Here is a 72089-nt window from a genome sequence, read left to right as displayed (position 1 = left end):
CTCATTTTTCTTCATAGCTATTATCCGTTATGCAAGCACAATCCTATGTTTTGATTATCTTGTCTAACCTCATTTGATTCAATATCAAACTTCACATTTCTGTACTTCGTTTGATCTTTGAAATATGATTAAATAACAATATTAAACTTCACATTTCGGTATTTCGTTTGATATTTGATATAATATTTAATAACAATGAGATTAGATTAATTAGAATAAAAATTCATATAAAATAGAGTCTATACTTTGGTTTGATTAGGACTCCATCATTATATATATAATTCCAACAATCCCAAAACTAGAAAAGTCTATTCACGCATGATCTTAGTAGACAAGGGATTAAAAGATGAAGGCATAAAAATAGATAGCATAAAGTAAATGGCGGAATAGAAACAAAATGATAAAGAACTGAAATATAAATTGCTGGAAACATAAAGAACAGAAAATAAAAGACAATAAAGTAAAACATTTTAATGTGGTAAATCATTCCAAGAAGCAGTTGAGTTCAAAGATAGACTTAAGATTGCCAATTTGTTAGCACCATTGTTACCTTCTCTATAGATACAAGATACCATAAAATACATACCTGTGCTCAATATCAAGCAGTTGCGCCAACGATTTCTTAATGCTAACAAGAATGGATATAAAAGCTAGTGCATGCATTCTAGCTTAGGGGTTGCACCTGCACACCCTGAAATTTCAAAAATTGCATCAATAATCATATATTTTTGCATTATGAACCCCCTGAATTATTTCCTTTGCACCTTCGGCCCAGGTAGAAACAAAACATTTTGCACTTTAGTCCCAACTAACAGCAACCCACGTTTGCAGAAAATGGGTCCCAGCGCCTTAATAAAAAATAGGAAAAAGATTGGGAGACATCCTTTTTTACACACCTCTTATGTACACCCCATGTTCCCGGGGTGTTTTAATAATTTCACATCAGATCATCACCCCCTCTCATCTCTTCTTTTAATGTTTCTGCCACGTATCACAATTGTGTATGAGTGTTAAAGGTTGTATGCCACCTAAGGTGTTTTATGTACAAGTGCTTTAAAAAATAATAGAACACTCAAGCAATGTTTGAATAACTTTGTGCTACACGCTGCCAATTTATAATGTTAGCTCTCCTCTCTATTGTTTCCATATTTCCAATGTGGGACTATACTATCTATTTTTTTTTTTGGTCTTAGATGAAGTATTAATCTACTGAAATTAGTCATCGTGAGCTTAGCTTAGTTGGTATGGACAATGCATAAAATATGCAAAGCTGGGGGTTCGAATCCCAGCCACCACAAAAAAAAAATCTACTGAAATTAAACTCACGTACAACTGTGAGGTCCCAGGTTCAAACCCGGGTCACGACGTCCGGCTTTACAATTTCGGAATTTGACAGTTGAGCTAGGACTTCTAAACCTAATCTATTATTATTATAGTGTAAAACTAAGGCAATGTTATATGCTTGTAACTTTCAACGTGGGACTATTTTAGCCATTTTTATTCCTATCACCACTTCCATTTCTTTCCTACCTTCTTAATCTTATAACATTAACCAAGATTATAGTTAGACCTAAATTAAAATTGTCTATACTTTTAACGATTTGATTTTTTTTGTCTTTTCTCCACGTCATTTTAATTTTTTTGGTCCGTCTACAAATGGATTTTTAAACTTTAAATTTATGGTTTTATTTATATTATAATAATTATTTTTATTTATATATTATAATAAATACTACAAAAGTAAAAAAAAAAAAAATCTGCACCCACCAGGGTCTTGGATCCGCCACTGCAATCTCAATTCTCTTCATCGCTTTTTAAGTTATGCATAAAGAGTTGAGTACAATCCTATATGTTTTTTGCAAAATAGCCAAAGCAATCAACATTACTATATTTTAAAATTCCCCCACATGCTAACTAACTAGGGATCCCTAAAGTTGCATTAACCTCAAAAGCTTTCAAGATATAAAAATATCTCATTGAAGTGGTTGATGTCTTAGGCTCTGTTTGGTAAAATTAGCTGATAGCTGATAAGCTAGCTGATAGCTTTTAGCTGATAAGCTAGTTGAAGTGTTTGGTAAAATTAGCTGATAGCTTTTGCTTTGAATAATAAGGGTAAATATGGAAGAAAAAATGAGAAGCTAAAAGCTATAAGCTCAAAAGCTACTTGAAGTAGCTTCTGAAAAATAGCTTATAAGCTCCTGAAATAAGCTATAAGCTCGTTGTACCAAACAGAGCTAAAGTGTTACCAAACAGAGCTTTTTTGTCAAATGAACTTATAAGCTAAAAGCTAAGAGCTAAAAGCTCTTTTTTTTGGGTTTACCAAACAGAGCCTTAGTAATATCACCAACAACTGAAGTTCTTGACACAGCTAGGGAGATTGCAGTTTTGTAAGGAACCTTCCTATTGCTGAACCTAGCCTTGTTTCAAGAGTACCAAATAACGTCTAAATATTGATTAATTGATTATTGCTGCCAAAATCACAATTTGGCATTGAGGTGTCCATGCTCAATCACAAACATTCTAAATCTTAGGAGATGAAATATGGGTGAGATTAATGCTAATTGTTAAATAAGCTTGGATCTCATCCCAAAAGCTAGCTCTCAGGAGGAGGGAACTCAAGTATATTTATACACTCGACAGCCCAGGAACCTGAGCGATGTGGGACATACAACAAACTTCAACACCCACCCTCACGCGTAGCGTGGGACCTAGCGTGGCTAGCGTGGAACCTAGCGTGGACCTGGGTCAAATTCCCACATCGCAATCCTTAACCCGGCTCTGATACCATGTTAAATAAGCTTGGAACTCATCCCAAAAGCTAGCTCTCAGGAGGAGGGAACTCAAGTATATTTATACACTCGACAGCCCAGGAACCTGAGCGATGTGGGACATACAACAAACTTCAACACTAATAATTGATGCAAACCATGACCAAAAATTTCTAGCATATGATTGATCAAAGAATATGTGAAGTGTTATTTCAACATGATTATGACATAAGTTGCAGATTTGTCAAAAAAAATGACATAAGTTGCAGATAAAAGGAAAGTTGCAACCTCTCTCCATTAACTTTTCACTTATGAATTTCTATCATGCGATAGTCTCCGAAGAATGAGTGATTTAGATTGAGGTATGTCCCCTCACCATATCCTTTTTTTGCCCAAGCAATGCTTTGACCAATGGGTGCATGGAACAAGTAATCCTCTTTAAAAGCTAGATCACCATAATTTGAGGCATTCCAAATTAGTTGGTTGTTCTTATGCTGAGATTGAATGGTTACTTGTGTAACAAAATGCCTCGAGTTAGGGTATAACTGCACCAAATGGTGGTCAATGGTAACGCTCTCTGCTTAAGCTTTCAAATGTTGTTGCACACTAGATGAAATATACAAAACATGTGTCAAAGGTGCACTGCACCAATAATCATTCAAAAAGTTGATGTTACCCTCCCTTCCGGGCAACGAATAGGGTTTTCCAAAATCTCATTGTACACAATTTTGATTTCACTCCATACTTAATGAGAATATACATTGAGATATGGTTTTGTTTTCTCTCATGACTCTTCTCTTTAAGAGCATTGTCCATTGTTCATTAGCTTAAAGCATTTCCTAGCAAGTAGGTTTAGACACTGTGCCAAGCCACTCTAACAAGTTTTCTTTTGTTGATATATCCACTCCTTATGAAGATTCTAGTACATTTCTCAAGCTCATTAATAAAATTTGTTGGCCAAATCTAGATTAGAATAGCATATTATGGATGACAAATTTATCCAGTTGCACTCTCCTTGCTATGGACAAAAGTGAGGCCTTCCAAGCATCTAATTTAGTTTTTACTCTATCTACAATGTTTTGCAGATGACAAGTTTCAGGCTTGACAATGAAAATTGTTACCCCCCAAGTCAAGAAAGGTAGGGTAAAAATCCTGAAACCAAGAAGGTGGAGAATCTGAGATGGTTTAGGTTGAGATTGAGAGATTAATCCATAATAGATGATTTAGTTCTCTGCACTAATTACTTGGCTAGAAGGTTGAGCATAAGAGCTTATATGCTTTTAAATTTTCCTTTGCAAAAGAACATAATGTCCTTGTGAGCGTAGCTCAGTTGGTATGGACAATGCATAATATATGCAAGGTCCGGGGTTCAAACCCCGGCCACCACACAAAAAAAAAAAAAAAAGAATGTGGGATGGTGTACCTTTGTTCTTTGGTTCCTTTGATCAATTCCAGCTTCCCGTATTCTACAAGATTAGATGTTCCTTTGATCAATTCCAGCTTCCCGTATTCTACAAGATTAGATATGCCTTTACATAGCATGTCATCATCAATACTGAAGAGTAGTCGTGATAGAGGTCCCTTTGTCTCACTCCTTTATTGCAAGGAAATTAACCTTGTTGTATTCCATTGAATGAGACTGGCATGTTTGTTAAGTATAAACTAGTTTCAATCAGCTCCAAAAATATGTATTGAAACCGAAAGCTTTGAGGACGTTTAGCAGAAAACACAAATCTAAGGTGTCAAAGGCCTTTGATATATATCAATCTTCAAAGATAGATTATATCCAAAATATTTATTGTGGAAATATGTGGAAAATTAAGGTTGATGGCTTCAGAAGCTAGACAAATACAATCTCTAATCGGTCTTTCCATGAATAAAACCTCTATGCTCTTTGGAAGTTATAGTAGGCATAATATGTGCCAATATATGTGCTAGCATCTTTAAGATGATTTTAAACTTGAAATCAGCCATGGAAATAGGCTGAAACTGTTATTCGCTTGAAGAAGGAGGATCACAGTTGAGGAGATAAGATAGGCCTCGGCTAAATTCATTCTCCATCAACGGGGTTAAATATATTGGTGGTCCCTTTAAATATACTAAACTTCACATTATTCCCTATAAAAAATTTCATCGAATAATGATCCCCTAAAAAAATCCTCCCCAATTTCGATCCCTTTTGTTATTAAAGGATATACCGGCCAAAATTCTCAATATTGACATAAAATAGTGACTTAGAAGTTCCCTTTTGGGTCGGACCAACATAAGATTCACTTCAATGATTGGCGTGGTTGTAAAATATAACTTGTATCTCTTTGCCATAAACAGATGTTTTATGGTTGACAAAAGAGATGAAATCAACGACGATGGTTGAAGATAGTTTTTTCAACTTAGAACAGATCATTCCAATTATTATTTTTAAAAGTTTTGAAATTCTAATTCTTATAACATTTTTCTTAATAATTTCTTCAATTTAATAAATATAATAAATTGATTTTAAGTTTTATAATTGTTCTTTTGGTGGCATAGATAACATTTATATCTACTTTCCACATAGAAACATCTCATTTGCTACATAAGTATGAATTCATATAATAAATTGATTTTAAGTTTTATAATTGTTCTTTTGGTGGCATAGATAACATGTATATCTAGTTTCCACATAGAAACATCTCATTTGCTACATAAGTATGAATTCAGCTCTTTACCCAACAAAAAATGCTCATTCCCAACTGAAAAGACTATAATACCCCTGCGTGAATTAACTCACGCTAGTTATAAATCATGTGTGAGTTAACTCGCGCTAATTATAAATCCTACGCGAGTTAACTCAAGTAGGCTGCGTGACTTAAGTCACGCAGAGGTATTTTCGAAAGTTTGGTTGGAAGCGAGCAATTTTTTATGGAAGAAGAGCAAAATTCCATAAATATTTGACTTGTTGAAAGACCAAAGCCAAGAATGAAAAATATGAGGCCCAAAATAATACTCCCTCCATTTCAAAATGAGTGTCGCTTTAGTCAAAAAAATTTGTTTCAAAATGAATGTCATTTTCAGTTTCCAATGCAATAATAACTTTTTCTTTTCAATTGTACCCTCCAATTAATACTCTGCATACTACTTCCAAAGTATTACTTTTAAAATTAACCAATAGTTAATAAGGATAATTTGGTAAAATAACCATTCTCTTTCTTTTAATCATTGTATTTCTTAATATGTGTGTAAACACCTAAAACGACACTCATTTTGAAACGGATGGAGTATTAGAAATATTAACCTGTGGGGTGTATTTTAGAAAATGAGAAAGCTAATAGCAACGACCGCTTATTATATTCCAAAAGGGTACCTAATAGGACAACTTAGAGAAATAAACATGAAAAATGCTCTTTAGACACCTACCAATTCCTTGCAAGCACATCAAACTACCTAAAAATACCCCTAGAAATAACAATTAATTATCATTTTTAAGAACGGAAGTTAATTGCGAGTTTCAGAAGAAGAAAAAAAACACAGTGTAGTGTCAGAAACTCGGATTTATGTTTTTTGGGCCCTATTTGATACATTCCTTCATTCACTCATTCATTCAATCATTCATACATTCAAATCATTCATTCATTTATTCATTCATACATTCATTCATAAAATTAGACACAAATAATCAGAAATTCACTCATCCATTCAAAAGTACAAATAATTATTTAGGTAACTACATACCAACATTCATCAATTCATCGTTTTTTTTTTAAAGGTCAATTCATCATTTATATCAAACTAAAAAAATGCAACAAAACTCATCTAAAGCCCTTCCTCTTGCTTGGAACTTGATATTGAGCGGCATGCAGTGTCTCATCCGCAATTCACATAAGACAAAAAATTAAATATAATAAAATTGATTAGTTAGAAAGAGTACTAAAGTAATTTCTATAATCCCTCTCAATAATAATCACACCAACTTCTTGACAAAAAAAAAACACCAAAAAAATAAATAATCACACCAACTACGATTCTACCTATTAAAATACTGCTTCTAGTTTTGAGAGTAAAATAAGGGAATTGAAGATACATTAATCATAAAAATCATTGAAAACCCTTGCTCATGCATAGGACAAGCCCACCAATACCATCCATCTCACTAACCTCTCATAATTAAAATTTTGAAAACAATTAAATATCATTTTCCCATCAAGGCTTCGATCTCATAATAATATATAAGAGTATTATATAGTCAACGAAATGAACAAATATTCCAAGAGATTCCTTCTTTTTTGACACTACGCAAGAATAATTATTTTAGCAAGTAGGTAAGCCTTGCTAGTTAAAAATAAAATAGCTAGCAGCCATATTTGTAGTTGGAGGCACGTATTTATATTTCCTCTTTCTCATGAGCTACTAAAAAAAGTTGAATTATTGAAGAAAAATAGAGAATGAAAGATAAAAGGGTTAATTATGTTTCTAGTCCCTATAAAATAGCGACCTTGTAAGTTTAGTCCTTACTTAATTTTAATAGCATTTTTAGTCCCTAATTTTGTTTTTTTGCCCTGAGTATTAGTCCCTACTCAATTCAAATTTGTTTAATTTATGCTTAAACTCTTAAATTTTTGAACAATTTTTTGCAGACATGTTTAGAACATTACTAAAAGTTCCTCCGCAAAAAATTATCGCAAAATTTGATTTCTACATCCAGATTTTATTACTTTTTATCTTTAACTTTTGTCGTTTTAAAAAATTCATATTTAATTCATTTCATGTCAGAAAATTCTAAATTTTAGTAAACGAACCTTTCATAGTGTTCTAATCTTGTCTCAAAAAAATCGTTCAAAAATTTAAGAGTTTAAGGATAATTAATCAAACTTTGTTTTAGCAGGGACTAAAATTATAAGTAAATTTTTTTTATACGGACTAAAAATGCTATTAAAATTAAGTAAGGACTAAACTTACAAGGTCGCTATTTTATAGGGACTAGAAACATAATTAACCCAAGATAAAATAAATATAGAGATCGGTCCCTAATTTCACAAGGTTTTACTTAGCTCTTGACTAAATTAAACTTCAAATTACCATAACTTTTTCGCTCAAAGGGCAAGGTTAAAAAAATAAAATGTCAAATCTTGTGGCTTTCTTTTTCTTCCTAGTTTTCCAGTCTTTTTTTTTTTCGTTATAGTTTTTTTTTTGGTCAGGTAGTTTAATGGCTAGAATTCACCTTATAAAGTGAATAAATGGGATGTTTCGGGTTCGAACCTCGGCCCTTGCATATAAAAATACATTGTCCTACCAACTGAGTTATGCTCACGGGGCTACGTTATAGTTTTCTAGTCATATTGTAGAATAGAACTCAAATATCGAACATGCATGGGTCGCTCTCAAATGTGTATCTTCTCTATTTAAAATTGATTAAAATATTAATTCTTAAACCCAATGATTGGATTGCTTGCAAACAAATTAACCACTTTCACTATGGTGCCAGATTATAACCATAATTTACATATATATGCAGATTTGGGCATGAATTGTGCCGCTATCAAATGATTTTTACAAGTAAACAGCCAATGATTGGCCCACTTTTAGGCATCTACTACTATACAATGGCTTGAATTTACCTACTTAATATTTATTTACAGAGGTGATGTATATGTGATCCATTTTATGGAGAACAAAATTGTACTGTATTCAGTAATGTTTTGTGTTTTGTCTATTCAATTTAGGTTACCAAGTGGGCTAACTTAAGATCAATTCCATGCCCATGAAATTCAGACCTAAAATCTAAGTAACATATTACATATAAGATGTCAACATTTGACCAACGCTATGATTTGTACAAGTATCATTGGTCCACCACAGTGTAGTTGTTTTTATAAGGGTAAAAAAACTTGATTAAATTGGAAATGCAAAGAGAAATACTCCAAAATGAACATATTGTGTTGGGTCATTTTCCTTCCATCCACAATACTCTAGAGTATATTCTAATAACAAAGCATACATACACATAATCCACATGTGTGTACAAATAATATTGATCATCATTTTATTTTATTTTTTTTGAGAGGTAGTAATTATCATCATATATAGGAGTACGTGTGCATCAATACAAACATATCTGCATCAAATTTATTAGGTGACATTCACTTGCTTCACTTTGGAGAAAAATTACTATTTTCTTTGACACTTGAGTTTGGCCAACCTTCATATGTCGAAAACTTCAGTTTCATAGATTATTTTTTGAAGGATTTTTATCGTGTGGTCGTTATTGGTTAGGCAAGCTAGTGGTAATAGGCTAATACCTAGCAACTCTTAGTGCATTGTCCTTGATAATGCCTAACCGATATAACTTGTTTCCCATAAATAGTTTCATGCTTAAATTCTTTGAAAAGTATAGCACAAGTTACCTCATAATGATTATCTAATTGAAAATAAAATGAACTACATATACCAGAAAATATTATGCATGATATGGTGTGAAAGAAAATAAAATCCAAAAGTAGAAAATTTTGATTTTTCTTGAGGCCACTAAATTAGATGTTACACAACACAAACATGATAAAATGAAATAAAAATATTAGTCCCTATTTGCGCATAAATATTTTTTAAATACAAAGAATACACTAACTCATTTTTAAAAAAATACTATATATTGATAACAAAACAAAGTCTTTTTGTCTATAAAAGTTAAAGTAGATGTAAGAGCTTGAAAATGAAACTTGAACTTTCAACATCTTCAGTGGAAAAAGAAAGTAACAGATAACAAATTTTGAAGATAATAGCAAAAAAAATATTTTGACAAGAAGATAATAGCAAAATTATTAATTATTCTGCAATATGCATGCAATATCCATGATTACTGAACCGGACTGTGGATTCTAACTTTCAACAATTTTAAATATTTAATATAATTTTTCTGATGTCTCAAGTACTGATTTGTTTAACTAACTAATTAAAGTCCCTTCTAATATGCACACATGACACATATATAAAACAAGTTAAAATATGATCATGTAAAATATAAATACATTATCAATATTTTCTTTTTGTAGAAATGCAATCATTCACTGAAGTGTTCTCTAAATTTTGAGCTATAAATTATAAAATCTCTCTTTTTTATCTGCATATAAAATGGGACAGGGACACCACCAAATGATTGAACATTAAGTACTGTAATATTGAGATTCTAAATTCAAACTTTATTGGACTGCTGTAAGGCCTGACATTATATGCAAGAATCAAATAAGCTCAATTCCCAACATATCACCAAATTTGTAGCAGGTCAGCTGATAGATACTGATAAATTCGATCATTATACTTCCTCCGTCCCGGAATATCTGACCCATTTTTTAAAAAAAAGTGTCTCAAAATAACTGAGTCATTTCAATTTTCAATACAACTTTCATCATTCCCAATACAATATAACACTAAATAATACTACTTTTATCATTCCCAATACAATATATTCCACTTTCCCCTTTATTTATACATTTTTCTTAATCTGTGTGAAATGAGCCAAGGGGTCAGATAAATTGGGACAGAACTAAATGAATTTCTTTAACTAACTAATTTCGCACTCACATGCACAAGTGGAAAAATGAAATAACATTTATATTTCAATAACATTTATTTTTGTACAACCTTCAAATTTTCATTAATCAATAAAAGTATTCAATTATGTCCGATAATTAGTTATAGATTTGATTATTTCATGTCTATGAGTATGAAAATACTACTATTAAATTTATATTTAAAAAAAGCACATAATTCCTAATTGTTTTTACAAATTCCCAAATAGTGCTACTAGAGAATCTCCCGTACTCCTATAACCCTCTCCCACAAGGGTCTGGTCTGGTCTGTCTCATTGTGTGTACATAAAATGGAGAAAAATAAAGCTGCTAACAATTGAAATATTTAAAGACAAACAATCTTCTTGGGATCACCAAAATTTTGTTCCCTTGCTCTTTTTTCCATTTGTCGTATAGACATAAACAGTGATTCACACATCCTAATCCCACCACGATCGATCCCATATACCTTGTAGTATTGTTCTATCTAATCTAATTCCCTTTACTTTCTTTTCTTTTACTAAAGCTGCTACCTTCACCTCTTTTAAAACTCTTCCATATGCACTTTCACTTTATACCAAAATGCTAACACCATATATTCCAAATGCTTAAGAATTAATCAAACTTAAGCCCCACATATGTCTCTTGAGAGCTCTAATCAGATGATATATGGATGATTGAAGGATCAGGTTTATGTACTGCGATTGCATGCGGTCAATGGTTTGTGACTTTTCATTTGAGATCAGACGGTTCATATATTTTAATCTCATAATTTTATACATACAAAATCTCTCCAAAATGGGAGAACTAAAAAATTGTATTGAAGAAGTCTTCGTGACCTGTAGTGGAATTGTATAATATATGTAACGGTCAGAGTTCATGCCCCCGACATCCACCTTAAAGGTGAATTTTTAGTCACTTAACTACTTGATAGAAAAAATATTGTATTGAAGGAGAGATTAGGATTCAGTAACTTGAAGGCGGCAAACTCACTCAGATTTTGTTTGTATCTCTCTTAATTACATTCTTATTCTTCTTTCATAAAACACACAAAACTACACTAAATTCACGGTAACCTTCCCTTCTTAAAGTCATTGAATTACAATCCATTAAATGAGAGTTTTAATAGGCTTAAATAAATTCTTCAAATCTAGTTTATTTTTATTTTTATTTTTTTAAGGAAAATTTAGTCTATGTTGTTATTATACTGACAAAATTAAAAAGATATAAATTGTAAATATTCATTTATTACACCCTACGAAAATATACTTAAAATATGGAATGATTTTCATTCTTTTCCTCTACTCCCCTCTCCAAAGTCATATCCTCCCCTCCTCCTCCAAACTCCAAAAAAAGACTTCAAATTTCGGTTGAATTTGTTGTGATGATCCAGGCTACTGAATATTTGTAGCAGATGATCTTGTTAATTAATAAGAAATAACATTTTCTTACCATAATAAACAATATTGAAATGTGTGTGTGGGAGAATTAATGGGGAAACAGACACAAGTAAGGTCATTCTCATACACCACAATACCTGCCCACATTCATATATTGATGTAAGCAATTACATTCATTTCAAAGGCGAAAGAAAGGGATATATTTGTATGGAGGGGACCTTGTCTTTGATGACTGTTGCTCCCTTACTGCCTAGCAAGAGATATTCACCAATGAAGTTGTTACACATGTGTGGGACTCCAGGTGTAGCTCGATTACCCATGACTTTGTGACACATGTGTGAAAATCGCACACAATAATTAAGTTGAGAAGATGAATATTTCGAATTTGAACGAGTATTCAATATATTAAATGTGAAGACGTCTCGTGATTCTTCTATTATATGAACTCTTTATGTATTTGATTTTGATAGGTGTAGTTTTAAAGAATCTAATTTTATTACAACATCCGTCCTTAAATATACTCCCAGCTCCGTTCCTGAATGTAAGCCCGCTTTGCTTTTTTCATACTCCCTCCAGTCCTATTTATAAGAGAAATTTTGGTCAATAAAAGTTGATGTATCTAGTTAAAAATTCAGTCCAAATACATTAACTTTTGTTGACCTAACTTTCTCTTATAAATAGGACCGAAGGGAATAATTTTTAAGACTTTTTTGGTCAAATAACAGAAATTACGAAAGTTAGTAAGAGTATTAAATTTGTTTATAATTACTACTCCCTCCGGTCCTATTTATAAGAGAAATTTAGGTTAACAAAAGTGAATGTATTTAGATTAAATTTTTAACTAGATACATCAACTTTAGTTGACCCAAATTTCTCTTATAAATAGGACCGGAGGGAGTATTGTTTTAACAATTTTATCCTTTAAGAAAGAAAGATAGTTAGTTTATGTTTTCAACATAAAATTTATTGTTGATTAAAGAAAAATATGTAAAATAAATAAGGGTACATTGGTATAGAATTCGTTAATAAACTTTTTTTTTTGACAGAGAATTCGTTAATAAACTTGAAAAATACTAAATGAGTCTCATAAAATAGGACAATTTTTTTTTCCTTTTTAAGATGGTTTTATAATTAAGGATGGAGGTATCGTCAAAAAAAGGACAGAGGCAGTACAAATGAAAAATGTGGCATCTTTCCACTAGAGGCAATACACATTGATCTTGGTTTGTATTGTTGTTTTGCTTTGCTTTGATATATTGATAGGTAGTACTCCCTCCGTTTTAAAATGAGTGTCGTTTTAACCAATTGCACACAGAATAAGGAATGGAATAAAGTAGTCAAATATCATAGCAATTTTACTAAAATAACCTTACTTTATAAGAATAAGACAAACTTAAAGTTATATTGAAAATTGTGTGAGAGAGAAAAGTTGGAGCATTTATTGAGGGCAAAGTTGGAAGAAAAAAATTAAAGTTGTATTGTAAATGTAAAGTGACATTCATTTTGAAACAAATTTTTTTGTCTAAAATGACACTTATTTTGAAACGGATGGAGTATTTAATAAAGGATCCCTAGGGCTAGGGCATCAGTGAAGGTGATAGCACACGTGTGCATGCGCGACAGTTATGAAACACGTGGGGCCAGTTCATCACGTGTGGACGTGTGGGTGCAAAAAGTAAGAATTTAAAGCAAAAGAGAAATTCAGAAGGGTACCATATATTTCCATGTGATGGATTCCAATTTGCAGATCGAAAATTAAAATCTATTTCCTCCTCCGTCTTGGAATATCTGACCCATTTTCTATAAAAAAATGTCCCAAAATAACTGAGTCATTTCAATTTTCAATACAACTTTCATCATTTCCAATACAATATAACTCTAATTAATACTACTTTCATCATTCCCAATACAATATATTCCACTTTCCCCTTTATTTATACATTTTTCTTAATCTGTGTGAAAAACCAAACTGGCTCAGATAAAACAGGACGGAGGGAGTATTTGATAAAAATCATAGTAAGTTGTGTGTTTATTTTTTACATTACAAATAAGTTGTGTTAAGTTCGTTGGTTCATGTCAAAAAAGGTTTGTTAGTTGATGATTCCAAGTTATTTGCTTTCATCATGAGCATAAATGTAACAACAACAAAAATGTTAACTATTTTACCTAAGATAGGAATTGATTCCAAGTTATTCCAAGTTCGTTGGTTCATAACTTAAAAGGAATTGTGTCCCTTCGAGCAACAAGATAGGAAGGAGGATGGTGCTTGCATATTGAGCTTCCTCTTGAAAAAGTTGATGCAATAATCAGAGACTAATTCAAAACTTAGTTTTAAAACTGGTGAAAAAATTAAACCATCGTAAAATCTAGAAAAATTTAATATAACAATTAATATATTTGGATGAAAGTTGAAACATAGCTAGATAGATACATGTTTTTTTTTGTCAAGACATACATTATTATTTATATTAAACAATAAGCAAGAATATATTTTTAATCTATTTTATTGTAAAGAATGTAATCAATATTTATTTTGATTCCGTTTGTTAGCTCAACAAATTACTTTTTTCAAACTAAGTGAAAGTGCTTGATTAGCTATACAATACATGAATGTATGTGTTGATTAGCAAGAATATGTAGGAGAAACGGAATTATGCAAAAAAAAAAAAAAAAAAAAAAACAAAGTTGACAGCACAAGCTATATGAGTAGGTGAAGTAACCACAACCACTTATTTGATTTCATCTTGTTTATTAAATTATGAGCATAATTGCTAAAAAAAAAAAATCAATTATTTATTAAATTATGAGCATAATTGCTAAAAAAAATCAATTATTTTTTTGATTATTTTAGTTATTAAAGTGTGAATTGAGATGTGTGAATTAAGTTCTAGAGCTTATTAGAGTTAGGGGAAAATATTATAGAACAAATATTATTAACCAACGAAATCTTCATATTCACCATGCATGATTCCTACGTAATCTTATGAAAAGCCAAAATACCAATCAGACCAATTTTTTTAGATAGATGAAATTGCAAAGTTATTATAAACTCACACATAAAAGTAGCCGTGTCGAAATTCGAACCCCAATCATAATGTCTGACATAACAATTTTGACATTTATCAGTTAAGCTAAGACTTGTGGACAATTAGACCAGTCTTTGTTGGCATAACTACTCCTTCTTCTCAAGGGTCATGGTTATAAAATATTTTTTCCCCTCAAATATTGGACATTTTCAAATGAAAACTAATAATTATAATAATAAAAAATCAGTGGTACTTGTATCATCCAATAATTTTCAACACAATAAAAACCAAATCCAATAATCTATCAATGAAATAATACTACACAACTATATCATTCCTAATACTTTTAACCACTTTTATCAATATGATTATTTTTCTAATTACGTCATAATATTATATCTTAATATCATTCCTAATACTTTTAACCACTTTTATCAATATGATTATTTTTCTAATTACGTCATAATATTATATCTTAATCTTAATCTTAATCCTTTATTATAAAAGCTAGAGTTGTTTGGCTACAATGTTTGCCCTAATTCACCATATTTTGCCCTAATGCCTAGCATTTTTCCCTCCTAAACAAGTATTAATTGCTACTTTAATCTCACCGTTCAAACTCTATTTTCACATTTGATCACACCCATTGATTCAAACTCTAAAAATGTTTCCTCATATAACTTCGTTAATGCAATTAAAGACGTATTAAATGCTAATCAATTCATTCAACAATCCCCTACACTAATTGTTAATCAAAAAAATCATAAACATCCATTAAAATGAACTTATATCAATTGGTCACGAAAAATAAAAGCTAGACTTGCTTGGCAACCATGTTTGCCCTAATTCACCCTATCCTTCCTTTATTATAAAAGCTAGACTTGCTTGGCTATCATGTTTGCCCTAATCCTCCCTACTTTGCCCTAATTCCCTAGCTTTTTTCCCTCCTAAACATGTACTAATTGCTCGAGTAATCTCATCCGTTCAAGCACTTGATCACATCTGTTTATTCAAACTTGAAAAAAGTTCTCTCACTTCGTTAATGCAATTGAATACGTATTAAAGCCTAATCAAGTCGGTCAACATTCCCCTACACTAATTGCTAATCAGAAATAACTAATTCCCCTACACTAATTGCTAATCAGAAATAACATAAACATCCTTTAGAAAGTGGCAATTGAAAATGTTTCACGCATACATTTTTTACTGTTTCACGCATACACTAATTCCTATCACATTATTCTACTGACATTTCAATGTTTCACGCATGCATTTTTTACACTATAATGTGCTATCCGATATAGAGTGATAGGAAGATATGCGTTTCCAGGTGAAATTTCCCTCGAATTTTACCACTAAAGTATGCACTAATCACTCTACCAATTACTACCTATTAAAAACAATTATGACCTACTTATTTCAAATATTAACACATATTAAGGTTGATTCGATTTTGAATATTAATTATTATGTACTGTTAATGGCAATTAAGAACGTAGTTAATGACTTGAAAACGTCGTTAATGATAATTAAAAACTTTTAAGTCGCATATTTTTGTATAGGAATTACTTTTAATTGCTTTTATGCATTATGCACAAATCACTCTACCAATTACTACCTATTAAAAGCAATTAACTACGTACTTATTTCAAAAATTAACACGTATCAAGGTTGATTCGATTTTGAATAGTAATTATTACGTACTAGGCAATTAAAAACGTAGTTAATGGCTTGAAAACGTCGTTAATGACAATTAAAAACTTGAAAGTCGCATATTTTAGTATAGGAATTACTTTTAATTGCTTTTATGCATTATCCACTAACCACCCTACCAATTACTACCTATTAAAAGCAATTATGACGTACTTATTTCAAAAAATAACACGTATCAAGGTTGATTCGATTTTGAATAGTAATTATGACGTAGTGTTAATGGCAATCAAGAACATAGTTAATGGCAATTAAAAACTTTTGAATAGTAATTATATCCAATAGAAGACTATGATTAATCACATTTGAAACTAACGAAGAGAATTGTCAATTATATATTTAAATACCACTTAGTTGTGCTAATACAACCATTCTCGACTTTAAGCAAATTTAAGCAAATATAACTCTTTCTTCCACTTGCTAATATGGCAAACATTTTCACCCCCATTTCAGCTGTGACAGGAGGAAAGAAGGATTTGAAGTTGATTGTCCGTGTGGCCCATGTATGGCTGATCCGTGATAAGGAAAATCCAGACGATATCATCTTCATGAACATGATATTGGTTGATGAGAAGGTATATTATATAAATCGATTGTATAAATAAATGATCCTTTTTTCAAGTTGCCACTACGATAACATATAATATGGTTTATGTTAATGACATGTTATTTTTTGTTTAGCGAGGATGGATCCATGCCACTGTTCATAAGTTCCTGGTGCCAACGATTCAAGGAATGGTTGAAGAAGGAGGAACATATAAGCTAGAGAATGTCATGGTAGGATTTAATGAGGGGAATTACAAACTCTTGCCACACAAGCACAAACTTAACATGTGGGCAAGAGTCAAGGGCAATCACTATTTCAGAGAAGACAATTTCCAATATCTGTTTCATTTGCCATGACAATCAATAAGAGTCAAGGGCAATCACTCAAAAATGTTGGTATTTATTTGCCGAGTCCTGTATTCTCGCATGGTCAGTTGTACGTTGCAATTTTCAGAGTCACTTCAAAACAAAGTTTGAAAATAATAATCGTTGATGGAGATGGAGAGAGCACTGATACGACCTCAAATGTTGTTTATCACGAAGTCTTTCGTAATTTATCTTGATGGTTAATGTTCAAACCTTTTTGTTATGTATGCTACCATTTCATTTTGTTATGCATGATATAAAACTTCTATCGGCTGTGTATGGTTACATTATTTTCTTTGATTCGATTAACTTCTACGTGGTAGGACCCGTGCGAAAGCACGGGTCAATGGTCTCAATGGTCTAGTATATATAAATGTTAAACAGTGTTGCAAGCAACCCTGATTAACCCTAATCCCGCCCTTTTTTTAGGGTTCTGAAAAATATTTATGAAAAAAATCCCTCCAGAGATTCGAACCCATGTCATGTTGGATACTTCAAAGCATTTTAACCATCAAGCCATTTGCTGATTTTGTGATAGCATTTGGTTTCCACTACATGATATCCAATATTAAACTCCCTTTTCAAAAAACCAATTAATTCCTTTTCTTTTTTTCCAAACAGTTTCGAACCCTTTTTTCTCCTTTCTCCTTCGCAATCTAAACCCAAAAGTCTGCGGTTTTCAACCATTTCTTCCTCATTTTTCCTACGACATATGTCTTGAAAAATAAAAATGTAGGTGACCTTATAGGCTTATATGGTTGAATCACTTGATATGTTTCTCATACTAACTTTATACAGTAACTTTTTTCCTTTGATGTGTATTTTAAACTATTTAATTAGCTCATTGTTTAAATTTTGCTCATTGTTTAGATTTTGTATGATGAGTTGCAACTTCGGTGCATTTTATTCATTGTAGTCTTTATTGAAATGTTATACATAATATATTTAAACATGTCGACAACTAATAATATAGTAAACCTGATTCTTATATATGAAAATCGAATCAAACCCGTGCATCGCACGGGTTAGGGTCTAGTTATAAAATAAATTTCAATCCAACTCATTACTTTCTAAATATTCCTTAATAATTTCTCTTATTTTCATCTGCCTTTAGCTAGTGTTCTGACTATCTTCTATTTGATTTACTCTCCCTAGATACCCAAACTGCCTGATCCTAGTTTCACCATCTTTTTCTACTATTGGTGTTTGATGATGCATCATATGATGTTTTAGATATATTTTTGAGTCATTTTAATAAGCATTTGAAGACAATTTAGAGAAATTTTAGATGAGTTGCTCATTCTTCGAGGGACATTTTGTTTTGTTTTGACTTAAGTCATTGTAATTATGTTTCTTCCTTAGTCAGACAACTGCATAGGTGTTTTGAGTCTTTTTATTAATAAATTATGTGATTCGGCAAAGTAAACCCCCCACCACCCACCCCCACGCCCAATTTATATTTTTCATTACTAGGTTAGTAAATTTTCGAGTCAAAAACAATAATCCATGTGAAGACGATGCACATTTCTAATATTGCCATTTCTAACTCTCGTAATATTGTCATTTCTAATCATTTCTCATCTATTCTTACCAAAAATCCAATCTAACATCCTCACATCCGCTACACTTATTTTATTCTCAAGTTGGTTCTTCATCGTCCAACATTTTGTTCCATACAACATTGTTGGTCTTACCGCTGGATGTTAAAAAATTTCTCTCCAACTTGAGCAATATGTTCATATCACATAAAACACATGATGCACTTCTCCATTTCAGTCACTCGGATTGAATTCGATAATTTACATATGCTTCTATTTCTCCGTCATTTTGTATTATGGAATTTAAACTGTTTAATTTGTTGTATTATATAATCTCCAACTTTCAACTTTAAGGTAGAACTATATTACACCTTTTGCTGAAATTACATCTCATATATATTTATACTTTGTCTTGCTTCTACTCAGACGAAAGTCATATGATTCTAAGTTTTTTCTTCAACCTCCCATTTAATTCTCCATCAACTCTTCAAACAAGACTACATCATCTGCAAAAATGCTACATCTTAATGCTAGCTCATTAATGTATTCCACAAGTACATTCATAACTAACATAAAAAGATACGGGTTTAAGGTTGATCCTTGATGCAATTGCATCGTTATGGATAAATTGTCAACTCAAACCTTGTTCGAAGAGTTTGAAAGTTATTTTGACGGCTCTAACCTTAACAAAGGTTGGACCTACTTTGAATAGCCACCATGGTCAAGTCTTTCATACACCATTCCTTTTGCATACACACATAGTTGTTTATGCATGGTGGGTGAGTGACATGCCAAGCAACGGAATGCCACAAGTATGTAGTGATATCGTATATACACTAATGTTGACAGAAGGAATCCACCTGTTCGTGTATAATAGATAGATTATTGAGTAAATACTCAACTTAGTCCCTAAATTTTAACGCGTCGGCCAACTTAGTCCCTCAATTATACGAAATTTCTAATTAGTCCCTGAATTTGTAAATTGTCAATCAATTTCGTCCTTCTGTCCAAACGGAGGGTTAACGGGCTGACGTGGCCGTTAACCTCTCACATGTCATACGCCACGTAGGCAGGGACTAATTTGGCCGAAAATAACAAACATTTTGAAGGACTAAATTGATTGATTTGCATAAATTTTTTTGGCTTCTTCCCAAGCAGCTCTTTTCTTCCCCAACGTATCTGTCTTCCCCAATTGTATAAAATTGGAACCCTAATTAAACAATATGCAATCTACATTCTAATTAAATGGGAATATGGGAAAAAACTGTTATTAAAGTCGAACTTCATCTTCAAGCTCCAACTTTAATGGTGATGAAAAGAGGTTGAAGATGATTCAGAAATGTAACCTTCAAATACATCCCTAAGTAATATTAAAAACCATCAAATAAGTCCCTGAATTTTTTAATCATATATCAAACAGATCCTTGAAATTACATAACACACAAATTGAAACTGAAATATTATATAGGCAAAAGGCATAGGTCATAAGTCATAAGTCTGAGAAATTACATAGGCAAAAGCAACCCAATTTTGAGGCATTATGCTGGTAGATTATCCTTTCAAGTGACTCATGTTAATATGACTGATAGCTTCATTGTTGATCTGGAAAAACATTCATGCTCATGCAATTTCTGGGAATTAGTTGGAATACCATGCCGGCATGCAGTCTCGGCAATTCATAAAAAGGTTGACGACCCTGTCAACTATGTGCAAAGGTATTACCATAAAGATACTTATAAGAAATGATATGAAGAAGGAATCACACCTATCAATGGGCAAAATAAATGTAAAATTGTGCAAAACTGCGCAGAATTATGCATAAAAATGTGCAGAAATTGTATGCAAAACTGCGCAGAATTATGTGTAAAAATGTGCAGATTTTGATGATTATCTACGTGCAGAATTTGTATGTAAATGGTGCAAAATTCGTGTGTAAAACTGCGCAGAATTTGTGTGTAAAACTATGCAGAACTATGTGCAAAACTGTGCAAAATTGTGTTACATTATCTGATATGGCTCATGTAAAATATTTTCTTATGCATTATTGTGTTCATATTATTTCAGGGGAGACCTAAAGGATTAAAAAATATCAATTCTAAAGGCATAACACAGGTAAAAAAGGCCAAGACAGTGCCTAATCCTGCTGCCAATGAAACTCCTCAAGCTATGTCCAAGTTTAATGGTGATGAAAAGAGGTTGAAGATGATTCAGAAATGTAACCTTCAAATACATCCCTACTTAATATTAAAAACCATCAAATAAGTCCCTGAATTTTTTAATCATATATCAAATAGATCCTTGAAATTACATAACACACAAATTTACTGCTAGTAGTAGTTCACACATACATCACTCATGACATGATACACCTAGAAAGAGATAGAAAAAGGAAAGGTAGCGCAGACGTATCACGTAGTAGCAAGTAAAGCAAAGCATATGCATTAACATAACTAGTTTTGATTTGACTTTGAAAAAGTCATTCATCCAACTCATTCATATTCATTCATCACTCAACACACAACACAACAACACTACCCAACCAACACAACTCATTTTCTATCCTCAACCAAACATACTTAACCTCAATTAATCGTTTGATTATTGCTTAATGGCTTTAGAGTTGCAAGCTTTGAATTCTTCTCCAACAGGAGCTACTAACGAAAAAATCATGCTCTCACAAAGCAACACCAATGAAAAAATCAACATCTCTGAATCTCATCACCAAATCGAATCATCATCTTCACAGCAACAAGAACCGTTGCAGTCGCCGCCATCACCAGTGAAGTTGAACCACAAGTGCAGTGTTTGCGACAGAGCTTTTCCATCTTATCAAGCACTTGGTGGTCACAAAGCCAGCCACCATAAATCTTCATCAGAAGCACCAACATTTTCCTCTTCATTACCAACGTCAGAATCGCCGGAGATGATGATGATTTTGGAGGGGTGAGAATGGAGAAATTTTTAGCGGGAAGGAGAAGGTTCAAGGATGTGTTTGATGGTTCTGACTGAAATGTGAAGAAGGAGGAATATGTAATGCAGGGGCAAAATGGGAAAAGCAAGAAAAAAATAAACTGAAAAGTGAAAAATGAACTTTTTCCAAATCAATCAAATTAGTCCGAGAACACGTGGCTTCCTTCTTGCCACGCGTACAAGACAACACAGCATGCAGGGCGACATGTCAGCATGGCTAACAGAGCACTTTGACGGAGGGACCTTTTTGATCGACGTTTGACAAATTCAGGGACTAATTAGAAATTTCGTATAATTGAGGGACTAAGTTGGCCGACGCGTGAAAATTCAGGGACTAATTTGATGGTTTACTCATAGATTATTATGCATTAGAAGACGGGAAAATAGGGCAGTTCAGACGTTAAATCAAATCAGTTACTCTTTTTTTTATTTTATTTTTTTATGAATCAGTTACTCTGTTGGTACTACTTTTTATTGTTTTTCATATTTTTAAATAAAGTATGAAAATAATTCTTTTATAGTGCAAACTGAATTTTTGTTATATGCATAAAGAGTAGGCACCAAATCACGTCAAATATAGACCGCTCAATATAGTTTTTGATCAGCTATTTGACAATATGTCAATTGACTTTAGATTTGTGAAAAAATTTACATAGATGATTTACATGATATAAATTTACAATCTAACAGTCGAATTTATATATATATATATATATATATATATATATAGATATATATTGAGTAAAACGATATTGAACAATATAACATTACATCAGTTAAAATTTGCATGGACTCCAACAAATCATGTTACGTCAGAGTGTGTTACTAGAATTATGCAAAAATTACGTATATAAAATCAAATTTAATTATTTTAAAAATAAATCTCATCCAATTCAATTTTTTCAGCTTGGATTTCATAGGTTTTTTGTTTTGATTATTGAATATAATGTTTCATTTATATTATTTTTAGGAGAATATATTTTTGAGGTTAAATATGTTTTTTTTTTCATATCAAATAATGATATTTGGTATTAGTAATTACTAGTAATTGTTTTGAAGGGGTAGAAGATTGCAAGTCATTATTAAAAATAATTGGAATCCAAGAAATCGTCACTCTAAGAGGAGTAGGTGGTTTCACACCCACTGTCAAGTCTATATTATCATTGTAGTACTTCCCCACTCCACCAAACCATATGAAAACAGTAACATCTATGGTGTTTAATTTTGAAACAAATCATTTTTATTAGATTGCAAAGTGCTTTTCTTAGCCAATAATTACACAGTTGCATGCCAATTTCCCTTAACTAATTAATTTCTTAATGTTTAATTTCATCAATTGCGGTTAAGGGCATCACATGGACCACACTAAAACGCCACTCCCTACAAAGACACTCTTCACCTATGACACTTTAGAGCATAGCATAGCATAGCCTTTTCTTTTCCTACAATCCAACACTTTGAAAGTTCATAGTTTTATTCCATTAAAAGATTAGTTAATTAAGGGTATTCAACTTAATTAGCATATCAAACTGTTATGATTTAGTGGTCCAACAGATTCTAATTTTATAATATTTTATTAAAAGGGTTTCATTTTCTAAATTGAATGATGCTTTAATTTGTACTAATTTAATTATATAAAAATATACTAATTTAATTTGAAGAATAAAGCAAGAGATATATTAGGTTTTTTTTGGTACAAGAAATTTATTAGTTTTTGTAAGGAATAATAAAAGGGAAAGAATGTTTTATACAAAAAAAAAAAGCAGAGAGAGAGTGAGAGAGAATGTCATAATGGTTGATTGCAAAAATTAAAAAACATAATAGAGACAATTTAACAAAGTGAAAAGTAAATGACAATTTTGGACTTTGAATCGAACGTTATTGTTTTGCTTTTTCACTTACCTTTATTAGATTCGAGATAATGTGGGAATCCCTATATAAAGCTGTTTTTTTTTACCCCTCATAGTATGAGATATATAGCCTTTTGTCTTAGAAACTAAAGATCAAACAATTTGAGACATTTAAAGTGAAAAGATTAAGTTTCTCCTTAACTCTATTTCATCAAAGAGGATGAGACATAACATAATGAGAAAGAAAAAAAGTTAGGGCAAAACATGAATGAAACAAAAGAAAAACATAGTCAAAGGGTTTAATATATATTGAACTGATTTGGGAATGAAGGTTATATCATGAGTAATATTCAGCATATTGTTTGAGACAAAACTTATATAGTTATACGCATTTTTCTTAAATATTATTCATGTTGTTCTTAATAATTATTATGATATTTGAAATGAATAACAACACGACAAACACACAAAAAAATGAACTTAATTTTTGTTGTACTTGTACAAGACTCTCAAATAATTCAAGGACAAGCTCTTGGGTTGAAGCCAACCAATTTGACATCAAGAATTTAGAGAATCCATGAAGAGATATTTTGTCCACATCTTTGGAGACCATGCTATACATCTCAACTTTTTTTCCATTAACCCCATCATTTGACCTCTTTTTGGCTGCCTCTATAGTCTCTACCAAGTACTATAATTTTACTAAAAATTTAATTTGAGAAATTAAGTTGTGAGACTATCAAGTAAAATCATTTTTTAACATTCTAAGGAATAAAACAAAAAAGGAATCTCATTAGATTAACATAGCTACTTTTTGACTATTGCTCCCACGCATATGTGATGCATTAGGAAGATAGTGTTAATTTCAAGCAAAAGAGGCCCCATCACATATGAGAAAGCAAAAACCCTCTTTTCTCTTGCCAATTGCCATGAACAAGTATAGAAATTCTGCCTTTGCTTTCAACTTCATCTTCTTCTTCACACTCTTTAATTGCTTTTCTATCTTTTCCCATTTCACATACAAAATCATCATTAAATGGTACAAACTTGTACTTATCTTTAAATTTCACACAGATTAAAATCTCATATGATTAGGGTTTTCTTACAGCTCATAGTTCAAAGGTATTAGATCTAAATTCAATCCATAATATTTTAAAATTAAGTTAAATTGAAACCGTTCAATCTTAACCTAACGACTCTGATTTTAAACTTAAAAAATTATATTAAAAAGCAAACTCAAGATCGAAATCGTCCAATCTTAATCCCAACAACTGTAAATTACTGACTGTGTGAATATGTAAAATTTCTAGGACAAAAGATTTGTATTTCTCACCATCTCTTCTTTAGTGATTTTGCATGAGGCACACTCCAAGTCCAACCATAAAAGAAAATATAATACCATGAATAGTACTATAAAAACAAAAACAACAACAATAAATAGAGAAATCATGAAGAGTACTAAAATCACCATATAATACAATTGAAAAAGAAAAGGTAGTTAGATTATAAAAACTAATAAAACAACAACATCAAATTAAAAAAAGAAGAAAAAAAAGATGTAAACCCCCATCTTATTATCAGATGTAAACCCCCACACCATTAAATTCTCTAAAATTAAAATTAAACCCCATATTTTCTCAAAATTACATAATGAAACCATTTCCAATAACTCTATTGGGATTGAAATGAGTAGTTTCATACACAGGTAATTCTTCTCTATACCTTTCAATCCCAATTACTGATAAATTATCCAATTCAAACAAATCAGAACTAGCACAACTAGCTCCATCATCATCTTCATCTTCATCATCTTCAAATTGCATATTAAAATCAACTTCATTTTTTTTCTGATAATTCTTCAACAAGTCTCTAGCTAACTCTTCAACCCTTAAACTCTCTTGCATCACATGCAACCTTAATTCTTCACTACTACTCTTTCCATCATAGATTGAAGAACCCTTTTCACCTTCATGCAAATTCTTGTGTCCACATGGCCTACAATCTTCATCAACAATAACACTAACAGGACAAAACCTCACTGATCTTTTAGCACCTGATCTTGATGAAGGAGTTTTACTCAAACAAGATCTTGAAAAAGAAGACACTGATGAACATGTTGAAGCTTGTGCTGATTTTGCTTCCAAAACAGAATTTGTAGTAGTTTTTGTAGCTGTTGATGATGGTATTTTTGATTTTTTGGTATTTCCACTAGAATTGAAAAGTGAATTCAAAAAGCTAGCAATTTTTGCACCAGGTGAAATAGGTTGCTTTGTTTTCTTCAAATCACCATACAAAATTCTCAAAGCTTTGGACTTTGTTTTACCTAAACCATTCTCATTTTTTGGTTTTTGAGTTTGAACAGAATGGTTATGGTTATGGTTATAGTTATGGTTTCTACTATAACCATATTGAAATGAATCAATGTTTGGTTTTTCAGAAACACTTGTTCTAATTGGTTTTGGTTTTTGTAAACCATAGAATGATTCTGAATCAGATGATGAAAAACCACCAGCTGAACTTGATTCTGAAGAAGATGAACTTGAATGCATGGAGAGTGTGTTTGAATTGCTTCTTGTTGTTCTTGTTTCGAATTCTGTTAAAGAGTTTCTTCCATTCACAACTTTCTCATTCCAATTCTCCACCTTTCTTGCTTTTCTGAAGTTTGGTTTTTCAGCTTCAACACTTTTCATCTTCCTCATAGTTGTTGATGTTGTTTCTCTATAGAACATGAGTTTCTCTTCTTTTTCCTCTGTTTTATGATGTCCTTCGTCGATCGATCGATAAATTACATCTAATAGAGATGAAGAGAATGAAGGGTTTTCTCTTTGATGTTGTTTTCTATGATCTCTTGAAGGTTTACTCCATTTCTCCATTGTGAAATCTCTTTTTATATGAAAAAAGAAGCTATGAAGATGAAAGAGAATAAAGGAGAGAAAAGAAAAACAGAGGAAACAGAGAAAAAACAGAGGAAACAGAGGATTATGAATTGTATCAATTGCTTGGACTATGTTGTCTGCTTCAAATAGTACAAAAAAAGCTTTAAGAGAGTGTGAGATAGGGTTTGTAAGAGAAAGAGAGAAAGTGGAAATTATGAAGAGAATGAAATGATTTTGAGACAGTAATGAAAGCCAAATTCCACGCCTAAGAGAAGAAGAGAAAACAATGGATGATTAGAGAGAGAGAGAGAGAGAGAGAGTTTTGGAGAGTGGTTTCTTTTGGATGTTTTTATAAGGGTTGGGAGAGGGTTATGGAAGTTAAGTTGGCCAGGCTGTCAATAATGATGTGGAATTTTGATTATATTAAAAACTATGAAGCACGGACACCGGACACGACACATACATTGACACGTCGACACCACTAATAATTTGAGAATATCACATAATTTAGTGTAATTATATGTGTCGGTGTCAGACACAACATGTGTTCGACACCGAGACACGCCTAATACAAGGAGTGTATGTGCTTCATAATATAAAAATAAAATAAAAATTAATTAATAGTTTGATTATTCTATTCACCTTCTTATAAAATTTTCCTTCATCCCATGAATTGACATTAGATCCTTACTTTCTCTTTATATAAGAAAAGAAAGAAAATTGTATTGTTTTGTAGGACCATGCAAAGTAGGTTTTGATCCTAACACCACATACCTTATTTTGCTCTTGGTTTATAGATATGTATTGATCTTGCAAACAAGATTCCTCTTCTGCTTTATTAACATTTTTTATATCTCTATCTTAAGGAAAAAAAAATTGATGATACTATCTAACCTAATTTGAATTTGAATGTATATTGCATGATGTTTATGATATACAACTTAAGTTTTGTGTATCCATATACAAATGTCGAAAGGACAAAACACTTCAAATAGTCCGTCTCACGATAAGACACTTGATTGTGTTGTAGAAGGGATGGAGCATGGTTTTGGCGATGACACAAGACACAAAGTGGTAGAGGTAGACAAATACATTCCAATAGTGGTTGCGTCGGAGGTGCCAAAATAGCATTGTATCGACAATAACCAAGCATTTGTGTACAGTACACAAAATTTAAGTCGTGTAACATAAACGCCGTTTGGTGATTGATATATGTATAAACAAGGGAGGATTAGTAGAGTTTAACTTCACCATTAAATCGTTGATTCGTTACTACTATATTATCTTCTCGGAATTCTTCTTTTTCGTATAGATTCTCTCCACTAGAAATAATCTCATTCAAAACAATAACGAATATCACATATAGACATCTTTCTTAGTTGGAATTTGGATTTTGGTATGTTACACTTACACAGTGGGATTTTAACCCCTTCTTGGTACTTTGTCTCATTCTTTAATTTATGGCTTTTGTGGTTAAAGGAAAGAGTGTTTACCTTTGGATTGGAAATGTGAATGAGAACTATGAACATGAGAAGCACTTCCCTAAAAAAGTATACTCAGGTATTACTATACTCAACTGTATTGTGAATTTATGAGACATTGCAATTATGCTACTATTTGTTACAGTCAATTAATGCGGCTACAGAACTAAAATTTGGGCTTTAAGGACACTTATTTTTCTGGATTCTAAATGCCCGTGCTACCTTCAACTTAATGCTGTTCAACTTTAGTCTATTTTAATCAATCATCTGCATAGCTACTATGGCCTATGAGCTACCAAAGAGACATGCCTAACTTTTTTTTACAATTTTATTAGTAGTAATTTATTGCTTCAATTAACCATATGCATCCCATAGCTCATAACATCTTCAACATAAAATATTTCTTTAGAAAAAATGCTTTAACACTATTACTAGTCTAATGTTAGGTCATGAGGGATCCAAAGATCATCGCATTAGATTTTGAACAATAAAAAAAATGAGTTAAACATCACATTTTGACTCAAAACCTTGAGACATTAAGTTTATGAATCATTTCGTTTATAATGTTTTCAACATCAAGTTTTTCATCCAATGTAAGACATTTTTTTACTCATAATTGATATACAAACATCTAATAAAAAAAATTAGAACATTTGTTTACCATTAAAGATAAGATTCTTCTAGATGTTGTTATATTTTTAAAATATACCGATTATTATTAATATTATCAATTTATCTTAAATATGAAAATTAAACACTTAATATTGAATAGGGAGAAAGGGAGTAGTAAATATTAAAATACTTATCACATTATCATTTTTCTTGTTTTATTCTTTTAGGAGGAGGAGAAAATTCTAATAAAGAAATGGGGTCACTTGAAATAATGAGGGTTTGGTTCCAAGGCCTTAACTAACATAGCATAAATTATAAAAGTAAGATTAGTAGTAATCTCACCATTGCTCTTGTCATTTATAGAAGACACACTAAATTGACAGTGCAAAAGAAATAGGAACACACTAATGCTTGTTCACTTGCATCAATGGTCAAATGTGTACGTGTCTTCATCTTTGTGTGTCTATGTTTGTGGGGTCTATAGTGATGCAATGGGAAGAAAGAGAGAGTGACTCTATAGAATTAGTGGGAGCATTGTGTGCTTATTTCCACAATCATTGCTCTCGTGGCTCTCCTAAACTTTATGAAGGGAGAGTGATTGAAACAAATTTGAAACTAAAAGAAATCTATTAGAGATTTTATTAACACTAAAGAAGGATTATACCCAAAGTGTTAGGCCCTGTTGAAGGATTTGGATTCTCTAGGGTCACAATTTTCTTCAAGCAGCTAATATATTAATGGTCGTTGTATTAAGATTAGACAATCCAAATTTTAATGCAATTTTTAAATATAACATTGAAGTTAAAACTTAGGCTTTTTATATCAATTAGTGGTCTTCAATGTATCGACTGCGTGAATGTATACAAGAGTATTTCAATCTTAAATATAAGTAAAAATCAGTGAAATATAGATCATGTATAATGTACTTAATCTAAAATTTGAACCAAATACATCAACTTTATTTAAACAAAATTTTTACTTTTATTCTAAGATCTTTGATTCGATTCTTTGTGTATAATACTACCAATAGAGATTCAGAAAGAAGCAAAGAAGAGGACAAGGACAAGGAGAAAGAGACTAGTGTTCCAACAAGAATGATTGAAGTTAGGAATGCAAAAATTACAAACAGTGTAAATATAAGGGTTAATTATGTTTTTTGTCCCTACAAAATTGCAACCTTGTAAGTTTAGTCCTTGCTTAATTTTAATAGCATTTTTAATCCCTACAAAAAAATTCTGCACTCAATATTAGTCCTTACTCAATCCAAATTTGTTTAATTTATGCTTAAACTCTTAAGTTTTTCAACAATTTTTTACAGGCGTGTTAAGAACATTATTAAAAGGTCCTCCGAAAAAAATATCGCAAAAATTTGATTTCTACGTCCATATTTTTGTTACTTATATCTTAAACTTTGTCGTTTTAAAAAATTCATATTTAATTTATTTCATGTTAAAAAATTATAGATTTTAGTAAATGAACCTTTCATAGTGTTCTAAACTTGTATAAAAAGAATCGTTAAAAAATTTAAGAGTTTAAGGATAATTAAACAAAATTTATTTTAGCAGGGACTAAAATTGTAAGTAAATTTTTTTTTTAGGGATTAAAAAAACTATTAAAATTAAGTAAGAACTAAACTAGAAGGTCGCAATTTTATAAAAGGCTAAAAGGACTAAACTAACCTTACTATAGTTTTACTATAGTTTTAATAAAAAAGCCTTAAAGCATATATTATCTAACATATTTTGTGGTGAAGGTCTTTCATTGCTAGTCTACCGACCTCGAATAGGACGACAAGTAAACTAATCCAAAAAAGAAAACTCCTAAAAGAGGATTAGGGCACGAGAATAATCAGAATAAACAAAGTGATGAAAAGTTAGATATTAATTAAGTAGATAAGCTAGAAAGAGGCATCACACCAAATAAAACAACGTGTGTATATGTGTGATATGCATTCTTCTATACCAATCTTTATTATTTGGCCCCAAATTTGGTACCTTCCCTTTCCTACTACCTTCCCTTAAGTCTCAAGAATATATTTCATAATGAAATGTACCAGCTAGGATGCTAATATAATAACACCCCCACTAAAGTGTCTTCTTTCTATTATAATTATACAAAAGCAACTAACTAAATACACAACGCATGTAACAATCATGGGATGTTATGATTGATACACGAGTCTCAACTCTCACGTCTCATGTGTAAGAAATTAATAATTTAATACGTACGAAGTACTTGGCTATAGTTAAAAAAAATGAGTTTCAAATTACAAACAATTTTGCCATATATAAAACAAATTGGAGATTCTATTATCATGTCACTCGTATGCATTATACTATACACCATTTATGAGAAATTGATTGTTAAATCGACGTGTAATCACTTCAAAATACTATCCTTAAGAATTAAGGATTTTATCTGTTAAATAATCAATAAGTTAGATTATCATAATAGTCTTTTTTGCCTATGATTATCAGAGGAGTTCAATGATATCTTGATTACGCTTATAAATAAAACAAATGATATCTTGAACGGGAATATTAGTGTTAGTTTTTTGAACAGGAATTTTCGAGGATTTGATAATGAGAGTAAGATGCATATTCATTGTATCTAAGATGTCAATATTCATAATTGTTATAGTCATGGTAATAGAGTGGGCTCGGGGTTCAAATATCCCCATATTTGTCCAATTTCAACGGGGTGAAAAATAGAACCCCAGCCTCGTATCTGATTGAGTTTGGGTATCTCCTCCTCATTCAATCATCCTATAAACTTAGATCGTAGTTTTCGATTTTTTTTTTTAAATAAAAAAGTAAAAACTCAAAACTATGTTGATTCAACAATATAATTTTTATAAACAAAAAATAAATAAAGAAAACGACTTGTTTAGGGGTTCAACTTAAAAGTAAAAATAAACATAGAAATGTAATTTAAATATTATTTTAAGGATTTCTAATCTAAGAGATATAAAAATGTAAGTTTAACGCAAGTAGGGCGGATTCGACAATGGGTTTGGGATGGGTAGCAGTGTTCCCAATACCTACCATGTCCCGGTCTTTTGAAACCAGATAAACCTCGAATCTAAACCTAATCAACTCATGTTCTCCCGATCAAAGTCGATGCGGATTGGGAGGACATCCGCAAATACGAGTTATTTTGTCATGCCTAATGATAGCCTAGATAATTACATATATTCATTTTTTCTTGTCACTTTTAAAATACAATACAACGTTAATTATTGAATCATCAATAATTGCGTCAAAGAAGAATTAAATCTTCAATAATATCATTACAAAAATGTTCTACCCGTAAATATTAGTTGCACGCAATTCATCATGATATATTTTTTTCAATATATAGTTTTTTTTAATAAGAATACAGTGTACTCAAAACTCATTAAAAAAGAAAAAAAAAACCATTACAATTGAATAAAGCTATACATATTGAGTGCTTTTCAAGTGTTTGGAGCAAAATATATCAAATTTTGATAAGTGAGTCCAAGGTTTGAACTTGGGTCAAAGAGCATTTGAGGCTCAACTTGACTAGCTAAGCTAGTTAAACATAAGATTTTGTTTTAATTTAATATAACGTTAATTATTGAATCTTCAATAATTGCATGAAAAAAATTGAATCTTCAATGATATCATTAATTTTCTTTTGCTTTTGCCGTTAAATAGTTACTGTATAGAGGTAAACATATAAATGAAATACATAAAATTATAAAAAGTAAAGAATATTATAGAGAAAATAAATAATTCTATTAACCCTAAAACAAGTTACTTAACAAGACATATACGTGATTGAGGATTAAGATTCCATTTAAATCATGGCCAAAACCAATAAAGGGACCCAAAGCCCAGTCATATACCACATTTATATTGACATGGTCTATATCTAGTCCCCCAATTACGAAAAAGTCACTTGAATTGTGCCCCATGTTTCAATTGCCATCATCCTCCCTAAGAACGTATTAAAGTTTGATTCCTTGTGTACATATATAAGTTTAGTCTTCACCAATATCAACCCGTTTACGAATAGACACACCATTACTTGGGTATATGCTTTTTTTAAGAGCAAAGAAAAGGGAGTACTTTGAAGGTGAAGGAAATACTTGGGTGTATATTTTTTTAAGAGGCCAGAAGAAATATAAATGTATAAAAACAATAGACCAACTTAAGCACAAGATGTGCTTAAAAATGGCTCAAACTAAGGACACAGGAAACAGAAAACAAAAAGTAAGAAAGAAAATAGCTCACAACGGTATTACAAGTTATACAATCCTGAATAGGTGAAGGGATTCATCCATCAAGCATGAGAATCTAAACAAAAATTAGGTTTCTGAGCCTTCAACCACCACCACGAGTGAAGTTTTATCATGTCGAGTATATGAGGAATGGATGCCTGCTTGTTTTGAAAAATCTGCATATTACGTTCCTTCCAAATGATCTGAATACACGTCAACCAAATAACGTAAAAGATGAATTTCTTATTGAAAAGGTGAGCGCCCTCCCCCCTCCCAAACTAAATCGCAAGCTTGCCGATGTCAAAGGGAAACAGACTAAAATTCTTTAACTTGTGCAAAAATAATAAACTTTGAGAGACACCGCTTTATTTCAAATGATGAGGAGAATTTACAGGTTCATTAATTGGGTATATGGTGTATCATCAGACCCTTAAAAAATTATAATTACCTTAGTTTTATTTTTTTAGACTGAATAATCAAGTTGTTAGTTAAAGGATAAATAATGTTATATATCAATTTTCTTTATAAAAAAATCTAGTCAGCAAAACTCTCACATTAAGTATAGAGAAGTGGAAAATGGTATGTGCTAGAACACGCATCCCAATATATCAAATATCTCAACTTTTTTTAACTTATGATTATGAATGATATACAATATATATGATGTATAAAAAAACGATATAGATAAATATACAAACACAAATACTGCCTAATAATTAGGAGATGATATAGTTTTTTTAACTCATTTCCTACCTGCATAAAATTACTAACTACCTATATATATATATATAAATTAAATATAATACTAATATAGTAACTACTAATTATGCATGATGCCTTCAAAAAAAAAAAACTACTAATTATGCATGATACATACTAATATATAAACGTAATTAATTTGCTCAAAAAAACATAATTATTAATTTATATAACATATATAAGTACATATTTAAGACTTCATTCGATCACGTTTATAAGTAAATATTTATTTATTTTATTAATTGAAAAATTCATCGGTCTAAAAAATAAATATTTGTTTATAATAGTGATCGAATGAGTAATATTTAGTAATATATATGATACACGTATCAGATTAGCAAAATGAAGGATGTCATTTCACATAATGCGTTTGTTTATACCTTTCCGAAACTTTTGTTTTTGGCATATCATCATCGAAGTATTAATGGGAAACATCTTGGTAGTTATGGAACCAATAGACCAACGCAAAACACACTTTGTCTTTGAAACGCAAAAGAAAGACCCAAACATGTGGTTCAAATAAAAAGATAACTAATGGGAAATTAAGCTAAATTTAATGATATATTTTACCCATAACATATAAGTGTTTTTTAATAATATTTGTAGTAGCATAGGATTCATGTTCTTGACAACGATCAAATTATTGATTAACATAACTATTGACAACCATATTCTCATTCATATATTTGCATGTGTTTTGAAATAATTTTTAAGTGCTAGCTAGCTCACTATATATACACACACGTGTAAAATTAATCACACTTATAAAGAGTCGTATTGATTGATATATGAACGGTTAATTTGGTCTCTAGTTGGATGTAATTGTCGAGTATCCATATGAAGCATAAAAGATACCTAAGTCAATTATGAAGTCCATTTTCATGGATTCCACATTTCCATCATATACCAAATTCGTTTTCATAGGTTGCATGTAAGATATATTAAAGAAACAAAGGTTACACACTTACACTTGTAAGATACTTGTATGATGCCCAAGATAACGTTGCTAAAAATAGAATAACACACACATGGGAAAGAGTTACAAGACTTACTATGAACAATCATGCTGAGATATTGAACCAATTCTTGTCTACCACTTTGTTTATCAAAAAAGAAAGAAGAAATATCTTGTCTACCACTCACACACATAGCGAGGGGTGTTAAAACTCTCTTTAACACATTCCTCCTAATATTTTCATTTTTTATTGATCGAAATTTAAATGAGTTTTTGTTAAGGAAAAGGTCAAATTAAATTATTAAAACCAGAACTTAAGAGCACAAGATATTTATAGAGAAAAAAATTTATTTAACCCTAGATTCATCATATAAGGCGAGAAAATAGTTTATAAGGTGAATTTAGTTTCAAATCGAATTCTAAGATAGTACTAGAGTCTAATAAATATCATTTGGATCAAGAAATTTAGTCATGAGTGTGAGATGTGTGTTAAGAATTTCAAATCATATGAAATAAGACGTTAAAATGACTTTATAAGTAGGGACAATTGTCACTTTACAATATAATTTTGTATGGATTGAGTTATATCCAACCCCAATTATAAGACTATTAGACTTTTATATCCAACCCAAAATATGCTTGTAAGATACCACCACCTATAAATACACGTCATATCTCATTCAATGTGGAACTCTAAACATATTCGAGTAGTTTAATAACTCTAACCTAATAGTGGTTGTGGTCATTGGTTCAGACCCACCACCGCCCCCGTGAATCCAGTCCAACCTGCGGGAAATGAACAATGGCCCAGCCTCTGCCAATTTTTGAAACGGTTTGGTTAGATTTTGAGTTTTCGGGTTGATCAGGTTGGTAAATAGGGATCGGTAAAACCAAAAATCTACATGAAGATGAAGATTAAGAAACCCAAAAATCCACATGTAATCAAAAATCCAAACAATAAACCCTAGAAAATGGAGATGAAAATTCAAGTAGTATAAGACGATGAATTCGATGAAAAAGAAGACGATGATTTAGAGTTAGAGAGAGATGGGGGAGTGTGTGGAAGACAATGAAATTGAATTTGGGTTACGATTTAGAGGGGGAGAGAGAGAGAGAGAGAGAGAGAGAGAGAGAGAGAGAGAGAGAGAGAGATGGAAATGGAACCCTAAAATGAGAGATGAATGAATTTCGGTTACAATTTTTCGTTGAATATGTAGTGCAACCTTGACTTCATTTTTTTTGGATTAAAATTGGGTTGAAATGGAAAAACTTCTCATCAAAATTGGGAGAGAGAGCACGACATGGAAATGGAACCTTAAAATGAGAAATGAATGAATTTCGATTACAATTTTTCGTTGAATATGTAGTGCAACCTTAAAATTGGGTATGTGCTACGTCTAACTATAATGATAATATTAATATACTAGGTTCGGAAAGGTTTGATTTCTAATTGCCCCCTTTTAACCACTAAGGCCCAACTGTAATAAATCGTATGTATCATAACTCTCACCCATTTTAACTCGTGAAACCGATCAAACTGAACTGTTTGCTTGTTGAACCATCATATTTAGGTGGGTTTGATCGGTTCAATGTATTGTGTCACCCTTATCTGATAGCATGTTGATACCCCCAATAGATTTTACATAGATTTTAATATCATCTTAAAATTTTAAGTGCACTTAACTCTACTCTAGTGAGAAACTCTACAATTTAAGCCAAAAAGATAGTATAATGAGAGGATGTATATATTAAAGAAGTGTTGTGAATATTTCTTCATTAATTTATATATTATATAGTGGTTTCCACAAGAAAGAGGGAGATGTGAAATTGGAATAATTAACTTTTCCCTTTATGAAAAAGAAAGAGATGCATCGATCAGCCTCAAGTGACACCTCTCCACACTACAAAACACTTTGCTAAGGTTGGGTTGGTAGCCATTTTACATGCCTCCATCATTTCTTTAACTTGGCTTCAAATCGTGGGTCACCCCCACAACCTTTGCTTCAATCAAAACAAATATATTGCTTTGGCCCATTTTGATCGTTTCCTCAATACATCCACTTATTAAAATTCAAGCATGACTGCTCCTTCTTGCCTATCCATTCAACTATTGTTGCACGATTTTCATATAAAATCATTCTAAATCATTCTAAATTCCATGCTTCAATATTTATCGATTTATTTCTTAATTGGATATCTATTAACCAACAAAGTAGTTTGCAAAAGCCCAATGATTTACTCCTATAAATTAAATTATTCTTTGGATATTTTTGCTCTCGTCATCAAAATTAGTTAGAGCAACAAAACTTACCTAGCTAAAACCAAATTAAGACATGTTTGTGATATAAACACTCATAATTAGATGCTGATTATTATGAGGAAAAGGATAAGCTCTGAACAAAAGAGAGTGTATGATTACACTAGCTAGGGAAAACCCTATTATGTGGGTTCTCATATCCATTAGAATTGGTAAGGTATAGTGTCAATTTTAACTTCATTAAGCCGACAATTTTTTGCTTCTAAATGTAACTTCCACAATGGAATAGTACTAGATAGATTCATTAGCCATAAACCATTATTGTTTTTCCATTATTGTTTTTCATTTGTTCAACACCATAGTTAGGGGTGGGAATGAGCCAGGCCTAGCCGGGCTTTGGTTAAACAGGCTAGACCTATTTGAAAAAACTAAGGCCTAAGCATTGGTCTTTTATCTGTCAAAGGCTTTATTTTAAGTCTGACCTGACCTTTTTAAAAGCCTGGTCTGACTTATTAGCCTGTTTAAAAGCCTAGTTTGGGTTGTGTGTACCGTGTGTTATCTTTTAATTTTTGGTGGTTGGTAATTGGTGTGAGTAACTCTTGCCTCGTTAGATGAAGTTCATCTGATACATGAGGGAAATACCAAGAGTTGTGTTGTATCCCAAATACAAAAAAACAAAAAAAAATTGAAATAATAATAATTGTGGTATGAGAGTTTGAATGATCAGTAATTCTTTTTGATATATATAAATATAAATAATAAATGTGAAAAAATGTAATATACTTATATACGGGCCAGCCTGATAGGCTTGGTAGACTTTTTTATAAGCCTAAGCTCTGCCTATTTAAATAAATAGGCTTTTTAAAAAGCTCAAGCTTGACCCATTTATTAAACGAGCTAGGCCGAGCCGGGCTTTTAGTAGGCCGAGCCATAGGCCCCTGGCGGGTGGCCTGGCCTATTCCCACCCCTAACCATAGTATTAATTAATATTATAAACAGTACTACCTCCGTCCCAATTTAATTGACACAATTTTGTTTTCACACATATTAAGAAAAATGTATAAATAAAGGGGAAAGTGGAATATATTGTATTGGGAATGATAAAAGTAGTATTATTTAGTGTTATATTGTATTGGGAATGATGAAAATTGTATTGAAAATTGAAATGAGTCAGTTATTTTGGGACATATTTTTTTAGAAAATGGGTCAGTTATTCCGGGACGGAGGGAGTAGTATGTATGAACGAAGCCGACACTATTGAATACTAAATGTGTGAACACCTCTTTCAACTGGAATTCAAACATATATATTCGTCCCTTCTTTTAGATTCAATCCTCGTTTGTTGTATATGTCATTTGTTACGTTCACCAAAATAAATTAATTGTTTTTCCTCTTGGACAATTATACTTTGTTTCCACTCATTTTATTAGTTATTTTTGGATAAAATTCACAAGAATCCTCCTACAAATAGTAATCATATGCCCAGACCAAACTTCTTATGGGATTTATTTTTCACTATAAATTGAATAAAACCTCTCACTAAGAAGTGTGCATAGTGCATGTGCATACATATTATTCTCTCGAAACCACACCCAAAAAAAATGGATGAGATTATAATGCACTTAGGGTTCATCATGTTAGTATAGAATAAATAAAGGAAAATATTAAGATCATGCTAACTTATGTACTTAAAACATAAGTGTTAAAAATCTAAAAATGAAACTAAAGTATAAGTTTTGAATTGAAAAAATAAATTTTAAACTTTTAAGATAATAAATGTACAAAATTATACCGTTTAACTTGTGCTCTAATATATCCTTTATATTAGGGCACAAGTTAGCATTTTTCTAAATCTAAATATTAAAACTATTGGAGTACTAGTATCATGCACTAGTTATATTATACTCCCTCCGTCCCGGAATATCTGACTCATTTACTAAAAAAAAGTGTCCCGAAATAACTGAGTCATTTCAATTTTCAATACAACTTTCATCATTCCCAATACAATATAACTCTAATTAATACTACTTTCATCATTCCCAATTCAATATATTCCACTTTCCCCTTTATTTATACATTTTTCTTAATCTGTGTAAAAAACCAAACTGGCTCAGATATCCCGGGACGGAGGGAGCATGGCTTATTTGTACGTTAGCAATGGCATTAAGTGTAAACACCAAAAGCAAAGATGTTAGTCATGATCATAATGAGCTCGAGATTCTTTGAGGAAGAAAAAGCACAAATTAAAAGCCTAGGGAACACCCTGGAAGAAGAATTATTTGGAACAATTAGGATAGATAGATAGCAACTCCCTTGTTTGAAGGGTCAGTACCTGAACGTGCACTAGTCCTTTAAGATGGGACACATGATGCAATGAAAGAGGGTCTAAAGCTCTATAAAGAAGGGTATTTTCCCCTATAATTGTAGGGTTTGAATGAACATGTGGATTCAGATTTTGATCAACCAAAAGGGATCGGTGACCTATAAAAATATCTATTACTGTACTATACAAAAGATAAAGGATACATCAATCCCGAGGAATGAACTAATGTATACATATATACAAATTTAAAGTGAATCTATCTACCTAGCTACACTCTCTTTTTGTTTTCAGCTATGAGAATAAAAGTGCAAAATCGATTTCTGTTTTTTGCTTTTTAATTTATTCTTTTTCTGCTTTAGAAAAAGAAGGGAATGTGATTGAGAAATGGAATGTTGTTTTATAATTCAAAAATTGTTTGGCAGAATGAAGTGTATTAGTATTAGGGAAAGTCCCTAAGAAAAACCTGTTTTCAACTAATTGGGAGACATTTGAGAAAATTTCTTGAGTAGAAATATTTCATAGTCCTTATATACTACTACTTTGAGTCAATAAAAATTGATTTATTTGGTTGGATCAATAAAAATTGATGTATTTGATTCAAATAACTTATATACCAAGCATGTCATATCTCAAAGCTTTGATCATCCACAATGGTCCTTCATATCGAAAGAAAAAATCATCCACAATGATGATTCTAAAATAGTACTTAATCTTTAAGAATTGGAGCCAAGTAGATACACTCTTATTGTGGATATTAGTCAAAGAGTACTCTTTTTTTACAAGAATAATTCGAAGAGTACTTACAATAGAGCAAACCCTAAATATGTATTTAAGTGGATTTTACATGTACACTTCATTTATTTATATTTTTTTTCATATTAGTATCTATTAAGAATTTTATCTCCCTAATCTTAGCACCTCTACAAATTTTATTAAATGGTCCCACCAATAATTTTACGTCATTTCAAAGTAACTCATTTACTATAGGTAAATTGGTACTCTCCCATTCCTTATTAATTTTTTTTCGTAGGAAAAAAATATATGTTCCTATTTATGTGGCGTTTTAAAGTTAAATGTAATATTAACTATTATTTTGTCAATAATACTCTTCACAATTTAAAAAAGTTAAGAGTGTTATAGAAGAAGGATAAATAATTTCATCTAAACTAACAAAATTTGTTGATTTTTTTTTTAGTATGTGTAAACAATCATAAAACAACAATTTAAAAGGATTGAGAGAGTGTTTATTTTATTTATAAAGCTAAAGCATGAACCCCAAGTACAAGTTAAGAGAGAGTGACTATGCAAATATTACGACCAATTAGGTATCATGCATTCTAACTTTCCTATGAGATTAGTTATTCAGGACTAATGCTTAATAAGTAAAACAGTGTCCATTAGGAATGCAATAAATCAGCAAAAATATCTCACCTACTCTCTTTTGCTTTCATGAATCGTGTATCACATTCATGGGTGAATAGTAAAGACGTGAACTTATTGATTGGACCTATTTATGTCCAAGTTACTTAATTGAAAAAGTAATAATGATTAGACAAATTAATTCTCAGAATTGTGAATATTAATCATCATCTAATCTTACAATTTAACGAAGACATCCTTGAAATTGTAACACGTTGCTTAAAAGGGTCCCTCCATTAACCTCTATCATGTATAGATTAGACTATGAAGTCATTGAGGTCAAGGGCCTACTTGCATATGAATGAGGTAGTTTTTTTTGCTACTCCAATTTTTTTTATTGAATAAGTATGCATGTTTTTATATTTAGTTCTCTCAACTTCAAGTTCATTAGTCCAATGAGATGAGATACTATATCAACAAGTTTGTTTCTGCATTGGTCCATTATTCGCAGAGGTATAGATAAAATGGAAAATGCTATTTAAAGCGAAACGACCATCCCAGTTAATGTTTCACGATGCATGTGACATGTATGCCACTCATTCACTATTTTATTATTTCCATCTTTTTCTTCCCACCTCCAGTGATATCCGCTCAAAACTGCTTTTTATTGGCTTGTTTTCATTTGTGATCAATTTAGAATAATTCTTCTCGTTGTGTATAGCATTGTTGTAATAAAATATTTATTTTACACTACATCTTTACATTTTATCACCTCATAAAATTTATGATAGCTTCTTCATTGATTGCAGTGGTACATTAAATGAATCTATCACACCTTCCACGAAGATTCCATAGCACGGTAAAGACATGTTAAATCTGCGATGATGTGGCATTGAAATGATATCCATGATAAAGGCCACTTTTAATTTGAAATGAGTAAAAAATAGCGAATAAACTAAAATTTCATATAGGGTCTAAACCCCAAAACCACAAATGAGAAATTAAAGTAGGAGGGTGGTCGGTTCAGATAACAATGGGTATCCATGGATACATGTGGTATGATATTCGTTCCCACCCCATTCGTCTGGTCAGATGAGACAAACGATTCACCCAACTCAGGGGCGGTTCTAAGGCCCGGCGAGTCCGGGCACTCGCCCGGGCTCCAGCCCAAATTTTTTTGCAATTTCTTATGTAAATCCCCTTGAATTTCTTATATAAACCCCTATAAATTGGGCAATTTCTTTAAAATTTTTATTATTTGCTTGCAATTTCTTATGTAAACCCCTATAAATGTATTGCAAATTTTTTTCGCCCGGGCTTTATAAAAATACTGGCTCCGCCACTGACCCAACTCACATCGAAGATGCCAACCCATCTACAGCCTTATTAGCCTCCCGATAGACATGCCAAATATTGACTTTCAAACAGATAAACCATTTTGAATGAACAAAGTCAAGTGATGCTTTGTATGTATGATCCATTTCTAGACATTATTGGTAGACATGGCAACAATACCCGTCCCCATGGGTACCCGCCCAAACCCACCCCGATTTGACGGGTTTTCCCCGCTTTGACTGGGTTTGGGTATGGGTTTGGGTTTTCCCCGATTTCAAAACACGGGTATGAGACGGGTAACGGGGTTATATGTACCCACCCCGAACCCATACCCATACCCGTCCCAAATGTAAAAAATTATTTTTTTTACCCCTTTTTATATAAATAGAAACACAATCCTAGATCATGTTATGTTATTTGGTTTAATAATTCCCATGTTATAAAAATTGCCTTTGATTTTTAAAGGAGCAACCAAATTATTATGTTAAGGAAATGTTAAAGGGAACATAATGCTTTACAAAATTGCCATTGGGGTTGGAAAAAAAAACTTTTTTTTATTAAAAAATAATTCACTGCGGGTACGGGGATGGGGATGGGATCCCCGAACCCGTCGGGGACGGGGATGGGGTTCGATTTCTCATCCCCGTTGGGTATGGGTAGGGTAACGGGTAAGTATATGAGAATAGGGTATGGGGATGGGGAAGGTAAAACCCGTCCCCACCCCGCCCCATTGCCATGCCTAATTATTGGACAACACTAGATATAATTTCCATTTTGTCAGTTGTGAATTGTGACCATATATTAACTGTAATTTCACCTTTATTCTATGATCTGTTACAAACATAAGAAATGGACAATTGTGGCAAATTTTCAATCTAAGTGATATTATCATGTTTATTTTGTTTGAAATTGGCATGAAAACATAATGATTAGTGACTTAGGAAGATTGTTATCGTCCGAGAATGTGCAACCTGGCATTATCTGAGATTTGACTTTCTTCAGTTAAAACTCAGGATGATTCCCAAACATACTGCATATAAAGGACACTGAAAATGTGATGGCTCAATGCATTAGCGAGAGAGAAAAACCATACGATATTCATTTCACAACAAAAAAAAAACTGCGATTTTTCTATATCTACTTCCGTCTGTAATTCACAAACCGGTTAAAATTCAGCCTTTTTTTTTTACTAATCCCCTCCCCCCTTCAGAAATTTGTTGTCCAATTGAGGTGACCCAATTGAGGTTGCTGATATGCACCAACTTGTGCTCCAGGAGCAGCTCCAGCCACTCCAACATTGTTTCCCATTGCTGGTCCTAAATGATGAGGACTAGGCATAGGAGCTTGTTGTGGAGGAGTGTGGTACATGCCGGGAAACTGCATGTGAGAAGATTGAGCTGCAGCTGCATTGAAGTTAGCATGGCCAGCGTGTGAAGGCATGAATGGAGCAGCGTGCGGTGATTGCCCTGGCATGTTATAGTATTGAGGAGATTGCATTCCAGAAAGATCTCTTGGATTCTGTAACCATATTTCTGATGTCTCAGCCTGTGAAATGGATAAAAAATAAAAAGTGAACACCAAATAAATTATCTGCAATATAGGGTCAGTTCGAATTAACTGATTTGAACTTAAATATTGGAATAAGCACTTATTGTTTGGTAGACCTTATGGAAACAGCTTATGACATATCGATCGATAAGTAGTTTTCAGAACTTATTTCCATAAAGTTTTCAGAACTTCTTGTTATAGAAATTGCGTATACATAAGCACTTATATTTGGATTGGCTTGTTTGAGCTTATTTAGTGATATAAGCCCTTGTAAGACTGTCTTAGAGAGCTTATTGAAACAACTTATAACATGTCATTAAGCTATTTTCCGCTTATTTCCATAAGCTCCCCAAGATGGCTAACGAAAACAGCTTATATATAAAAACAATTCGACTTTAGTTTCCTTTTGTTTTAGAAATTGATAGCTTATACATAAGCATTTATACGGTAAGTACTTATGTTATAAGAGCTGAAGTTGTTCATCAAAACATGGCCTTAATCCAGAGATAGATATGTTAACGACACATGAGGATCAAGCTTTACCATATAAAGATTGTTTCTAATTAATCAAAAGGTGCTGGCATATTTCTTAAATGTTTCTAATTCTTGACATTCAAACAAAAAAATTGTTTTCTCAAAACATTACAAAAGCACCATACCTGAGGATTTGGGACATAGAGATTATCTTTGTACTTGACTCGAGATGAATCTTCTAAACCTGACGCACCACCAACCACGCCTGGAGCTAACATGGCATACCCTGGATTTGCAAAGTTTTGAAACCCAGTAGGACTACCAGCAGGGACCGGCTTGAATTGCTGAACTCCGTATTTAAGGCCGTTGGCATTAAGATGGGAACCACCTCCAGGCATCAACAAGTAACTGTTGCCGTTTGTTGGATGAGGATAGGGAGCACTGTTTGAATATCCCGGCACAGCCATGGGTGGTACATAAACTGGGGACAGAAACTGACGATAGGGCATTAGATTAGCATAATGTGAAAGATGAACTTGTGGATACATCTGTGCAACTTGATGTTGCTGTTGCTGTTGTTGCACCATCGAGATTGTAGATGTGGGAACATTGTTGGCAGCATGGTGGGAGTTCATAACCTGCATATACCAAAAATATGTTAAAATGAGGCAAGAATTAAAGGAATTAGTTAAGGATAAAAGGACCATAACACTGCCAGCTTGTGTTGCGCGTCGACAAACAGTGCATTCTACTAGGTGCTTTCTTGTTAATTATTAGCAATTTAGCATACATCAAACATTGAACCGAAATATCACCAGTTTTTGTTATGTTCTAACTGTACCTAATGCTACCTAAGATTCATCAGTTGAACTCCCACTGCTCAACCTTAAATGCATATTTAACAAAGAGAAAAGAGTATGTTTGCATAATTGCATATATTCCATTACAATTTAGCAACTAAAGGACTTCAGATACCAGCAATTAAATCACTTCAAATACTTCATTATGTATTTATTAATTATTATACCTCCTGAGGTGGTGAAAGAACCTGCGCTCGTCCAGTTTCATCCATATTAGGTCTAAAATAAGGAATATCATAACCAGTGGGAGGGTCGTAGGCCTGTTTGGAAACATAAACGTGAGAATGAATAAACAACAAAATGCAAAACAGATACATGGCATATGTCATCAAGCAGAAGAGCACCAAATATTCCAATGGTAGAAATAAAAGTAATCACTCACAGAGAAGCTGGGCATGTTGTGAGAATCTTGTTGTGATGCTGGAGCATAGGATGGACTCGTATCACGCAGCAATCCAATATTGCTATAATTGTCAAGATTCTGAGAGCTTGAGGATTCTTTGTTATCAGGCAACTGTTGCTCAGAAGCAGCACCAGATGCTGGAGATTCGGACTCGGAACTTCTAACGTGGTCATCACGTAAATCCACCTGCTTGCTCCCAGAAACATCATCGGTGGACAACTCTGAAGCAGTTACTGTCAAGCTGACATCAAAAATTAAACAAGATCACAACTAGGTTACTGAAAATGCATTTTATTAACAAGATGTCTTTACTAGCAGTTATGAACATAACATATTATCTACACTAAATAAATGCCAACCTTGTGGCCGATTCCCCATTTAAATTTGCAGTAGCTTCTATTAATTGATACTGAGATTGATGCATCAAAGAACCAAGCTCTGTTGCAACTCCAATGGTACCAAAGGTCAGCCGACGGCGATCAGTTTCTGGAACACGAATATGTTGTGCTATGATCACATTTTGATTCTCGTATACACTCATTTGTGAAATTTGATCTTGAAGCTGTGCTGATTTTGATTCTAAATTTTTAGAATTTTCAGCTGGAGATGTAACAGTTTTTTTGGGTGTTCCAATTACTCCAGGACCGTTGCTGTTTGTCTTCAGGCTTGATTTAGGTTTCCACTCCTTATTATGCTGGGAAACTGCAACAGAACTCATCAAAATTCAAAGCCCGCATGAAACAAAATGGTAAACAATAGATTATATGAATACAGAATCGGTAGCTTTTCATATTATCAACAGCATTTAATTTTGAGTTCAACATAGATTATATGAATACAGTTGGACTTCAATTTATCTTTTGTTATAGAAAATAGCTCATATATAAGCGCTTAGAGTATTGGTGTTAAATCAAGCCGTTCATCCAAATAGGGCATTAAGAACAAACGACACAGTTACACTATGCTATACTTTAACTAAAGATCTCGAAGATCGAACGTAAGATTAAAACAATAATTTTGTTGGTGTCAGTTAAAAGATATACCTCTCTGATGTCCCACAAGTTGTTGATGTGCCCTACTATTATACTGATTGTTCAAGGATGGCCTGCTAACAGACATGCCAGAAAATGAGGGTTCAGTAACAATGCCGACAGCTGGTTGGCTAAGAGGTTCAGTTGTTTGGACGGTGACAACCGATTGAAATGAATCTGCAGATGTACCATCTTTTCCAACAATAGAATTATTAGCATTAGAACTACTAGGAGGAAACAACTGTTTCGGTTTGTGATCAGAAGACTGTCTCCGAACACCAACAACCCCAACTTCACGCCTAATGGCTCCAACAACACCCGATGATCTGGAATCAGGAGAGGGCACATGAACTGGATCTGTCGAAGAGGAATACACTCCAACTACAGAACTGGTTGAAGCCACTGTTGAAGAATTTTGATGGATGTTGTCGGGCTTAATTGGTTGCACCCGTGCTGATGCATTCGAAAGCAAGCCTTGCTTGTCATCAGATGTAATTTTTTTGTCGCTAGCATTTGTGGCAGTATCTTTTGAATGTCTAGCATGTGAATCAGAAGGACCATTTAGAGTCTGCTGATTTCTAGCCCCAGATGACCTTCGATTGGTCGAAGCTGCTGACGAGCTGGAACAGAGAAAACAGATTAATTATATACAAAGTTTACTTATCCAATGACCTGAAAACAAATCAAAAGTGACCCGAGACATGCTGCTTTTAAATTATATAAGGTAACTTTAGAAGTCTTACTTTAATAGCCAAGTGCATTAGTTAAAAAAAAAGGTAGCACCATAGTCTTAATGACACCTAAAGTATTTGACTACATTTGATAGAAATATTATTATACAATTGAACGTATGCAAATATTATCCTATCATGAGAGGTTTATCACTTCTCATCATTGGATTCATTTGTAACTGTCTACTCATATCTTTCTATCCGTAGCAGCACATCTTGCATGAGATTAAAAAATTTAAACTTTTCAGTTTGTAGTTTGTACATATCCCTGAACCAAGTTTTACATAATTCTTTTTACAGCAATCTATTAAGCAAATTTCACCCAATAGAACTGCATTCACAGCTCAGGTATACATACTAATCTGTCACCACTAGTCTAGCAGCAGAATCTAACAAAAATCTATCTGTTAGGTCATAAAGTACGGGATGTCCATATATGGACAACTACTGACACTAGATATGCAAATTTGAAGATCAGAGCATACCCCTTTTCAGAAGTGTTTGCAGGTAATTTATCACTGGTAGATGGTGAGTGCTGTTGTGAAGGAGGCTTCACTTCTTTATATATATGATTTACTCTGTTGTCTCTGACAACACGGAACTCTCTGCTGTAACCTGAACAATTGGCATGAATAAAGATCAGCATATATAATAATGCTAACAGAGGTACAATAAGAAAGAAGGAAAAAAAAAACCTATTTTTTTGTCAGAAAACATGATCAATGGAAGTGATACACGTGTTCTGTTACTCAGTTACTTCAATAATAAGATTAGGTAGCTACTTAAAAGGATTAAGTAAAAGGGGTTTGGTAGGAGCGTCCAAAGGAAAACATGTCCAGTTATTAGCTTTAATAGGGGTGAAGGAAATCAGATTAGGAGCGTTCACATCGTACAATTGATTCTTTGTGAGTGAAAAGTGTGAATCCAATAATAGACTTATCTTTTGACTCTTTCTATATTTCTCGCTTAAATTTCTCTAGGTTCCTAACAAGTAACCTGAAAATTCGTAACTGCTGAGAAAATGTAATCTCCCTAAAAACTTCTGATCAACTATGGGATACATTTATGATCAAATACATAAATTTCTCCATTTTCTGTATAAAAAAAAAAAAAAAAATCTTGCTATTCTTTCTATTTTGTAAAAGCTCTACTATCCATTTTCTGTTCAACTTTTATTCTTTTGATTCTTCTTTCATTTCAATTTCCATAGGTTCCTAACAAACACATAAACTAATGAAGATATGCTATAGAAAACCACAGATTAACCATCTGAAGTAGATAACTAAAATATCATCAATAAATTAGTTAACAAATCAAATAGTTTGTCTCTCTAAATGCAGCACAAAAACCAGTGTCCGAAGGAAAAGAAAATCACAACTACAAAGGAAAACCAAAGTTCAACATAGTTTAAATTCCATTGAAATGATGATCATCAATATTAAAAAATTTATCAGAAATTAAAACATGTCCAAAAGATTTAACATTTGCATTGACATTTTACATGTAGAAAATAGATACTTATGACAGTTATGCAAACTAGGACGTCATATTTTGAACCCATAAATAGATGCAAGATAGGAATATTACTGGGTGGATTTCGAGAATAGTTTGTTCTTCGAACTCTATGTTCAGCAGGGGTGTGGAAATGCATTCCTTGACCACCATTTTCAGGATGCCTTCTGGGTTCACCCGAACCCTTCTCAGGATGCCTTCTCGGTTCACCCGAACCCTTCTCAGGATGCCTTCTTGGTTCACTTGAACCCTTGTTCTCAACATTATGTTCAGAAGGGTTGTGGGATTGCGGTCCTTGACCACCATTCTCAGTATGCCTTTTTGGTTCACCCGAATCCCTGTTTCCAACATTATGCTCAGAACGGTTGTGAGATTGCGCTCTTTGACCACCATTGTCAGAATGCCTCCTTGCTTCGCCCGAGCCCGTATACCCAGCATTATGTTCAGAAGGTTTGTGGGATTGCTGTCCTTGACCAACATTCTCCGAATGCCTCCTTGGTTCACCCGAACCCCTGTTCCCAGCATTATGTTCAGAAGGGTTGTGGGATTGCGCTCTTTGACCACCATTGTCAGAATGCCTCCTTGGTTCACCCGAACCCCTGTTCCCAGCATTATGTTCAGAAGGGTTGTGGGATTGCGCTCTTTGACCACCATTGTCAGAATGCCTCCTTGGTTCACCCGAACCCCTGTTCCCTACACTCTGATTCACATGATTCTGATTCTGATTCTGCAACAAGAGATATTTGTTATTAGATTACAGATAAGAAAACCACAGCTCTTTAATGTGTTACCATAGAACCAATAAACATCGTTAAAATTACACAAGAGGCAATACCTCCTTCTTTCGATCTCTCCTTCTCTTCACCTCATGGAATGGATCTGAATAACAAAACACAATGTACATTAGGAGAACACAAATCCAAACAATCATTGCATAATTTTCTTTCAAATTAATCTGAGACATTGCAACTCAAAAACTAATTTGAACCAAACAAGCAATCTGACGTCATCAAACATATGGTTTTCAAAACATAATGATCTAGATACATAGCCGAAGGCGTACACCGCTTCCTAATCATTGCACACTATTGCATAGCAACAGCAATGGACACTCAAACTCGATAAATAACTAGCATTCTTAAACCGATTATTCAAAACATAATGATCAAGATACATAGCCTAACTTGTACACCTCTTCCTAATGCAATAACCATTAACCACGTAATGAAAATGATTGCATTTAAAATATTTGCATTACACCATACAATGTCGATGACTAATGGAAAAATGAAGCTAATCATCTATGAAGCACGAACACCGGACACAGACAATAATATTGATGAAATTTTGAGAAAATGACATAATTTAATGTAATTGCAACACTGACACGTGGTGATCGGGCCACGCTACAGAGCTAAGCATTCCTCCCTCAAATCATTGGCAACAACAAACAAAGAGATAAACGGAAAAGGTTCCGGAATAACCTAAAAACCAACACTTTATGACCTATGACACTATAATGAAGCTAATCGTTCAACCCTAAAATCATTGGCAACAACAAACAAAGAACCTCATTAATCCAGGATCAATAAATAAACCAACAAAAGTCAAAATAACCTAAAAACCAACACTTTATGACAAATTACATTAAAATGAAGCAAATCATTCAACCCTAAAATCATTGGCAACAACAAACAAAGAACCCCCATTAATCCAAAATCAATAAATAAACCAACAAATTTCAAGATAACCTAAAAACCAACACTTTATAACATATTACAATTACACTAAAATGAAGCAATCATTCAACCCTAAAATCATTGGCAACAACAAACAAAGAACGCCCATTAATCGAAAAATCAAGAAATAAACCAACACAATTTCAAAATAACCTAAAAATCAAAACTTTATAACATTTCACTATAATGAAGCTAATCATTAACCCTAAAATCATTGGCAAAAACAAACAACAAACCCCATTAATCCAAAATCAATAAATACCAACAAAATTACAGAATAATCAAAAACCCACATTTTATAAGACAAAAAAAAAAAATTTAAGAAAAAAAACCATAACCCACAAAAACCCAACCTTGGTTAAGCAATTTCTGAGTAGTTTCATTAGGATCCATGTTAGTTTCCTTGAGAGCAACATAGATATCAGCCTCAGAATGATTGCCAACAATTTCCTTAATGGATTGAATAGTTTTACGGACTTTAGCAGACAACAAGTGGGTTCCAGTGCCACTACCACCACCTTCCGTTCTTGAAGCAGGGACCATTTCAGCGAAAACTAAAGGGTACCCAGATGAGAAATCACGAAGGAGAATGAGAAAAAACAAAACTTTATGATGAATCAGTGAAAAAGATTTAAAGGGTGGTTGGGATTTTGGGATTAGGGTTCTTAGAAAGGAAAATGATAGCGGCTTTGAGAAGAACAAGCGAAGCGACAGAGTGAGGGTTTTGAAAACCTTTGACAAATCACGTTTTATGTGTTTTGAGGGAAAATAATTATGTCATTAATGTTTTTTGATTGGTTAGTGGAAATTTGATGGGTTGATTAAAATACTATAATACCCTTTGGTTAATCCATTAATTTTAATTTAAGATTTTACTAATTATAAATTTATAATTATAATAATAATAAAGTGTCAAATTAGTCAAAATAATAATAATAATAATAATAATAATAATAATAATAATAATAAACTTTTTTTGTGATGATAATAATATTAATAATGAGTGAATCATCAACTTCGTCGTTGAATTTTCACGGGTCGGCCAAATGCATCTCTCAATTTTGCGAAATATCAACTTAATCCTTGAATTTGTTAAATGTCAATCAAGTTAGTCCTTCTGTTCAAACGGACAATTAACGGGGCTGACGCGGTCGTTAACCTCTCACATGTCAGACGCCACGTAGGCAGGGACTAATTTGGCGAATAATAACAAACATTTCAAAGGACTAAATTGATTGATTTGCAGAAAATGTTTTAGCTTTCTTCCCAAACGGCTCTTTCCTTCCCCAACGGCTCTTTCTTCCCCAATTGTATAAAACTGGAATCCTAGTTACACAATCTGCAATCTACACTTTAAATTCACCAAATTTTCCTCCAATAATAAGTGGTCTAGTTCTTCCCCTATTCAAAAATCTTCAAACCCTAATTTTTTCATATTGAATCTGAAAGCCAAAATCCTCAAAAATTCTTGAAGCAAAACTATTGAAATTGAATCTGAAATGATAGGGGGTGAGAATATGGGAAAAAACAGTTATGAAAGTCGAGCTTCATCTTCAAGCTCCAAGATTAATGGTGATGTGAGAGTGCTTGAATGTTGGTGTCCTATAATTTGTGTTGTTAGAAAATTCAATACATCAAAAAACTCAGGAAGGTCATTCTATGCTTGCCCTATGCCAAAGGTTTGTTTAACTATTAAACATGTGATATCATCTTGGTTTGAACAACACATGACTATTTCGAATGTTCTTTTGTATAGGATGATGTTGAAAATTGTTAATTTTTTGTTTGGGTTGATGAAGCTGGAGAACTAGAATACTTTGAAAACAATGGAATTGGTGCTGGTCATGGAAGAAAGACGAGATTGATGGAGAAGGTTCAGTCCATAGTTAAGGCTAAGGCTAAGGAAAGTGGCAATGAAGAGGTTTGGGGAGTAAGGTTGATGGACAAAGTTGAGTGTGTAGGAATTGAGCTTAGGTTGATTAAGTTTGTGATGGTCATAATTTGCTTGTTTGAGGTTTTTAACATGGCATTGTATTGTTTTAGGCGTGTGTAAAGTTCTAATGAAAAGAGGTTGAAGATGATTCAGAAATGCAACCTTTCTGTAATAACATTTCCATCAAATTAGTCCCTGAATTATTTTTCTATCTATAAAATAGATCCATACGTTATATTAAAAACCCATCAAATAAGTCCCTGAATTGTTTAATCAGATATCAAATTGATCTTTGAAGCATATATGTACAAAATTAAGTAAAAATGCCAGAACACACAAATTGAAACTGAAATATTACATAGGCAAAAGTCATAGGTCATAAGTCTGAGAAATTACATAGGCAAAAGCAACCCAACTATGGGGCAACCCAAAGTTGCAATAACATAAAAAAATAAAACTGAAAAGTGAAAACTAGAATTTTTCCACTATCCATCAAATCAGTTCTTGAACACGTGGCTTCCTTTTTGCCACGTGTACAGGACAACACATCATGCAAGGCGACAGATCGCATGGCTAATGGAGCACTTGGACAGAGGGACCTTTTTGATGGACGTCTGACAAATTCTGGGACTAAGTTGATATTTCGCATAATTGAGGGATGAATTTGGCCGATTCGTGAAAATTCAACGACGAATTTGATGGTTCACTCTATTAATAATACAATTTTGACTCGTCCTCGTTAGCTTAGAACAGTTAGTAGGGACAATGCATAATATATGCAAGGTTTAGAGTTCAAATTCCTGCCACCACCAAAAATACAATTTTGACTCTTAAAGTATATAACTTTCGTTGTCGATGTGAGAACATGTTATATGCCAAAGAGGTCTCTGCTCAAGACAACTCACCTAAAAAAATTATGAAAAAAAAAACTATAAATTGGTCAAGTAATAAAGAATTTGAGACATCTTTAAATAAATTGTTAAATTTTGTTCTCTTATTCTTGTTTATCACAAACCATTCCTTTATAATAATAAAGTTTCAAATTAGTTAAAATAATGATAATAATAAACTTTTTTTGTGATGATAATATCCTTATTTATTAATTTTGTCAAGTCTGCAGCAACTTAACTCAATTTTTCCCTTCACTAATCCCTTATTAGGTTTGCAACAACTCTATCCTAAAATTTTGACTCTAAATTTGCATCCTATATGTTTTTCATTTCTCTCTCAAATAACCGCGAATATTTTTCAAAGCAAAAATTTAATAGATATCTTAATCCTTATCCATATCCTTATTTATTAATTTTATTAAGTCTGCAGCAACTTAACCTAATTTTTCCCCTCCACTAATCCCTTATTAGGTTTGCAACAACTCTACCATAAAATTAATTTTGTTAAGTCTGCAGCAACTTAACCTAATTTTTTCCCTCCATTAATCCCTTATTATGTTTGCAACAACTCAATCCTAAAATTTTGGCTCTAAATTTGCATCATATATGTTTTTCATTTCTCTCTCTAATAACCGCGAATATTTTTCAAAGCAAAAATTTAATAGATATCTTAATCCTTATCCATATCCTTATATTTATTAATTTTATTGTTAAGTCTGTAGCAACTTAACCTAATTTTTTCCCATCCACTAATCCCTTATTAGGTTTGCAACAACTCTGTCATAAAATTAATTTTGTTAAGTCTGCAGTAACTTAACCTAATTTTTTCCCTCCACTAATCCCTTATTAGGTTTGCAACAACTCTATCCTAAAATTTTGGCTCTAAATTTGCATCATATTATGTTTTTCATTTCTCTCTTTAATAACCGTGAATATTTTTCAAAGCAAAAATTTAATAGATATCTTAATCCTTATCCATATTATTTATTAATTTTATTAGGTCCGCAGCAACTTAACATATTGTTTCTGTAGATTTTTTTTTTAATTTAATAGATATCTTAATCCTTATCCTTATTATTTATTAATTTTATTAGGTTTGCAACAACTTAACCTATTGTTTCTGTAGATTATTTTTTTTGGACAAGTTGTTGTACACTTATTTAATACGTTTACAAACAGAATACCCTAATTTTCATGCAAACTCAGCTACCCTAAATAATTTGTTAGGAACCATGAACTGCATTAATTTTTTATGTTTAACTATAAAAGTAATAAATAAAATTGACCCGTGCAACAATAAAATTTTGTATTCTTTTTATCTTTTTTCTTTATAATTTTTTTATTATCATTTGATTGTAATATTATATCTCTAATAATATAATTTGTGTTTATTGATCAACCCATGATCTTACAGATTAAAGATTATTTATTAGTCTCTATTATAGTCGAGAAGACCGTGTGTCGCACGGGTCAAAAGTCTAGTAATATTAATAATACAATTTTGACTCGTACTCATGAGTTTAAACTCGTGAGTTTAACTCAGTTGGTAAGGACAATGTATAATACATGCAAAGTTTGGGGTTCAAATCTCGGCCACTACCAAAAATACAATTTTGACTAAGTATATAACTTTCGTTGTCCATGTGAGAACATGTTATATGCCCATTGTTTATCAAAAAACTTAAAATTAAATTAAAAGGTTAGAATCCACAAACCAACAAATTAATCATTGTTGAAGGGTGAAAATTTCGTACCAAAAACATTGTCACAAAATCATATATAATTAAAATGAGAATCATTAGTTGGATTTAAAAGTAATATGAATCCAATCCAAGGCGTGGTTATAATTAATGGTGGTACAGTTACAAAAGTTGAAAGTGGATAATCGGATCAAGTTTTTTTTTTTAATATAGAATTGAATGGAATACGTCCCTCTGAACTTAGTTAAGTTGATAAAGATAAATGCATAATATATAAAAGGTTTGGGGTTCAAACCCGCCAACAACAAAAAAAAAAAATATGGAATCTCAAAAATTAATTCACAACTCGCGAGTATTTTTTTTTTTTTGAAGAGGCACTCGCGAGTATTTTTTTATTTCAAAAGAGGGATTAATTCAAAAATTAAATATTCACTTTTTTTTTGGAGTCATAATTCTATGGATACATGATAACTTATAAATTTTGGTCAAAGAAATTAAATATTTACATTATGTATAGATACATTGTTTTGACAAATACATAAGTACTTGTAAATTTTTGTCAAAAAACTAACTTATACATAGGTCCTAAGATATTTTTTTCAATTTTTATTAACAAATACATATTTTTATTTACACATTAAATTGAATATTAACTTATAAATTAAATAAAATTGACTACTAAAATATTTTCTACAAATTTTATTAAAAAAACAACTCCTAAATCTATCTCTATCCGATGTTTGAAAAAAAAAATGATAAAATAACTTTTTCTGAAATGTATCATATATTGTCTCTCTAGTTAAAATTCTTATTCAAAATTTGAGTTGCATTAGAAACCAACATGACATGGTTATAAAATAATTTACTCATTCATCCTATAAAATATATTTTAAAATAAAAAATTGAAATCTAATAAAATATAAATAAAAAATAGATAGATATTGAATTAAAAGCTATTAATAATTAATTTAAAAGTAAATTATTAAAAATTAAAAAAATGAATTTTAATTTATTTTTTTAATATATTCAATATAATATTATTGCATTAGTAATTTTTTCATTCATATGTAATATATATCTTGCCTTATAAAAAATGTAATTTATATCTTACCTTTATTTGGCTTATCTAACTTATACAATAAATTATTTAGTTACTTATGACTTTTAAAAAAAAATGCAATTATTTATTTTGTAGTGTCAATGAATTTTTCAAAATTATTTAATTATTTATTTAATTTTAAATAATATTACAAAATAGTTTTTAAAAATGTAATTATTTTATAAGGTTAATATTCACATTTAAATATATGATATATATATCATATCATGTCTGTGTACCAAGAGTATGGTATGATAAGATAATTTTATCATGTTTATTATCGCGTGCACATCAAACATATTGTAGAATACTTGTTTATCATTTCTATATCGTGTTTTATTATTATTCTGCTTTAATTCATATTATGTCTCTATCATCTTGAGAACAAAATAGAACACAAGAATTTTATCGAGAAAGAGATATATATATAAATAGGATACTTGTGTGTCTCGTCGTAGATTAAGATATTCTCTAAAGATATACATATAATAATATTTTGAAAATAAAAACTTTTTATTTCATATGTCTATCTTTTTATAAATGGAAGTGTCCCTAGAAAAATTATACCATTACATTCACCGAAATGTACTATTTGAGACTTAAAATGTTTTTTTTTTTGAGAGGAGACTTAAAATGTTATTTTCTAGTAATTACCTTTTTAAATATATTTATGTAAAACAAAAAAAAGTTAATTAATCCCTCTCAAAAAAAGTTAATTAATGGACATTATAATAAAAAATTAATATTTTAACATTCTTTCTCATCTATCGTACTTGTTTATGGATCTTACAAATAACTTATTATTATCATCCATTAAAAAATAACAAATAATTGTCTTTTTCAATGGTACCAATAATATAACATATATTATCAATGATACAAACAATATAACAAATATTATTTTTTAAAACAATATAACAAATATAATATCTTAAAAAAAAAGTATAACAAATTCTTATCTTTTTAAATGACAGCAACAGAATTGCATTAAGGGTATAATTGGAATGATAAAATTTCAGTCCAAAATGACTTATTTTCTTTATATATAGCATAGATCATGGATAATCGAAACAAAATGCTTACGCATATGATATCACGGCACAAAAGCGTTCTTTAAGTCAAGTGTAACCGAATTAAATATTCTCATAATAATCAAAAATGTGATTTTGTCAGAAATAATAATAAGAAAAATAAACATAAAAGAATTATCATTAACCACGCTTAATATTAACTAGAAATTTTGATTGTAACCAAAAAAAAAAAACTAGAAATTTTGATTTTACAACAACTGAAATGGAAACATAAATGAAATTGAAACGAAAAACCAAATGCTAACGTGATCAACCGAAAGCAGACATTGACGAAATCAGAACGACGAATAACTGAATTAATCCATTATCGTCTTTCTGGTTATCGGAGCTATCTAATTCAACCCTTCCTTCTTCGTCGTTGCCTCTAGCTGCGTCATCGTTTTGTTGAGATCTCCCATCTTCATCGCTAGTTGTTGTTGCACTGGTACCGTTGTGTTGGATCTTGTCTTTGTCGTCAATCTTGTTCCATCTTCACCACTAACTTCATCGATCAGAGTCATGAGTTGCTTTGCACTAATGAGTGAGAAGATAATCGAAGGAGCGGTTCAAACTACATCGATGCTATTCCAAAGCACAAAAGCTGTCGAGAATGGAGGTAACTAGCATCTTTGCCGTTGTGAATAGTAAAGAAAAATAAACTCACAGGAAATCGAACTACGTCTATGAGACTAACGACAAAGACTTTTACCACTGCGCCAATTGTTCTCATTTTTTCTTAAGGGGTCAATTGTTCTGTTTTATTTAACCATGAATAATTATTTATATATTGATATAAACATATTTAATATACATTTACACTCCCTAAAAAAAAGTATACATTTACATTCATATCTAATTCCTCTAGAAAAACATTGAGGTCTAATTGTCTTGTGATTTTTAGTGCAATGTTTTTTTGTCTTTTGCAATGAGAAATTTTTATATTTTACGAGTAATGAGTTTTTTTTTTTTATATGATTTAGATATGATTTATCCGGTTTAATACTCCCTCCGTCCCAAATTATAAGAAAAAAAAATCACACTTATTAAAAAAACTAAAACATACTAGGAATTTTGAGTATAGTTTTTTGTGTTTTCTTTGGAAATTTTTTTATAGGAAGATGTAAAAAAAATTTCATTGGCTATTAGTTATGGAAAAATTGAAAGAGAGGGAAAATTGAATGTAATTTACATTTAATTTTATGAGAATAAACAAAACTTTTTCTTGGAAAAGAGATTTTTTAAAAAACAAGATTAAATAGGATAAAAGTTTGTCTTTTTTGCTTATATTTTGGGACAAAGAAATGAGTTTTTTTTGCTTATATTATGGGACGGTGGGAGTACACACACAGTTTTTTTTATAGAGGCCGGTTATACAACCGAGTTTTGATTCAATCATGTCACATAAAATACTTTTAGTAACACATTCATAAAATATGTAAAAACAATCAGAGGAGAACTATTTTTTATAATAGTGTATGTCAATGCTTAGAGTGTCGCAATCTTCTGTATCTGTGCTAACGGTCGAATCTCTCACCTTCACGAAGTTTGGCACTATATAACTTGGGGGAGGTTTCAAAATCCTCATAAGTCTTTGATGTTGGACTATTTGGCTCGAAAGAGACGTTATGCTTGTTGCTGTCGCAAGAAGTTGTTGGTTCTTGGATCCATTTCGTGTTGACGGTTGGTCCATACACTGCACGTTAGACATTCACCGGTGTTGTTTTTATTTCTTTGTATCACCCGATTGGGTTGACTTACACTCTCTGTAGATTGAATGAGTTAGATTTTTGTCCCCCAGTTCTTTTTTGTATTTATTCTTTTTCCTTTTCTTAATAATATATTTATGAGCACCTGACATAGATTGGAATCTGCAAGACATTCCAACTCCTGTTGGACTATCTTCTATTCCTTTTTTATGTCATTGGACTCTTGCCTTATAAAAAAAAGTGTATTTAGTTGGTGTTGTTTGTGATTAAAGCGTGTGACTGCTAAAAAAAAGTGCATGACTCCTAGAGTCATATGAAATACAAGATGTATTAGTGATTCATTTATATAGTTGGTCGTATCGTTTGTGATTAAAATACATGAATCCAAGAGTCATGTTTGATTCATGAGAACGAGAGAAACTTAATTGTGTATAATTTATCTAATATTTTCAAAATTAGTTTTTTAATTTAAAATTAATGATATATTTATTGAGTTTTTATCTTTTTTATAATTCATTTAAAACCAATGATATAGTTATTGTGTTTTTATCTTTTCTTTAATTAACAACACATGTATTTACGAAGGTATGGTAGATTTTTAAATTATTTTTTTCTCTATATTAATTGATTGAAGCAATTTGTGAATCAATTTACAACAAGATTAAATGTTATAATGACTAGTTTTGTAGTAGTATTTAAGTTGTTTACATTTTAGATTTTTCAATATCAACAAAAAGAATATACTTAGTTGTTTATTGGGACTGAAATTTGGTTAGTTTGAGAAAAGTAGTTGATGGTTTTATCTTGTATTCTTTGTTTTTTTAAGGATTACTGTATTCTTTGTTGTGATGTTTCTTGAATTTATTTGTATCTTATGCAGTGAAATGTCTTTCTTTATTTTAAATGGTTGTACATATCACTCTATTAATACTACTATTATACATTGATGCAGGGCCGACGAAATCAAATTGGAGCCCCTGTCTAGATATTAAAAATGAACACTTGAATATATGAGACACAATTCAAACATGACTCTTACTTAGAGACAAATAGACACTTAACTACGAGTTGTGTTATTTGTACAACCAAAATTGGATCAACTAGTGAACACCATACAACATTGTGAGGAGCACGCAAATCAAAATTTGTCAAAAAATATTTAAAAACAATAAATAAGTTGTTCGCTGTACAAATTGGTTGTTCACAAACCATTCCTTTTTACGTACATACATTACATATTTGACAACAAAGTTATTTTCTTTTAGTCTTTTATCTAAGGACAAACAACATTTAGTGGTAGGTTTTATGTGTGGGTTGAAGTTCTTTTTGTTCGCAAATTTAAGCTCCTGACCTCGAGGTCTTGTGCTAAAGGCCTTGTTACACTTGTATATCATAGACCATGTATTAATAAATTTGTCTTTTGCTTTTCGACTTAGACACGGCAACAATAACTAACAATGATCTAAAACACAAAAATAGGAGTTAGGATGGTTAGTATGATTCTTAAACTACTTATCCATGTTACAAACAAGCTCAGTCTTTGTGTTGTTACAATTCATATTATATAATCCGAACTGGTTTTCCCAAATTCTAGACACAAGAGGGGGTATATGAAAAACAAGGAACACACCCTATGCATGGGGTGCTTCATATTATAAAATTCAAACTACTTATTGAGTTCTTATTGAGTTCGTATTGTATAATCTCAATATGTGAAAAACTTATTTTTCCACCCAAAAACAGGGAAAAACGCATTTTAGATTCAATAATCCAAAAACCCCCAAAGACATTTTTGAAACAAAACGGGACAAGCAGAAATGGATATAATGAAAAAAGTAAATCACAATGGAAGGATGGAGTATATATAAGACTAGCACCCAGAGAATCACAAAGCTCTCCTTCAAGAGCATCTTTGGTAGTTGCACCATCCTCCATTAATGACTAGCACCTACCACATGTGCTTGCATGGAGAAGTAGAGACGTCACTCTTCTGTGCATTGGTGATTTTGGCTAAACACACTTAAAAAGGTAAACTCTAAATCTTAGTGTAATTCATGGCCATTTCAGACAAAAGGTATGTGACATCTTGAAAATGAGGCCAACAACAACGATTTGGTTACTCATCAAATATTCACGGCCCCACCCCAGATTTACAAAAAAATATCCACATTCTGTTGTATTTATAGCCATTAACTCATCACAAAAATTCATTAATTATTTTCTCCAGATTTGAAATATAATGAAGATCGTTTTTGTGCAGAATTTTTCAATCCCTATGTTTTCAGTGTAAACATTGTCAAGAACCAAACATGTTATCTCACATGGAATAGTTAAAAATCCATACAAAATGGGAAATATTTGACAACTACATCAAGACATTGACACTAACAAGTTTAACTATAACTTAAATTGCACTATCATAGTTTAATATTTCCCAATATCTGCATTCCTCCCCAGCTACACTGAACTCCAAACTTGAAAGTTGTAGTCACTTGAATATTATCCACTGAAAAGAAAGAAAGAAACTGAATCTAGAATTCACAGTAACGTAAAGCTTTCACATTGTCCTCTCTTGTTAGTCTTCTGAAGCAGTTATGTGTGTAAAGGCTCATTACCATAGTCACAAATATTGCTCTTGTATCCTCGCACGGTTCTCTTCCCACCATAATCTCGCATGCATTTCTCCAAACTTCTCTCGGCTGCGTAAAAGGATATACAAATGAAATTTTGAATTTGAATGAAACAGATGTTTCTTTAAAAAGTAATTTATTTTCCATGCGAACAATTTCGACAAACCTGAAACGGACACGCCTAAGTTCTCTGGTTCCACCTGGTAGTGCTCTGATAGTGATGTATACTCCTGGTTCGTCCTGTTCAACCCATTCAGTTTCCATATCACTGGCATTGCTGATTGAGAGCTCACCTGAGTGATCTTCCTCTTCCGATGAACTCGTCCTTACAGAAGCATCGATGGATGATCTTTCGGTCTTTGGCACACCAATGTTGGAAAGATTAGATTTTGATGGCAGACCACTTGTTTCATAGCAAGGCTGAGGTTGCATATGGTGGTGATCCAGTGAATCTGATGAGGAGTAGCCCATTGTCATTGGGTGGTGCAAATGACGGGGCAGGCGCTCTTTGGTTAGAGGAGGAGTGACGGGGCTGTCCCTCGCAGATTCGATCTTTGAACTCTGAAAAAAGAAAAGAAAGGGTACCTAAACACCAAGTATTCTACATAAATTGCTATCATAAAATACAAAAGGTAACAATCCACTTACTTCCCAAGGCCCAATGCTAAGGATTGACTTATTTGAGTTTATCTACTGGCATAAACATTTGTGAGATTGTTTGGAAGAGCTTATGTAAACAACCTATGACATGTCCATAAGTTGTTTTCAGCTTATTTCCATAAGCTCTTTAGGATAGCTTTTTATAAATTAGCTTATATTATATGAAAACAGTTTGTCTTTACTTTATCTTTTGTTATAAAAACAGCTTATATGATAAGCGTTTATGCTATAAGCACTTAATTAAGTTGTTTATCTAAACAATGCCTAAATAGGAATTTGATCCTTAAACACATCCCACCCATTCAAGAGACAGGTTTCCATTTCAAATATCTCAAGTTCAGACCTCAAGTTCATGTATGAGTTAGATGGAATTTGAGACGAGTAACTCGGATAACATGCATGCATTTGTTTTTAAAACAGAAGTGCAATCATGGAATTCTTTAACATGATATTACAAAATGTGTATTCTTCTCACCTCATCTTCAGATCTAGGTGGGGTTGGAAGAGGCACTGCTTGTTGATTGAACCTTTGAACATTGTACAGCTCCATAACCTTGTCATAGTTCTCTGCCCACCATCTCTGAGCTTGCCATTTATTAAACATTTCGCGACTGATCAGAAAATATAAAACAGTTAGTTTGATCATCGATGGGATAAAAACAAAGAAATCGACATAATACTTACGTATATTTCCCTTCGTTAATAAAGTTCAATATGTATTGACAGCAAAAAGTGTTTTTTTTTTTTTTTTTTTTTTTTAAAAAAGGGAACTCTATTTGCTACTAATGAAATTATTCAGTATCAATAAAGTAGAATTTTATATTCATAAACTATTAATGCTTCAATGGATGGATCCTTAATGTATAATTCTTGTTTTTTAGTTTTCTTTTCTATTCAAACTTGCTAGCATTTCATAAAATATATATTATTCTAGCAGAGAAACAAGCCTAGCATTTTACTTTGCATAGCTTCCTTTCTTTTTTTCTTTCTTTCCTTTTTCCATCTTCTTTATTCTTTTTTCCTTTTCCTTTTTCTTTTGTGTGATGAGAGGAGGGAGGGAATTTGAATGATCAAGCTAGGAGATAAAAATCCATTTTGCTTTTGTCCCACTCTACTACCACAAGTGAAGCATGTGTTACTGACAATGAAACAAAGCAGTGGTTCTCCAAAGAGGCACACTACAAACAAGATAGATCCTGCCAAATGCCAATCTAGAATCTGTACTGCCTTTGAAAAGCATGTGATCTATGGAACATAAGCACATAAATCCGACACGACAGAGACACTTAATAATTTGGAAAATGGAAGTAACTGAATGTAGGTTTAAATATGATTTTGCACCCTGCAATTATAGTTGTTTTTTATTTTAGTCCCAGTAAGTTTTTTGTTTATTTGGGTTAGTCCCTGCAAATTCAAATATTGTTGCTTTTAGTCCCTGACATTATACGTGGCCCAACAAAATCACGCTACGTGACCCAATAAGTTGATGTCAGGGACTAAAAGCAACAATATTTGAATCTGCAGAGTCTGAATCCAAACAAAAAAAACTTACAGAGACTAAAACCAAAAAATGCATAGACTAAAGTCATATTTAAACCTTGAATGTAATTACATGTGTTGGTGTTGAACTCTAACAAGTGTCGGTTGCTACATAGCATGTGATCACTCTCAAACAAACATGTAATTAAGTGCCAGATCAAACAAGAACAAAAGAAAGTTTAAAAACTACAAAAGACAAAGCCACAGTAGTTAAAAAGCTAGCTACTCTTTACCACATAACAAAGCATGTGATTTGCAACAACTCCAACTAATCAAAATATTGTGCAATTTCCAAAACACAAAAAAAGAAGAGAAGGGAAGTACCTGAACCGTATCCTCTTCAAATCATTCCCACCTTCAGGCAATGAAACAAAAGTAATAAGCACACCAGGTTCAACTTGTGCAACCCATTCCTTAGGTTCATCCTCTTCTTCCATGAACACAACCGACTCGGTACGTCCGCTCACCGATGTTGGTGTTCCTTCTCCACTGGAAATCCCTTTGAGTCTCGCCTCCATTTCCTTCCCCCACATTCTTGGTGTTGAACTTGCGCTCCCGGTTCTTCGGTACGCCCAGTTGAACCTTGCTGAATCTGATCCCATGTCAGAATCAGCATATTTTTTGTTCTTGTTACCATTTGAAGATCCTGAACAGGGCTTGCAATTCTTATATGCCCCAGAAGCCTTCACTGCCATGTCCTTGATCTGAGGAAAAAAAAAACACATTTGTCACCAAAATCACCTCTAGAGAAAAAAAACAAAAACATAAATAAAAAAAGACAAAAATTGGGTCTTTTAATTACATAAAGGGTCAACTAAAATTCACACCTACATGAAAGGAACAGGAACATGTACGTTTGCATAACTATAACTAACTAACTAACAAATTTCATGTTAGCAAAATAATGGAACTTTGATTTTCTTAATTAGCACCCAAATATAAACATTATTACATGACTTTGTCAGAAACAAAAACAGGTGTATAATATGGATTTAACATGTTTTTTATTTTGAAAACTAGGACCGACTAATCCGAGGAATCTGGCAATTTACCTGAGCAGTGAGAGCCTTGATGGCTTGTTTGGTGCTAGGTGTCTGCACAGCTTCATCTTCTTCTTGTTGATGAAGAGATCCATTATTAAGTTGCTTTGAACAAGCTATGCAAGTCAACATTTCTGATTCAACAACTCACTTGAATTTCCAATTCCACTTCTAAATGCCAAAAACAGAACCAAAGCTATTAATACCAAAGAATGAAACTTTATAGCAATCAAACAAATATAAGATCTGGGGTCAACTCAATTCACTCCTATACACAATTTGTTTTCTTCAAAAAAACCAAAACACTTCATTGAATCAATGTGTTGCTTATAAGGCAAAAACAATGATCCTATAAAGAATGATGACCAAAATAAACACACCCACAAGAGAGATATAGAAAATGGATCTATGAGATCAAAATGCATATAAAAAAATGATAATTTTTTTATATATACTATATGTTGGAGTGAATTGAACTCTTTCTCTTTCTCTCTCTATGAGTCAGAGAGACTAAAACTGAAACATAAACTGAGTGAGACATAAGAACAAACACAAGGAATGCAAGAATGTAAATAAGAAAATTAGGAGTACCCTTTGGTTTCTTTTCAGTGTTACTCCTGAAGGGTCATTGAGATTTGGATTGTTTAGGTGGGTGGCTGTATCTAACTATGTATGTATAGGTTCTTCAGAACAACGTGTGAAAGGTACTGAGGATTGGCGTGGTGGCTTGGTCCCCTATGTGTCTATTCTATGTGTGATTTCTTGTGATAGTGTTATTGTTGTACACTTGTGTATATATATAGTGAGAGAGAGGATAGAGAGAGAGAGAGAGATTGTGCATGCGCCACCCTATTCTCTCTCTCTCTGAAAAGAAAAGGTGAAAAATGGGAATGTAGCGGCGTGAAGTTATGTGCTATGTTTGGCACAACACAAAAGGTAGAATTTCTGTGAGCATAGCAGAGTCTTGATCTACTTCATTTAGATGTTTTGAAAATCGGACCGAATCGGTCGGTTCAATTGGTTGAACTGAGAATTGATCGGTTTGTCAATGCTATGAAACACAGGCGTAGACGTAAATATTGGACATGATACCGATACGTCGACATAGAAGAATAATTTAAGAAAATGATATAATTTAATGAAATCATATGTTTAGACGTGTATCCGACGCTGAGACACGTCAAGTTAAATTGATTCATATGTATCTTGGTTGTACACCCTCCGGTCACTATTATAAGCAAAAATCAACATTTTAGATACATTCATTAAATGATGTATATGGTCTTTATTGTAGACCACATACATAATTTAATGAATGAATCTAAAATGTTGATTTTTGCTTATAATAGTGACCGGAGGGTGTATATTGATTGAATGTAGACATTTTATTGACCAAATTGAATTAGGATCGAACCAAGTTTAATAATTTTTCTATTAATAGTCAACTCAACTTGATTTTTTTTTTTGTTTGTGTCTGAACCATGTATTCTATGCACACAACTATATAGACTAATTACTTGAGTCAATTAAGATGGTAATCTATGACAAAACTCTCCCTTATGAGGTGTATTACTGATGTATTCTTATGACTAGATTCGAACCCAAGATATTCGGTTAAGCGGAAAATGATATTTTATTATCTCATTTAATTGTTCTTATGTAATTCAATGTTGATCTGATTTTTAAAAGGTTGCTTGATTTTTCTTTTTGCCTTAACTTCTCGGTTCACGATGGAAGAGAACCTCGGTAATTAACAATTCGACCGAGAGGTAGGTAAAACATGATATCCGATTGTTTTAGATCAAATTCAAACTCAAATTCGTTTAAAGAATTTATCATTGGCCGTAGTTTATTAATCACTTAAGTCTAACCTCTCGTTTAATAGTGATTGATTTGCCCATCTTCATAAACCAGTATATCACATATGTTGGTTAACTAATTTTCTAAAAATATTTGCCTCAGAATCTTTTTCTTTTTTTCTTTTTTTATGATCTACCGTTTTTACTTATATTTGACTGCAGAGATTGTGCATATGGTTTTTTGAATAATTATCCACCTATGTTTACTATGCACTTGTACTGATTTCGTTTTAAACTACATTATTTTTTTTCCTTTTTTGACAGCCACATTATTTCTTTTCTTAAAACTCTTAATATTTGAAAGTTATGACAGATCCTAATTAATTACAGTGGGGTGCGTTACTTATAAAGGATAAGGGGGTTTCATCTGTGAAGCCCCGATACTTCAAAATGGATGACGTACCGTATCCCCTGCGTATCCTGCACCGATACCTGCCCGATACTTCCCGATACTTATCCGGAGAGTATCCAAATATTAAATTTTATTTTTTTAAAAATTAATTATCCGATACTTTCCGATACGTCCTGATACACACGGATACTTGTGTTTTTTATATTATTTTGATTTCTGTTTTTTTTTTTTTTGTAAAAAATAAGAATAAAAACATTATATTACTATAATATATATACATTTCCTTTATCTTTCTTTGGTGCCAGTACGACCCACACCACACAAACAATTGCATCTTTCCCTTTCTAAGAAATTAGGGTTTCAACTTTTTCTTCTAAAGTGGTCGCCGTCCACTTTGGCCACCGTCGAAGTCTTGGTATCAGACGACTTTGGTATATATTGCGTATGTAATTGACTAATGACCCCTCTCTTAATCGTCAATATTATTTATATTTATGTTAATGTGCTATGAGCCTGATTTCTTGTGTTTGTTAATATATTTGCATATTAAAAAAATGGTTATAATTATATTGTACATTTAATTATATAATTTTTTTTATTAACGTATCTCAGCCGTATCGTATCTTGATTTTTGAAATTTTTCCGTATCTGCGTATCGGTGCAGTATCGTATCCGTATCGTATCTCGTCGGGCATCACAGGGTTTCATGCATTACTTGAAATGGTAAAGTTCTATTGCATTATTATTTGAACGTTAGTTGTGATTCTTGTGAATGTTATAGTTGGTGAATTGGGGATGGTTCAAAAGTTTAGTTTGTTTTGAAAGTTTAGTTGGTGAATTTGAAGATCTCAATATTAAATTCTCATCATGTCTCTGTTTTTTTATTAGTTGATTTTTTTTTACCATATCTATTTTATTTTATCGATCACCTTCAACAAATTTGTCACTTTCACGTTGTAAAACATGTCATTCGTTTCCAAGCAAATTCACAAGAGGTTGCCAACCATATTAAGTGAGACAACTTTTTTAAAGGAAGTAATTCACTGTATTTTATTAGCTAAAATGTGACAAATACATGAGGGTACATCATCTATAACATGAGGATTAAATGGAGCTGTCTGAGCTAACTCGTAAGCGACCTCATTCATTTGTCTTATGTTGAATTCGACATAAGAGTTCTGAAAGCTATTAACTAACAACCGTCTACAAACAGATATAATACAACCAAACTCGCTACTATCATCTATATTTGAATTTACATGACCGACAACTCTTTTAGAATTAAGAGCAAAATCCACATTGTCGAATTGGAGATCTGACACCCATTCCAAAGCTTATGTAACCCGACAACCTCCCTACTTTTCTTTCACCAACGCATTGAAACCCAAAATAAAATTTTAAGAGATAAAATTCTCTAACATCAATAACTCAAGAGACCTAAATATATTAGTAATTCTTAAATTTTTCTAATATTTTTTAAAGATCGTTTAATGGGGGCAATATCCTACTGTGCAATGAAAATAAAATATCCTTATTCACTAACCATGAAAGAACCAATTTAAGCTTGTGGGGGCAACTGCCCCGCAATATGTTATGCTTGGAGACAATCACAGTTCCACTCCTTTCGTAACATTCGTAATTATGTCACAATTAAAGTAACGATATTGTAAAAGTCTTTTGGTTTATCAATAATAAAGGTTATTATAAAAAAGCAACACATATTATTTAAGGCCACAACTACATTTTTAATATCCATAAATTTTGTAAATGCGTATTACAATATAACAAGCCTTCACCTCTGGGGTTGGTGTCGTGGTGAAGGTTTGGGACATATGACTATACTTATCTCTATGTTTCATGATTGAATCCTTCGTATGTTAACAATTTTTATGTTGGGATAGTTCATATAGTATTTTGTTCTGATTTTAATTGGACTCTCCACTGATGAACATCGGAATTGATCTCCCTTATTAGTCGGGCCACTACAAGAAAATCTAAGATTTGCTAGGATATTTGCACCGGCGTTTGAACGGATACCAAATTTTTTTTAAAAAATATACTTCCTCCGTTCACTATTATAAGCAAAAATCAAGGGAGTACCTGAGAAGTGACTAGGGAGTACTTTCACCAACCCTTTTTTCCGGTACTTTCCTCACGTGTTTGCTCATTCCTTGATGGCAACATATGTAGATTTCTAAATTTACATTTTAATTAACAGCTTTCGTTTCCCAATACAATTTGTGTGACGAATGCTTACAACCAAACATGTATATTATGTATTTGTTGTTTATACTTAAACAAAATTAAAATAAAATATCAAAATACTCACTTTATTTTGTTAAGTAGGCCGTGAAAAGTTAAACTACACTATAAAATATCAGTTAGTAATTGAGCTCTCCTTCTATTGCACCCAAAAAAAAAAGTCAATGTGTAATTCCATTAAACTGTATAGAAAGATTGTTTATAAATCATAAACAAAAATTGTATAGAAGGGTTTTTCTTATAGCAACTATACAAAAGGTTGAATGTTTGTAAATTGCAATATAAAAAAGGAATGACAATTTCAAGTTTGGAAAGGGCTACATTGCTGAGATTGCTTGTTGATTGTTACAACACTTAAAATTAAGCTTCAAAAACTAACATGCCTTGGTAAAGATCAAAAATACTCTTCCTTTCTTGCAGTCAAATAACTTATTTTTTAAGTGTTATTAATCGATTATATACTTGAGAAAGGGAAAATCCAATTTATATTCCTCAGTTGACAATATACACCGAACTTGTGAGGCATATTTGGAGAAATTAAGTTTAAATGCAATTAACTAATTAAGTGTCAAATCGATGATTAGTTCATAACCTATCCAAAAGCAAAAGGATATGCCCAAGATGCTATTAAAGTCAAATATTTTAACTTTTTAACTCTTCCATTATCAAAATAAATGAATTCTAGTAATTTGGAGTTTGATAAATAAAATCCGATAAAAAATTATTCCAGACATAATTTAAATTCTCATAAACAATTTGTTCTCATCAACCACTTGATTTTTTTATGTTCAATTAATCACTTAGTTTTAATTGTGGTGGTTTAAAAAATATGGCAACGCTGGCATGATATATATGACTCAATACTTTAGACCTAAAAAATGATTTGACAATAGTATAAGTGTTTCTTAAAGTTCCTTCAACTTGAGATTACATTGACAAAACCTAGTTGTACTTGACAAAGAGGTAGTTTATTAACAAAGACAGAACAACTAAGTGCATCATTTGTGTTTCACAAGCTGAAAAAGTGTGAAAGCATTGTTAATTAATGTTTAGAGTGCAAAAGAAACTCAAATATTTAAGGTTTGTGTTGTCAACTTGTCACTGTTGCGTGGGGAACGTAACAATAATCATAGTGATAGATAACATTTCATTCGTGCAGAAGAGACTTTAGGATCAAAAGGTCAACAAAATCGATTCAATATATGTGTCAACCCGTGAAAATCGGTAGAATTTTTCCATAAATGTAGGGCTTGAAAATGAAGACTCTTCTTGCACATTTGCACATTTTGTTGTTAAGTTCTCAAATTATCTCTTAAATTCTTAAGGGGTGTTTGTTTCAAGGTTAAGAATGACACAAGGTTAAGAATGACATTCCTGGGAATACATGGCTAGGGAATGATATACTCATGTTTGTTATGAGGTTGAGAAAAAAAATATTCCAAGGTATAAAGGTCGCTGGGAATGAAGTAACTTCCCATAACTTCCATTATTCCCATGAACTTATTCCCATGTAAAGAGATGAGAATGTGCATTCCCATGATATTCTGCATAAATTTATAAAAAAAAAAAATGGTAACTTCTAATTTTCCCAGGAATGTCAAGTTATTTGCCAAATACTTTTTGTAACAAATACCCAAGAATCAAATTTTCATATTTCCATTCCTGGGTATGTTATTCCTGAGAATGATTTGTGTTTCCCCAAAACAAACACCCCCTAAGCGTTTAAGTTTTTAGGTCACAAAAACGAGTTAATTTGTATGCACATTGTTTAGTTGATAAAAAGATAGAGGAAAAAAAGAAAGTTAGAAAAAGGAGATTATTAAATATTTTCGTATGAGAGAAATGAAAAATATCTCTCAAAAATGTTTTTTTTTTTTTTTATGATACACTATTCAAAATAGCTTCTCATTTTAGCAGTTTTACACATTTCCCCCTCACAACACCATTTTTGGCATTCCTCTCTACCCTCACCATCAAAATTTACAATATCCTAACGACTGATTTCTCTTTGTTTCTCCAACTAATATTTTTTTTTAATGTAACTATATAGATAGATAGATAGATAGATAGATAGATAGATAGATAGATAGATAGATGTTATTAATTCATGTTTTTTTTTAAGAAAAATGGGGATGTGGAAATTATTTATTAGTGATCATAACACAAATAATAATTTTATAACTGTTTCATTTGAGACTTGAATTATTTGATGTTACAAAATCAAATTCTTATCATCGAAATGACACCTCATGCAGGGATGAAGCTAGAAGGGGGACCAACAGAGGCCCACGGTCCCCAACTTTTTAAAAACAAATTATACTAACATGTTATTGTATTTTTCGGTCTCAATATTTTTGTTAGCATTATACGATATGGTATATTGACCTTTGTGTGATTCCTCATTACAATTTTACTTAGAAATATTGAAGCATTGCCTATGATTTTGTGTGCCCATTCTCATATGTTTGTATTTTCGTTGTTTCATATTTTCTTTCTGTCCTATTCAAATCGTTTTAGTCTTGTCATTCACTAACAAACTTCAACCTTCTTATATCCATATAATTACTTATATTTTTGAATATATTTTATAATTTTTAACTATTTTGTATACATTGTGCATTTGAAAATTTATTTGTTCAATCCCTGATCTCATGAACTATACTCCTCGTAAATTAAAGGGTGTTTACCAATCTTTTCCCTAAATTAAAATAGCTACGACTCAAAAATCTCATCAGCTAGTTATACTAGTTTCATTTAAATTAATTTTCATTTATAGCTCCTATAATTAACAACCAATCTATCATTGCTCAAAAAAAAAAAAAAACCAATCTATCAACTACACAAACCAAAAATTGAAAATAATAACCGTAATTCTTTTTTTGAAGGATGATAAATAACCGTACTTCATATTGATGTATTTAAAACCATGCATATTCTTTTTTTAAAAATAAATCCATAACGCAAATACTAAATTAAATGATTCACTTTACGTTTCAAACAATTTCATCCATACAAAAATTATATAAAATTAAAGAAAACAAATTAACAAGGGAGTAATTTGAGTGACTCATAATTTACACCATGGAAAAATCCTCCATTGCTTTACTGGTTTTGGTTCTCCTTATTATGACAATTC

At 31.9% G+C, this 72089-nt stretch overlaps 3 protein-coding genes and 1 long non-coding RNA gene across 7 annotated transcripts; 1 reads left to right on the top strand and 3 right to left on the bottom strand.

Moving 5' to 3' along the window:
* Positions 1 to 20490: 20490 nt before the first annotated feature.
* Positions 20491 to 21157, top strand: LOC146897177 (uncharacterized). Its single transcript, XR_015021735.1, has 2 exons — positions 20491 to 20610; positions 20960 to 21157. It is a non-coding gene; the product is annotated as an uncharacterized LOC146897177 (long non-coding RNA).
* A 4014-nt stretch (positions 21158 to 25171) lies between these two features.
* On the bottom strand, positions 25172 to 26915 carry LOC146897176 (protein BIG GRAIN 1-like B). The gene has a single exon (XM_085733395.1). It carries the CDS (start codon positions 26586 to 26588, stop codon positions 25359 to 25361), a length of 1230 nt encoding a protein of 409 aa, XP_085589521.1. The 5' UTR covers positions 26589 to 26915; the 3' UTR covers positions 25172 to 25358.
* Positions 26916 to 42952: 16037 nt separating this feature from the next.
* Positions 42953 to 50936, bottom strand: LOC146897175 (dentin sialophosphoprotein, putative (DUF1296)). Its single transcript, XM_085738129.1, has 10 exons — positions 50567 to 50936; positions 49310 to 49353; positions 48550 to 49201; positions 47448 to 47577; positions 46244 to 46851; positions 45560 to 45902; positions 45180 to 45441; positions 44965 to 45057; positions 44123 to 44575; positions 42953 to 43460 (listed from the first exon to the last, which is right to left on the bottom strand). The coding sequence occupies exons 1-10, from the start codon at positions 50754 to 50756 to the stop codon at positions 43122 to 43124; spliced, it is 3114 nt and encodes a 1037-aa protein (XP_085594255.1). The 5' UTR covers positions 50757 to 50936; the 3' UTR covers positions 42953 to 43121.
* Positions 50937 to 60860: 9924 nt separating this feature from the next.
* Positions 60861 to 65249, bottom strand: LOC146897174 (protein Brevis radix-like 2). 4 transcript variants are annotated; one of them, XM_085731542.1, is made up of 7 exons: positions 65072 to 65249; positions 64493 to 64651; positions 63765 to 64144; positions 62377 to 62512; positions 61408 to 61802; positions 61227 to 61310; positions 60861 to 61117 (listed from the first exon to the last, which is right to left on the bottom strand). In XM_085731542.1, exons 2-6 carry the CDS (start codon positions 64610 to 64612, stop codon positions 61232 to 61234), a joined length of 1110 nt encoding a protein of 369 aa, XP_085587668.1. In that variant the 5' UTR covers positions 64613 to 64651; positions 65072 to 65249; the 3' UTR covers positions 60861 to 61117; positions 61227 to 61231. The 4 variants fall into 4 exon arrangements, with proteins under 4 accessions (XP_085587668.1, XP_085587669.1, XP_085587666.1 ...); XM_085731543.1 differs by having other exon boundaries at positions 64493 to 64648; XM_085731540.1 differs by having other exon boundaries at positions 60861 to 61310.
* Between the last annotated feature and the right edge of the window lie 6840 nt (positions 65250 to 72089).

This window comes from Medicago sativa, chromosome 8 (genome assembly GCF_051527215.1).
Source record: "Medicago sativa cultivar Bolivia chromosome 8, Bolivia_mono, whole genome shotgun sequence".
In the NCBI taxonomy this organism is placed as follows: domain Eukaryota; kingdom Viridiplantae; phylum Streptophyta; class Magnoliopsida; order Fabales; family Fabaceae; genus Medicago; species Medicago sativa.
This window is presented reverse-complemented; position numbering and strand designations above follow the sequence as displayed.

Coding starts and splice junctions, on each gene's coding strand:
- LOC146897176 (XM_085733395.1), bottom strand. CDS start 26,588: ATGGAGAAATGGAGTAAACCTTCAAGAGATCATAGAAAACAACATCAA.
- LOC146897175 (XM_085738129.1), bottom strand. CDS start 50,756: ATGGTCCCTGCTTCAAGAACGGAAGGTGGTGGTAGTGGCACTGGAACC. Junction 45,058..45,179: donor ACAACATGCCCAGCTTCTCT/GTGAGTGATTAC, acceptor GTTTCCAAACAG/GCCTACGACCCTCCCACTGG. Junction 44,576..44,964: donor TTCTTTCACCACCTCAGGAG/GTATAATAATTA, acceptor TGGTATATGCAG/GTTATGAACTCCCACCATGC.
- LOC146897174 (XM_085731540.1), bottom strand. CDS start 64,612: ATGTTGACTTGCATAGCTTGTTCAAAGCAACTTAATAATGGATCTCTT. Junction 61,803..62,376: donor CACCTAGATCTGAAGATGAG/GTGAGAAGAATA, acceptor TTCTTTTTTCAG/AGTTCAAAGATCGAATCTGC. Junction 61,311..61,407: donor CTTAGGCGTGTCCGTTTCAG/GTTTGTCGAAAT, acceptor CCTTTTACGCAG/CCGAGAGAAGTTTGGAGAAA.